General features: G+C 36.3%; 2 protein-coding genes across 2 annotated transcripts in view; one reads left to right on the top strand and one right to left on the bottom strand.

Annotated features, from left to right (window-relative positions):
• Positions 1–18,646: 18,646 nt before the first annotated feature.
• Positions 18,647–25,618, top strand: LOC145090081 (uncharacterized). The gene is made up of 7 exons (XM_079028428.1): positions 18,647–19,177; positions 19,235–19,754; positions 19,916–20,089; positions 20,892–22,166; positions 22,290–22,622; positions 22,800–23,023; positions 25,532–25,618. The coding sequence occupies exons 1-7, from the start codon at positions 18,647–18,649 to the stop codon at positions 25,616–25,618; spliced, it is 3,144 nt and encodes a 1,047-aa protein (XP_078884554.1).
• Positions 25,619–71,384: 45,766 nt separating this feature from the next.
• LOC145088566 (large ribosomal subunit protein uL10z-like) overlaps positions 71,385–72,089 on the bottom strand; it is a 1,792-nt gene continuing 1,087 nt past the window's right edge. Inside the window, exons 4-5 of the mRNA XM_079026937.1 lie at positions 71,786–72,089; positions 71,385–71,702 (exon numbers count right to left, since the gene is read on the bottom strand). The exon at positions 71,786–72,089 is cut by the window's right edge and continues 89 nt beyond it. Coding sequence (XP_078883063.1) covers positions 71,556–71,702; positions 71,786–72,089 — 451 coding nt within the window. The 3' untranslated portion in view covers positions 71,385–71,555. The remainder of the gene's footprint in view (positions 71,703–71,785) is intronic.

The following is a 72,089-nucleotide window of genomic DNA, read 5'->3' as shown; positions in this document are numbered from 1 at the left end:
ATGTGTATATTTAATGCACTAGTTTTTTATTTATAATTCCTAGTTTATCGCATCTAAAAAACACCTTACAGGTTGTGAACTCGATCGAGTATAGTATAGTTTTGATAAGCAAGTGTGTCGAACACAAGGGGAACGGTGGTGAATTTATTTAGAATGTTTGATTATAGGTTACACAAAACACATAAGAAATAAGAAGAATTTTATTAAATACTTTAAATACCACTTAACATCAAGCATCGATAAACTGACTGGAAGACAAATCTCTTTGGGTACTTTAGTTTAGAAAAATTACATCTAAAAATCATAGATAATTGTGCACACATACTTATTTATTCATGTTCACTGATTTCTAATATGATTAGGTTCATGTTCACTAATACTAATCCTTTGATTTCAGCACAACTATTAATTCATTGATGAGGTGAACAAAGAATCATGCAAATCAGTATTTAGTTCGTATTAAGCAAGATTTGATTTTATTTAACCCTAATGGTCGTAGGAATTAAATCATGTAAAGAATGGCCATTCTACTCATGCACACACATTAAAGTTCATTACTTAATTCCGAACCCTAGGTTTTGGTCAAAACTCTAATGGACAACTTTAATTCAAATCAACACAGTCAGATGGTCATCTAAACTCTATCAATTCAACAATAAGGAATAAGTATCAATCTCAAACATGTATGGATATTACAATCAAACTTGAAAAAATAAATTAAACATGAATAAACAATCCAAATAGAAATTATTCCACGAAATCAAGGTTTCATTCAATCGTAAACACAAAGCAAAGGGTTTTAACACCCAAATCAGAAAGTAAATGCATATAGAATCACATTTAAACGCTAACCTTGGTCGGAACAATGAATCACATATTACCGACATGAATCTGTTCTCCAATCCTTTAGATATTCGCTCCTGTCAGCTTAACGGCCTTCCGACCGCCTTCTAGACCCTCAAAATGGCTTCTTGGGGGTTTATAATCGCAAATATCGATCTAGGGTTTAAGATATATATATATATATATATATATATATATATATATATATATATATATATGGCAAATTTTGGGCTCTATTTATAGGTTTCAGCGTCAACACGACGTGTTTGATAGCCAACACGACGTTTTCTTCACTAAAATCCCATATTCCCCAAGTCAGCGTGAATAATCACGAAGCTTCTATTCACCACGGCGTGTTTGTGATAAACACGGCATGTTCATTGGAATTAACATTTTCTCAAAACACAAAAGTCGTCCGAAATTGTGTCTAGTTTTCAGAACATTTTGAATCTCTTCAATCGGAGTTACGAGTCATGAGATATGGCCAAAACACTAACGAGGGGTCAAGCTGTCCAACAACATTCTTCTTTGTTTTCTTTTTGCTTTATCTCCCGTTTTCCTGCTTCCAGCTTCTCGTATGCTTCCTTTTTGTCCCGAGCATGTCTTCGCTACTACAAAACATATCTTAAACATATTAACTACCTTTCATTCTAGAATTAACAAAAAATGTAGCTTAAAATATCAAGATAATGTATGAAAGATATAACTAAATAAGCACACATCAAAATGCCCCATACTTGATTTTTGCTTGCCCCCAAGCAAAACTGAATTTTAGCATACCAATACCGCACAATACAATCCAAACTGAACCCATCCATTATGCCAAGACCGCAACACATGTATTTGTGTCTAAATTTTCCTAAGAACCTCCCTAATCCTAAATACTCATAATCTTCATAAATACTTACCCATTTCTTTCGAACAACGCTCATTTTATGCATCCCTCTGAATCCATCACCATAAAACTTTCTTAACCTTAATGTATTTTTGGTTAAACCCCCAAGCATACTATACTGTTACATGATTAGGTTAACTGCCTAGTGTGTGTGTTAGCCCGATTGCGACAAATTCAGTTTTATAAATTTAAAACTTGAGTATTTAATATATATATATATATATATATATATATATATATATATATATATATATCTCACACATCAAAAACTTGATATGTGTGGAATGTACTAGTTTTAATCCTAATTAACTTAAACAAAAACAAACACACGATAGTCAGTGTACCTATCGATTAGTAGTTTAGTGAAGGTAAGTAAGGTATCAAACACATGGAACAGTAAACAATTAAAATTACTACTAATATTATTTATTTTAAAGAATGAATTAAAGAGGGGTTTTTTCTCTAGTTTTACAAGACTAGAAACTTAAGCAATTACTTAAACACTTAGCAAGCACAATTAACGACTAAAAATATGAACAAATGACAACTAGACTCAACAATATTAAATAGACTTCCATTTAGATTCGATTCACTTATTCCTATGGTTGATTTCGTGGCAAATGCAAGGGATTAATATATCATCAATTATCGATTGCTAAGGTGATTAGGTTCATGCTCACTCTTACTAATTCTTTAGCAAACAAATCAATTCAAGCAGTGATCAAATAATTAAACTAAAAAGTTTACTAGTGTTTAATTCGAATCAAGAAATACTTATAATAGTATTTAATTAAATTGGTTGATTCAATTAACTTATACATGGTTGGTCATCATATATAACTTATACATTAATTTACTTATTCTCTAGTTAACCCTAGGTTATGTTCACAATACTAGGCATATAATCTTGTTTTCACAAAATCATAAGAGGTTAGGAATCAAGAAAGATGTTCATGCAATCTTAATAACTTATTAATCAACAGAAAATAATTGACATTAACACATAAGGTTCTCTTAACAAGCTTAACATGATAAATAATCAAATCAATATCAGCCAAAGCCACTAAATCAAACCATAATCATAGGATCCTCTACTCTAAATGAAAGTAAGGTGTTTAGCCTATGACTTTAGCATAAACAATCATAAAAACGTAATTCATCAATGCAAAAATGACGTAAACAAAGGAATTAAGCAAGTTACTAATGATTTTTGCCTTAGATCTCTTCAATTCAAAGCATCTAGTCAAATTATGAAATCTATGGCTCCTAGGGATGTCTTTGGCCTCCAAAAGTCGCTAAAAACTCCAGGCATTCCTTTTCCTTCCGAGCATGTCTTTGTTGCTGAAAATGAAATTTTAAACTAATTAAGTACCTTTTGTTCAATATTTGAGACAAAAACAACATAAAGTATTAAGATAATGCATGAATTATATAATTAAGTATGCCCATATCATTTTACATCAACACATCTGTAACTGGATGTTATAAAATGTACTTTCATGTATGGCATGGTGATTAAACGGTATGATTATATAGTCAAACTTTATTCATTCATTTGGCCTTAACAAGAAAACTGATATCTTTGGGCCCCTCGATGATTTGATGTTGACATTCATGTATTAGGCCTAGCTCGAACTAAATGATGTGTTCAATTAATAATGTGAATCTAGTTATCATAAATCAAAAATCGGGAAATAGAATCTTGGACAATGAGATCGATTTATATCCATGTTTCATGTCCATGCGATATCTTGTAGAACGAATGGATACCTAATCACTTAACTAAGGTCTAACATTTGAATTTATCAGAGTTCGACATTAGCTATGGAAAGCACACTTTGCTAGTTATTCAAAATCTATATTTGCAATTATAGTTAATGACTTGTCCAAGTGGGAAAATGTTGGAAAATTTTTCCAAATTCGTAACTAAATTGGTCAAGGTCATAACTAAATTGATCTAAACCTGTGGAATAAAATTAAAGTCCTTTGGGTTGCCCTCAAAAGCTAGAAATAGCTAGAAATGACTTTGAGAGAGATAAAATGATTTGTTAATTTATTATATGATTAATATGTTAATTAGAAATAGTTAATAATTAATTATGAATTAATTAGAAATAGTCAGAATTAATTGTTGATTAATCTAAATTAGTCTGAAATTAAATCGAGATTAAGTGGAATTAATTAAAGGTACAAAAGTTGAATTGTAATTTTTTCAATAGTTTAACAAAAGACGCAGTTCTAGAACATCTTATAACATGGACATGTTTTAAGGAGCCTTCTGGGATTCTGGAATCCTCCTAATAGCTGATATGAAAACTAATTTGAATCAGTTTAAGATATAATTATTTTATTATTCAAATTATTGTGTCTACCAACTGTAAATGGGGCCTATTGACTTGTAAATTTCGTCCATAACCTTTACAGAATGATGAAATATGAATTTCATCATTTTCTCCTCTCTCCTTGTCGATTTCAAGTGTTCTAGGGTTTTGGGTGTGAGAAATTAGAGGCGTTCACATTATTGGCACTTGCTTTCCATAGACTTTGAAGACCAAAGGAGTTTGAAATATTTATTTATGTTAAAGGTATGCATTCTAATCTAATATTTTCAATTTCATTAGGTTAGAAGTTTGTTTCAAAAGTATGTTGCTATAACTTGAGAAAATACCATAGCGTTCTAGGTTGCATGAGCCCTTAAGTTTGTTTTGTTTATATTTAATTTCCGTTGTGCAAAACCTCATGTTGTATGTCACCCGAAAATCGAAGCAAAATTTTTATTTTCAAAACCATTGCAAAGCCATAAGTTTTACTAAAACAAAGTTTCTAAGAGTTACAATCATATATCAAAGTATCCCAAAATCATAAATCATCTAAAGGTCTAGGATGATGTGCATGATCAAGCCTTCGCCTTGCCCCTGTCATCTAAAGTACCTGAAACCATAAAATCAACTGTAAGCCTAAGCTTAGTGAGTTCCCGCAAGGTACCACCATACAAACGCATAACAACATCCATATTGGGTCCACAACCATTAGATTGGACTACCCCTGAGCCTACAACATGAGTCTGGATTGCCCTCCTGACCCCCAACTCATGTCTGGATCGTTCCCGAGCCCACAACATAAGTCAGAATTGCCCTCCCGACCCACAACTTATGTTTGGATTGCTCTCGAGCCCACATCATAAGTCTAGATTGCCCTCCCAGCCCACAACTTATGTCTAGATTGCTCCTAAGCCCATAAAATAAGTATGGATTACCCTCCCGGCCCACAACTTATGTTTGGATTGCTCCCGAGCCCACATCATAAGTTTGGATTGCTCTCCCGACCCACAACTTATGTATGGTTTGCTCCCAAGTTTGATGGCCTCCACACAGAGCAGTATTGCCTCAACCCAACCACATTATGTCGACATATGCAACAGATAAAACATACAACAACAACATATAATCATGAAAATCTAACTGATCACTAAAAAATAGCAATATCCTATATACCAAGATACATAACTTAGTGGGCCGCCATTGGTGCCTTTGACCCAAAAGTACAGTGAGGAAAACTCACCTCACAATCTGAAAAATAGTTGAACAGATCACTGCTCCAAATATTGACACTACAGATCACCTATACAAATAACAGGGACCCAATCTCAAAAAACTATTGAAATTTCATAAAATACCCTCAAGTCAAACTTGGTCAAAGTCAAAGGTCAAGAGTCAAAGTTAAAATCTCAAACTAGGCCGAGTACGCCTTGCTTACTTCATCTCTACGCATGGTGTAGAGAGTGCCTTCCCAGATTATGTGATTCCTAATCAGTACGCACTGTGTATTTCTAAGTTACGCCTTGCATACTTACGTCCATATTACACTCTTCATTAAGCAATTATTCCTTTAAGTCCTTACATCTAAATCTCAGATATAACCCCAAATAACCTCCTTAATCATAAAGTTTCCAATTTTATGACTTTGCATGACTATAAAGTCTCCAAATCTAAAAACCCTAACATATCAGCAGATTCTAAGCCCCAATACTCACACATGGATGAAAGGAAATGATCAAGATCACATCTTTATGACTCCATGCACTTCAAAACATCATAAAAGGCTACTCATAAGGTCTGGAGTATCTCATAATTAACTAGACTAAGATTATGGGCCCAAAATGCATATAAACTTTAGAACTAACAAGATCTAGTGAAGCATTCATCAAGTGCAGAACTTTATACATTCTGGAGGTTACTTGAGAGGTTCAAATCCTAGATCCATAACGCTTGAAGCTTTCCAAGTGCACTCTAATGATCTTCTTCCTTCAAGGATGAACACAAAACACTCAAATAGCTCAAAAAATCACAAATGAATACTAGGGTTTCCAAGGGGTCATTTGGGAGGATGGAGGATGAAGGTGGAAGGGTTAATGGGATTTAAGGTTGTTTAAATAGGGAACAACCCCTCAATATTAGGGTTTTCTCATTAGCTGAGTATGCCCTGCATACTCAATGGCACCCACATCACCATTTAATGACATACGCCCAACGTACACCCCAAGTATGTCCGTCGAAGGGACCATTTATGCAATAATTTTAATTTTGAGTTGAGAAAGGAATTTACTTGATTTGGTTGGGTGTTACATTGTAACCTAGAAAACCCATCACAAATTAGGTGAGTGTAGCCTTTCCTAATGAGTTTGCATCGAGAGCCAAGGGGATGCACCAAACAAAACGGAATCATAGGTATATTTGAGCCTTTGGATAAGTTTAATTATTATATTGGGAATGACAAATGGTATAGCAAGCTTCATGAATCAAATCAATTTTTAGTGTCTTCAACTAAGTATTTTTTTACTTGGCTTCGTTAGATTATGGTGATACTCCTACTTTAAAGAAAAACTGGATTCATAACAAAGTCAATATTCTGGGGTGGAGGATTATTCTTAATCAATTATCAACTAACAAAAATTTGGATATGATAGGTGTCGACGCATTGTGTTATTTTCCCTATTTGTATTCAAGATATTGAAACTATAAATCATTTATTCATAGTGGTACGATCCCAAGTTTTATTTGGTGTTTGATTCACTAGATGTGGAAAATTCACATGTCATGTTTTGCTTAGGCCAAATATTAGATTTTTTTGGGTGAATCAATTATATTTTTGATGGCTCAAAAGAAAGTAATCAATGTGGTTGTACTTTCAACAACTTGGTCTATTTGGAAGTTCGTAATCCCTATGTTTCTAAAGACCCTAAGACGAGAAATAAGCATTTATTGGATTGTTTCCAAAAAAATGGGTTTTAAGTACTTACCAAAAAGAATTAGGATTGAATTGGGTGGCTTAAAGACCATATAATCATTTGTATTTTCTATCTCATTACCAGTGTTTTTAGTATAATATTGTCGTTTAAAAAAATATGAAACATGTGTAAAATATGAAGAGTATTAGTCCTATCATCTTAAGACCATTCATTGTTAAAAACAACATTGTCAAAATAAATAAATGAGAGATCATTTTTAAATACTTGGTTATGTTCATACTTTTTAATCATATTTTGTACAATATAGGGCCTATTACAAATTATACATCAATATATTGATATCAATACATACAACTCTAATTAAGGGTTTCCTGACAATCGATCAATGACTACCTCATAATCAGTCACCCACACTCATTGTACAAAGCCAAGGTTGTCTTCCTTTTACAATCCTTAAGTGTGAAAAGCAAAATACGATCAACTTCTATAAAACCTCTTTTAATTGGAAGGTCATGAGTATACGACCCATTTTGTTGGTGATTTTAGTGTAGTTATTATTATTATAACTATAGGATGAACTCCATTTACTCATCGAGACAGGATGTGTATGGTGCACACTCGGAATGATAAATATGATCACAGGAAGATGGGGGTTTAGGGGCAATGCCCCTGTGTATGAGGTTCCAAGGGGTAGTGCCGCTAGCAGGGTCTGGGGACAGTGCCCCTTGCAGGGTCCAAGGGGCAAACCCTAATCTATATTAGGAAATAGTATGGACATGCATTTTCCCGCCAAAACTAGTGGTGACATCAATATGATGTAAAAATCGGTTATGTCTTATAACCACTCTTCTAACCACCATATTTGGCGCCAAAATGAAGATAACTACCATTAACCAATTTTCTCTCTTGTATAAGAACTTAGAAATGTTTTAGAAAAGGGTTGGATTCCATACACTCGAAAATCAATCATTTGGTTCTCTCTATCTCATCAAGAACAAAAAAAACAACACAGTATTTCTATGTTTCGAATTTGGAAGTAGCCTGAATTCTAAATTGTCTCTCTTGGATTATCCCAAATCAGATTTCGTGATACCCCAGCCATAACGGTCGAAGTCACAGATTTTAGAAATGATTGCAATTACGATCCTAAAATTTATCCAAATAAATATTGATATTCTAAGACTAAACATCTAACACCATTAACCGAAACAGAAGCCATAATTTTTTTTAATAGAATTCCAAATCCAACTTCAATTCACTCCGAAGCTCATGTCTTCCAACATATATCCTCCAAAAATTCTCAACAAGAGAACCATACGCCATTTCTATGTTCTCAAATGTTTTCAATTTTGGTAGACAAAGCAAATAAAGAAATACAATAACAACAGTCTCATGAAGTGCTCTTGCATAGTTGCGCTTTAGAAAGACAAGGCTAAGCGATCACACAAAAGTATGGGATGTAAAAATGCGTTGGAATGTGTTATACTTCATCTATAGTTGTGATGTTGTAAATACTAATTCAAGCTCAGAATACACATTCAATGGTCAATACTCGGTAGTTAAAGAATTACAAACATTCGGAGGTTCATAAGAATCAAATAGTTGCTTTGGTGAGAAACCATTTTAAGCAAGATCTATTCGAATTGAATTGTTAATAAAATTCGATCTCTTTGGCGAATGATTTGTGTCTTGTGAGAAGCTACTCCAGACATTAAAAATCATTAAATAATTCTTGGACTTTTACAAGTTTCTACTAAAAATATTGAACACATGAGTTTGATGGTTTCCATGAATTAATTCACATGCAAGGTGCGTTTTGTTGATGCAACTTTGTTTTTCTTGTGCTTTTGAGTTTTAACGAGAATGCTGATGTTTAGTGGGTGTCAATGTCCAACCACATGAAATAAGTGGTGTCAGCTATAAATTTATAGGGTTAAATGTAAACACATATTTTTATTAATTAATTTATTATATTTTATTATATTCATATTTCACTTTATGGTAGTAATATTATTCGTATGCCGTTTCAAAAAACAAAAAAGAAATACAATATATTAGAAAACCAAAGGTAAATTAATATTCATCCTTATGATTTGGTACTTTATGTTTTGCTGCTTTGTTGTGTTGTTGGACGCTTTTGCATGTTGAGTGCCTCTCTTTTGTGACAATTTTTAGTCTATATATTATTAGCCTGCTTGTTTACGAGCCTTTTTGTCTTTAGCCCATTAGGGTTTCTGTCTAGCTAGTATTTATATCTGCTTTATTCTTTGTAGTCTTTATGCTTTTCTTTGAGAACCCTTGTAATTTCTCTTTATCATAATCATATGACAATGTTATCATGGTATCAAAGCAGAGGTTCGATACATTGTTAGATGTCTTTGTAGCAGTCATCGAAATTTTATAGGGTTACTGTTGCATGCCGTACTCATTTGTTTTTGCTGGTATTCGTTGTTGATGTTTTGATTCGTTGTCACTATTGATTCGTTGTTGCTGCTGTTGGTTCGTTGCCGTTGTTGATTCGTAATTGCTGTTGTTGGTTCGTTATTCAATTGATTGCTTCAGTTGGTTTGTTACTCCTGTCATTCTCAGATTGTTATACTGTCATTGTGGTTATTTATTCACTATCAAAATAACTGGCAAAGATGATTCCCTTCAGTAAATCAGTACTCGTTTGGATGGAAAGAGTTATACGTATTGGAGTTACATTATGAAGAACTTCCTTCATGAGAAGAACATGTGGGGCTATGTCACGACTAAGGCCAAACCCTCAGTGCCTCAAACTGAGAATTTTGATCTGTTGCTTGATGCTTGGGAGACTGATAATTCCAAGGTCATTACTTGGATTAATAACTCTTTTACTTAGTCTATTGGTATTAAGTTGGCTAAATATGACACAACAAAAGAAGTTTGGAATCACTTGGAGAGACTGTATACCTAGTCCAATTTTGCTAAACAATATCAGTTAGAATATGATATTCGTGCTCTTCAACAAAATGACTCGAGTATTCAAGATTTCTATGTCGCTATGTCTGATCTGTGGGACCAATTGACTCTTACTGAATCTAAAGAGTTAAAAGATTTTGATCCTTACATTGCTAGGAGGGAAGAACAATGCTTGGTCCAGTTCTTGATCGCATTGTATTCTAATTTTGAAGGCCTTCGTGAACCATTCTTCATTGCTCTCCTCTTCCCTTAGTGGATTCTGTTGTCCATGAGTTAATTGCAGAAGAGACTCGTATCAAGTCTCATGCGGATAAAGGGTTTAAAGCAACCTCTATTCCTACTCCCTCTCCTGCTGTGCTTGTTGTTTCCTCCAACCAATCTCGACAAACGTCAAGGGTTGCTTATGATGAGTGTGCATTCTGCAAACAGAAAAATCATTAGAAAGCTCAGTGTCCATTGTTAGTCAACAAGGGTAAATTTGGTCAACTTCAATTAGGGCAACAAAATAGGTCGGGTCAACAGAAGTTTCAGCCGCGTTCCTCTAGTACTCCTCCATGGACCCCTCGTCCTCCATAGTTTGTTGTTGTTGTTGTACCGCCAGTTGACCCAGAATCTGTTGGACACATGTCACCATCTGCATTGGATCCCAAGGTGTCTAAGAGCTTCAGACAGTATTTTACTTCTAATCCCACTGCCATGTCTGCATCTATGTCTCATTCTGGTCCTTCTTCATTTGGTACATCAGGTATTCCCTCATCTTTGTGGATTTTAGATTATGGTGCAACCCATTATATGACCCCTCATTTGTCATCATTTACTTCTTTTTCGCAAGTGTCATCTATTTCTGTTAAGTCTGCTAGTGACACATCTATGCTAGTTGAGGGTGTTAGGTTTGTCTCTGTTTCTCATATCACTCTTCCTGATGTTTATTACATTCCCAAACTTACTTTGAATCTTGCCTCAGTCAGTCAGTTATGTAAGTCTGGTAACTGGGTGTTCTTTTCTGATTATGTATGTGTTATACAGGATCAACACACCTAGAAGGAGATTGGGATCGACCGTAGGGTGGGGTACTATATGTCTTGGTGGTCCTCAAAGTATCTGTTGTTGTTGCTTCCAGCATTGATTTATCTTCTTTTTGTTTGAGTCCTTTGTCGTCTGAGTTTTATCTTTGGCATTCTCATTTGGGACATGTGTTTGTATCACGTTTGAATTTTTTAGCATCTAGTGGTGTTTTGGGTCATTTAAACGCTGGTGATATTTTTGATTGTAGTGGTTGCAAACTGGAAAAATTCTCTGTTTTACCATTCAATAAAAGTATGTCTTGTTCTACAGCTCCTTTTGACACTATTCATTCTTATGTATGGGGTCCTGCACCAGTATCCACAAAGGGTGGGTCAACCTATTATGTATCTTTTATAGACAATGGTAGAGCCAAGGACAAAGTAAAGGGGTAGCCTAATTTTTTTTAGTGTAGCCCACATTTTTTTTTCCAGTGTATCATTGCAACAGAAAACGAAAATTTTTGAATAGGCATTGGGATTAATTAGTAATGTTGATTATGTTATGCATATCAACACGTAATTAGCATATGAACCGATATAAGATCATCAACACCATCATTTTTATGAAGTTTTAGATTAGAATCATTAATCGTCTTCTAATTAATTCTACTTTCAATCATGACTCGTGATGGATTGATACTAATTTAAGTGAGTACTCTAAGGGTAGGATTGAACCCTAATTTATAAGAGGTTAAGCTTGGGATCAACTCGTAGTTTGGGTAAGGTGAAGAAACCTTATCATTATTCATTTAGAAATTAGCGTCAACTGCAAACACTTTGATTTCTAAAAGTGTTTCATTGCCCTTTCCCATTAAAGTCAACAATTCATAGTGTAACTTAATAATGCACTAAATAGGTTAGGCCCTTTTAATCTTTTATGTATAAACTCTAACATTCAATTCTACATGTAATCCTCTACACCATCAGTTTGATTCAGTCAATGAATTATTTGAAGCAATTGTTCTACGAATTGTAATGCATTTAAATTTCACTATGAAGTTTAGATTTAGTTAATTAGTTCACATCAAAATTCAAATTGTAGCACTTTATCTTTGACAGAATGATTATTGTGTGTAAATAAATCAATATTTCTATACCTACACTTGAAGTATATGTAACTCTAAGCAAAATCCTATTTTGCTCGAACATGCTTGACCTAGCCATAAAGAAAAATTATGTCAATGGCATATATTTAAGTCATTTGCAAATCAAATGAGTTCACAACATTGCATACAATATTTTTATGAAACAAAATATGGAGAACTTTTAGAATTGAATGCAATATGGTCAATAAGTTTGCAGACGATTAAGCATATTTGGTTATTTTTCACACGACATACAATTGATAATTGAAACAACTCACTTTATCTAAAATCAACTTTGCCCCTAAATAATCACTAATCAGTCCAGATTGCTTCATATAGTTGTGGTCAATTTTTAGATGTGTTCAAAAAAATGTGATTCTGATCAATTTTTAGATACAAAAAACATCGTGTCTGTGAATATCTATAATCGATAGTAGGAAGAGGGAGTACAAAGATCAAGCATCGAAACAGCCTTAACGTCAAAAAAATACTAAAATAATCTATCATAAATCAAATGAAGACATGGCATCATCAAACACCTAACCTTTGAACCCTAATGGAGCGCAAGACTCTGACAAGGGCCACAAGGCACGACGGCGTCTCTTCCGTATCTTATACCAAACAACGAAAATGCCAACGGACACAAGCATAAGCACAAGCACACCGAAAATGCCTATTCTAATTCCAAGCACATCCATTGTATTGTTGCTACTAGATCAATTTTGAGGGGTATCCCGGGCTACCCCGGGCTCCAATGTAGATCCGCCCCTATTTATAGATGATTATACTCGATATACATGGGTTTATCTTATGAAACGCAGATCTGATTTCTTTGATATTTACAACAATTTTAGAGCTCTTGTTAAAACTCAACATTCGGTTGTGATTAAGTGCTTTAGGTGTGACTTAGGGGGTGAATATACCTTTAATGATTTCACTTAGTTACTTGCTTCTAATGGTACCATACACCAGTCTTCTTCTGCAGACACACCTCAGCAAAATGGTGTGGCAGAACGAAAACATCGTCATATTGTTGAGACTGCCCATTCTTTGCTCCTGTCTGCGCAGGTCCTTAGTGCCTTTTGGGGAGAAGCAGTCCTAACTGTTGTGTATGTGATTAATTGTATCCATACTTCATTGAATTCAGGAATATCTCCTTTTGAGAAGTTATATGGTCATCTACTAGACTACTCTTCCTTACGAGTTTTTGGATGTACTTGTTTTTTTCTTCGTCCTCATGTTGAAAGGAACATGTTGGGGCCGAAATCTGCTATTTATGTATTTTTGGGGTATGGTATTGGTTAGAAAGGATACCATTGCTATGATCCAGTTAGTCAGAAGTTATATGTTTCCCGACACGTTACCTTTTTGGAACATATTCCTTTCTACTTAATTCCTGCTACATCCCACAATATAACGAAGTCCGATCTTCTGCGTATTGATCCTTTTAATGAAGATATAGAGGCTCGAGATTCATCTATGCCACATGATCCCTCATCTCATGACACACCCACTTCTTCAGAGGGTGCCTCGACTCCACTTGTTCCTGAGCCTGATCCTCCGATTATTGAAGTTGAGGATCCACCTCCACCACCACCCCTTAGGAGATCTTCTCGTCCTATCAAGTCCACCAAGCTACTAGATTTTTCTTAAGCTACATATTCAGGACCGTTTGCTTCATTTGCAGCAAGTATCCATCATCTGTCTAAACCTGAATCATATAGAGAAGTTGTTACAGATCCTCTTTGGCGGAATGCTATGGCTGAAGAACTCACTGCTCTCTATCAGAATCATACATGGGATTCGGTTTCTCTTCCTCCTGGGAAACATATGATAGGTTGTCATTGGGTGTACAAGATAAAAACAAAAATTGATGGTTCTGTTGAATGATACAAGGCTAGACTTGTAGCAAAAGGGTATTCCCAACAGTATGGATTTGACTACGAGGAGACATTTGCCCCTCTTAAAAAGATGATGACAGTCCGTACTATGATTGCAGTTACATCCATCCAACAATGGAAGATCTTTCAAATGGATGTCAAGAATGCCTTTTTAAATGGTGACCTTCATGAAGAGGTTTATATGACCCCTTCTCCAGGGATTTAGCACCGACCGGGTGAGGTTTATTGGCTTCACAAAGCTTTGTATGGGCTCAAGAAAGCCCCTCATGCTTGGTTTGAGAACTTCTCCATAATGATTACCTCTCTTTGATTTATCCAGAGTAATCACGATTCTGCTCTGTTTGTTAGATGCTCGAGTGCAGGACGGATTCTTCTGTCCTTATATGTGGATGACATGATTATTACAGTTGATGACCATGGTGGTATTGACTCTTTGAAGCATGATCTAGCTCGTCGATTTACTATGAAGGATTTGGGCTTGCTGCGTTATTTCTTGGGTATTGAGGATGCTCAATCTAAGAAAGGGTACCTTCTTTCCCAGACTAATATATATATGACTTGTTTACACGGGCGGGCCTCTCTAACAATCGGACTGTTGATACTCCTCTTGAAACCAATGCTCGATATTCTCCTACTGATGGTGTTCCTTTGTCCGATCCGAATCTTTATCGCACTGTGGTGGGAAGTTTGGTTTATCTCACAGTTACTCGTCCATATATTACTCATGTTGTTCATGTTGTCAGTCAGTTTGTTACTACTCCTATCTCTGTTTATTAGGGAGTTGTTCTTCGCATTCTGAGATATGTTCGTGGCACTCAGTTTTAGACTCTATTATTTCCCTCGACGTCTTCTCTTGACTTACGTGCCTAGAGTGATGCTGATTGGGATGGTGATCATCATGATCGTAAGTCCACTACTAGATTTTGTGTGTTTCTTGGAGAGTCTCTCATTTCATGGAAGAGCAAGAAAGAGGATGTTGTCTCTAGATATTCCACAGAGGCTGAATATCGTGCTATGGCTGTAACTACATGTGAGATTATCTGGTTACGGTTGCTGCTTGCGGATATGGGAGTTTATGTTTCTTCATCTACTCCCTTGCATTGTGATAATAAAAGTGCGATACAAATTGCAAAGAATTTTGTTTTTCATGAGCGGACGAAGCACATTGAGATTCATTGTCATTTTACCCGTCATCACCTGCAGCTTGGGACCATTTCGCTTCCATTTGTTTCATTAACCTTGCAGCTTGCGGATATTTTTACGAAGTCTTTATCGGCTTCTCGGTTTCGGTTCTTATGTGACAAACTCTCAATTTGCTCCATTTTTTTATTTGTAACGTTCATCTTTCGTGCAAAGTCTTTTTTTGTTACACTTTTCATTCCCGAAGTGGACAACTTTTAAAAATGACTGTTTTTTTTTGGAAAGGGAACTGCCCTAACAAGGGTTTCCAGGCCAGCTTTCACGCACCGACTAATCCCCACTGCAAACATGAGGTTTTGCCGCATGGCCTCAAGTCACTACAAACAAACCTTCATGGTCACAAGGGCTGAGTGATGTCAAGATTTGAACATCGGTCAATATGTTATCTAATGACTATTTTGAGATGCTTTAAAATTGAAATTCATCAAACCTTGTGCGTTGTACAAAAACAATGTTCAAGTATGTGAGTTTTATACTTGAACTCTCAAAATGATGATAAAAGAGTAGAAATTTTGGATTTTTGTATATTTTGTGGGGTTGCTGTTAAATTCATTGCTTTTACTTAGCAATTTGGTGTTGTGTATTATTGTGGTGTAGTTTATTGTTTCAAATATTATTGTACTGCTGTTACATTTTCCAGCTTCTTATTGTTAATTGTTTTAATGATATTTTGTGCTTTGTTGTTCAAAAAAAAATTTGTGGGTTGTGTACAAACTGCAATGACTTGTAAGTGTGCATTCAGATATTGCACAACAAAAGGCAACCATGTTGTTGGGAAAGCACACAAGGTGGAACTATTTTCTTGTGGAACTATTTTATAACAAGAGCGTTAATATAATGTTATAAACTTGTACAAATCTCATATTAAACACCAAGAAAATGTGTATGTTGACGAATGAAAGTTTAGGATCTAATATTGTATTATGAAATATAAATCTTTGACAAACGTGTCAAAATTTTAAGAGAATTGTGCTTGCTCCTCTTCAATCCATATTTCTTTTTCTTGAATGCTCTTTAAATGTCGCGGATCATTAAGGTTTAAAGTTTAGTTAGTCATGTTGAGTTGGCTAACCAGTTTTCAGTCACTTATTATTATTATTAATATCTTTTTTTAATGACTCATGTACTTTTCTCTTTAATTTGTTTAAGAATATCATTTCTTTCTATTATTGTGTTGCATGCCTCTTCACACTTTTCGACGTCTTTTTCTCGAGCATACACAGTTTAAGTTTATGTTTCAGGTACTTCCGGTTCGAAAGGAAGGGGTCTGGCTTATCGCAGCGCATCCACTTGTGTTTAACTTTTTATGATTTTAGGATTTGTACTCTGATAACTATTTTCACCTTGATATACTTGATGGTTTGACATGAATAATTGATGGTTTTTGTTGAATTAAAATGAAATGTTTTTTACTTATGATTTTTGGGATGTTACAATATATTTTAAAATGTAAGGACTCTTAGTGTAATATGTACAAACTTAGTCTTATATATATATATATATATATATATATATATATATATATATATATATATATATATATATATATATATATATATATATAGTCTGAAATGTGGTATTCCGGACAAAATGGTCATTTTTCAAATGTGAGAACATTTAAGTCATTCTTGTTAAATATCTTATTCATAATGATTAGTTTTGTTAATATCTTTAAAAAACCAATTACAAAAAATAAATTGTAATTTGTTAAGATACAGTTAAAAGATATCTAAAATACAATGTCTTAAAAACAAAATAAAAATACTATAATAAAACAAAAGTAGTATTATATGTTGGGGGTCGGAATGAGAAAAAGGTTTCTGAAATCGATAAACAACTTGAATCTTTTTCAAGGATCATATGATTATTTGGCGAATCTATATATCGGTTTTATGTCTTGGTTACATGAAATTCATATTATATAGATCATTTTTCAAGGAACAATCTCAAACTAAAACACCGATAAGAGACCACGAACTAGAGTTTTGCAGAATTCAGATTTTTCTTATTAGCAAAGATAAGCATCAATCATCATTAAATGAAAATTTTATCTTTAAACAAAGGATAACGGTTTCAAAAATAATTATGGAAAAATATTCCAAAAATAATATTTTCTATAATGTTTCCCTAACAAAATAAATTTTTGGCCGGGGCACAGCCCTTAGGATCCCGAGAGGTGAATTCCGCACCACCTAACTTGTAATAAAATCAAGTGTGGAACTTCATTAATAACACGTAGATTTTATTATATTAAAATGACTTGATAACACTCAAATCATCATAACTAAAGTCTAAAAACATACGTGTGTGCTTGCATTTAGCCTTAATTTTATATTTGTTGTGCCTAATTAATTTTTATTATTTATTTGGGTGGATTAATTGAATATTGATGATCAAATTTGTTGAAATATTAATATGCATTACAATCAAATATTGATATGAAAAGGATTATTTTGGTATAAGGAAACAGGTACACATTCGGGTCTTAACAGGTATACACGCGGATCCTCACTCGGATCTTATTGGTGGATCTTTATTATATACAAGTAAAACCGAAGTATAAAAGAGAGGAGATATTTTCTAGAGGAGAAAGAGAGTTATTGTTCATCCGTTTTCAGATCTGAGCATCAGGGTTTCTTGGAGCGATTGTCTATCTTTCTTGTTTCATATCGAGTTCTCGTTTTGTTTGTTCTAATTTGTTTGTAATAAACAGATTGTATGAAGAAGATGAGTAGATTAGGATGAGTGTTTCGTAGTTGAGAGTAGATTAGGTTATTTGTAGTGAGTTTTCAGTTGTAAGTATATGAAAACCTTCTGTTTCTTTGTCATAAAGTGATATAAGAAATGAAGATGTTGGGAATGATCTGAGTGTCGTTTTTTAACATGGTATCAGAGCGTAAGGTTGAAGGTTTTTTATCTTGTCACTCCGATCGTCTTTTTGAAGTTGGTTAGGGTTTCTTTGTAATACCCGATTGATTGTTGAAACTGGTCATCAAGATCCTGGTATTGCTAGCTGTTGTTTGGATTGTGCAGGCTCGTAAGGATCGATCTGGATTGGAAGCTCTTTGACGATCTGTATTAAAACGTTGAAGCTAGATCGATAAATCCCTTATCTAAAATAACTCTCTTGGGGTCAGATTTCATCACTGATAAACCCTCGAAGAGAACGGATTTAGGGAGTCGATCTTATAAACAATCCAGATTAGTGCACTGTGAGGTTTCTTGTTCCTTCTTTTATCTTTTTCTTGACTGTGATTGTGATATATTCTGGTGTCTTGTGTACATCTGTTGGTTGGTTTGTTTTTTGTGTTCTTTTTATCCCTGATCTTTGTTGAACTTGGTGATTGACTGTCTTGGGCCCCGACATACTGTGGTGACCATCTGGACATTAAGTCAACATTCTTGTTCTTTGTGTTTTTCTTGTTATTTCTTTTGTGTGTTCTTGTTTTTCTTTTCGTTGATCTATAATGGCCGATATACCAGAGGATAGTGGGTCTACCAAAGAAAAAGACTCTACTACCCCAGGTACCCCAATTGATTTTGATGATCCATTGTATATTCATCCTTCTGATAATGCTGTAACCTCTATCATTACTATTAAACTCACTGGTAATGAGAACTATCGTCTATGGCGTAGTGCTATGATAAGAGGGCTTAAGGCTCGAAATAAGCTAGGGTTTGTAGATGGTACACTTACTCTTAATAACACTGAGTCATCTAAGTCCTCTAAATGGGAACGTGTCAATGCTGTTGTTTGCAATTGGATTTTAGGATCAATATCTGAATCAATTTATGCTAGTCATGTGTATTCTAATAAAGCTGAGGATATTTGGAATGAATTGTTTGAAACCTATAACAAAGTTGATGGATCCATAATATTTAATATTCATCAACAGATTAACAACTTAAAACAAAATGGCTCTTCTCTTTCAGATTACTATAATAAACTTGATTCGTTATGGAAAGAATTTGATGGTTTAACTAGCTTAACAGAGTGTGTATGTGAGGCTGCTACCAAACTTAGTGATCATTCTAAACTAATGAAATGAATGCAGTTTCTTAGTGGTCTTGATGATACTTATAACCAAGTTAAAAGTCATATTCTGTTAATGGAACCACTACCAAATGTTAAATCTGCCTTTTCTATCTTGTCAAGAGAAGAGTCTCTTCAAAAACATGGTTCTTTAGGGGTGTCCAGTTCTTCTAAAACTCAAGTGTCAGCTTTCAATAGTAAAACAAGTGAATTTAAGAAGTCACAGGATCAGAATAGGTCGAGAAATCAGTTGCAATGTAAAAATTGTGGTGTTAAAGGTCATTCTATTGATAGATGTTATAAATTGATTGGTTATCCAAAAGATTTTAAATTCAGAAATGGAAATAATAATCAGAAAACTGGAACTCTTTCTGTGAATTCTTTTACTATTGAGCCTAATAATGTTAATTCTAATGTTCACTCTGAGTCTGTTCATAATAGTGATGTTCACTATCTCACTAGTGAACAATATAATAAATTTCTTCGGTTGATAAATGAGAAGTCTTCCAGCGAGGATGTTACTGCACCTGGTAATATGGCAGGTACATCCTTATTTCACTGTTGTAACTCCTTTTCTAATACTGATAGTTCTCAAAGTTGGATTATTGACTCAGGGGCAAATCAACATATGATTTCCTCTGAGTCCCAACTTAGAGATGCAGTCAATGTGTCTGGTCTTAATCTGCACCTGTGAATACAATAGGAAATCTTCAGTTGTCTTCATGTCTCACATTGTTTGATGTCTTTGTTGTACCTGATTTTAATGTTAATCTTGTGTCTGTACATAAGTTGTGCAAAGATAGTAGGTGTGAGGTTGTATTTTCTGAGAATAATTGCAAAATCCAGGATTCACTATCAAAGGAGATGGTGGAGAGTGGTAGGGAATCTGGGGGGGTTGTACTATCTTGATTGTATCCCCTCAGGTAACTCTTCTGATTTTTCTAATACTAGATGTTATGTATCTAAATTTACTTGGCACAGTAGACTAGGTAATCCAGCTGATCAAGTTCTAGGACATTTGAAAGAAAAATTAAAACTTGGTAATGAATCACTTCCACCCTGTGATGTTTGTCATAAGGCTAAACAAACCAGGGAATCATTTCCTCATAGTCAACATGCTTCTACTATGATTGGTGAATTAGTTCATTTGGATGTTTGGGGACCATATAGACTTGCTTCAATTGAAGGTTTTAAATACTTTCTGACTATTGTGGATGATTTTACTAGGGCAACTTGGGTTTTTCTTTTAAAATCAAAAAGTGAAGTTTTTTGTTGTTTTAAATCTTTTGTGAATATTCTTCAAACTCAGTTTGATGTAAAAGTTAAAGTGATTCGATCTGATAATGGGACTGAGTTTGTAAACAATCAGATGAATTATTTTTGTATTGAAAATGGGATTTTACATCAAACTTCTTGTGCTTACACTCCACAACAAAATGGAGTTGTGGAGAGAAAGCATAGACATATTCTCAATGTGGCACGATCACTTCTTTTTCAATCAGGGCTTCCTGTTAAATATTGGAGTGATGCTATTTTAACTTCAGTTTTTTTAATAAATAGGATGCCTTCTTCTGTGTTAAATGGGTTTTCACCCTATGAGTTGGTTTTTAAAAGGGCACCTATTTTTTATCATCTTAGAGTTTTTGGTTGTTTATGTTTTGCTGTTAAACTTAATATAGGTGATAAATTTTCTGAACGTGCTGAGAAATGTGTTTTGTTAGGATATTCTGTTGATAAAAAGGCTTATAAGCTTCTTAGTCTTGATTCTAACTCATCTTTTGTATCCAGGGATGTAAAATTTTATGAATCTGTCTTTCCATTTAAACTAAAATCAACTTCTGTTGATAAAGTGACAAGTGTTTCGGGCTCTAGTGATCCTTTTTCCTATGATGACTTTGACACTAATGATTATCAAAATGATTCTATTAATCCTGATGAGTTGAGAATTGAATCCCAGTTGGATGGTGCTGATGCAGCCATTGACTTGGATGATGTCAGTAATGAGACTATTAACCGAAGTGGCGAGGTAGTTGTGCCTCCTACTGGGTTCTCAGTTCCTTCTTCTTCTAGTGTGTCTGAGGAAGATAGTCAGTCTCATTTTTTACCTTCAATTGAGCAATCTTTGGGTCCCTCCAGGTCTAGACGTGAGTCAAGAATGCCTGTTAAATTTGCTGATTATGTGGTAGAAGGTAAATATAAGTATGGTATTGAAAGAACTGTGAATTATTCTTGTCTTAATTCTGAAACTAAATGTTTTGTTTCAAATTTGAATAAAACAATTGAACCTAAAAGTTTTAGTGAAGCTGTTACTGATCCAAATTGGGTCAAGGCTATGAATGAGGAAATGGAAGCTTTACATAGAAATAATACTTGGGAAATAACTAGTCTACCTAAAAACAGGAAAGCAATTGGATGTAAGTGGGTGTATAAAATTAAATATAAATCTAATGGTGAGGTTGAGAGATATAAATCTAGGTTAGTTGCAAAAGGTTATAATCAAAGAGAGGGAATTGACTTTGAGGAGACTTTTTCTCCTGTTGCAAAAATAGTAACTGTTCGTATTGTTATTTCTTTGTTTGTTCATTACTCTTGGACATTATATCAGTTGGACATAAATAATGCTTTTCTTTATGGGGATCTTTCAGAAGATGTATATATGTGTCTTCCACCTGGTTATTATTCTGAAAATGATCTTAGAGTCTGTAAATTGACTAAGTCTTTATATGGTCTTAAACAGGCACCTAGAAAATGGAATGAAAAACTCTGTGCTGCATTGTTTATGTTTGGTTTTCAACAAAGTGTTAATGATTATTCTTTGTTTATTAGAAAATGTGATAGTTCTATTACTGTTCTTTTGGTGTATGTAGATGATATTATTTTGACTGGTAGTGATGAATTTGAACTTAAGAAAGTAAAAGAATTTATGAAAAGTCAATTCTTGATTAAAGATTTAGGTACACTCAAATATTTTTTAGGAATAGAAGTAGTAAATATTGAGTGTGGGTTGTGTTTGAATTAAAGAAAATATTGTCTTAAGCTTTTACATGAATATGGTATGCTTGGGTGTAAACCTGTAGCTACACCACTAGAAACTAATTTTGTGATAAGTTCAGGAGACTTTGATAAAAAGGATGAGTTGTTGAGTAATAAAACTGAGTTTCAAAGACTTATAGGAAAGCTGATTTATCTTACTATTACAAGGCCTGATATTTCTTATGCAGTTCAAGTTCTTAGTCAGTACATGCATAAGCCTAGAAAATCTCATTTAAAAATTGCTTTCAGAATTTTGAGATATTTAAAAAATAGTCCTGGGAAAGGTATTGCTTTGACAAAACATGATGTTTTTGAATTAAAAGGATTTGTAGATGCAGATTGGGCTAAATGTCTTACCACCAGAAAATCTGTAACAGGTTATTTGATTTATTTCAATAATTCTTTGATTTCTTGGAAAAGTAAAAAACAATCTACAGTATCAAGATCATCAACTGAATCAGAATATAGAGCCTTAGGTTCTATTACATGTGAAATATTGTGGGTTTTGAAAGTTTTATTTGAATTAAATATTAAAGATATTATTCCTGTTTCAGTATACTGTGATAATGATTCAACTATTAAGCTAGCTCTTAATCCAGTATTTCATGAAAGAACCAAGCATTTTGAAGTTGATCTTCATTTTATTAGGGAAAAAATTTCAAGTGGTGTGTTGAAATTAGTAAAAATAAGTTCGTGTAATCAAAATGCTGATTGTCTTACAAAATCATTAAGTGTTAAACAGCATGAGTTTTTTCTAAAAAGGTTGGGTCTTATTGATGTTTTTTGTAAAAAATAATAAATATTTGATTGAGGGGGGATGTTGAAATATTAATATGCATTACAATCAAATATTTATATGAAAAGGATTATTTTGGTATAAGGAAACAGGTACACATTTGGGTCTTAACAGGTATACACGCGGATCCTCACTCGGATCTTATTGGTGGATCTTTATTATATACGGGTAAAACCGAAGTATAAAAGAGAGGAGATATTTTCTAGAGGAGAAAGAGAGTTATTGTTCATCCGTTTTCAGATCTGAGCATCAGGGTTTCTTGGAGCGATTGTCTATCTTTCTTGTTTCATATCGAGTTCTCGTTTTGTTTGTTCTAATTTGTTTGTAATAAACAGATTGTATGAAGAAGATGAGTAGATTAGGATGAGTGTTTCGTAGTTGAGAGTAGATTAGGTTATTTGTAGTGAGTTTTCAGTTGTAAGTATATGAAAACCTTCTGTTTCTTTGTTATAAAGTGATATAAGAAATGAAGATGTTGGGAATGACCTGAGTGTCGTTTTTTAACAAAATTGTTTATGAACGAAGGAGACAATCCAGATACTAATAAAGGTGGCGTGGGTAGACCAAAAGTCCACAATTTTCCCCCCGTTGTTTGAACAGATATGGTGTAGAATTTATATTTTTATAAATGGGCCCTTAAATTCTTTAAATCACGATACTGCCTTTGACGGCTCATTAGTGGACTACAAATTTAAATTGACGTGCCTATGTCGTGTTCGCCGAAAAAGACCGTGCCCCAACGTTCCATTTGACGTCCGTTTATGTGTTTCTTCTACTTTTCTTCCTCCCATGTTCTTATGTTGAACTGCGTACCATGTGAGCCACATGGTGGTTTTTACATGCCTTAAACAACCATCATACTTATTGTATGTTTTAAAATTAAATTAACCATATTTTTATAATTTCCTCGCCGTAACAAATACAAATGCTTATTATTTTAATAGGTTATAACCCGTGGACCAGTGACGTAACCAGAAATTTTTATAAGGGGTATCACAAAAAAATTTCTGATAAAAATAATAAGAACTCTTTTTTAATTACAATCTCACAACACTCATCTACTAATATAGCAAAAACATTCTTACCAACTTGATTATCTCTTTTAACAAGCATTGAACAATTTCTTTAAAAATCTTCGAATACATCAATTTTTTATTTATCAGAGCATTTTCTAAAATAACGTTATAAATGCTTTCATTATGTTTCAGAATGAAAGATAATTCTTCAATGAAAAAGCCTCTACAAACACAATTGAACATTTTTTTAATTTTCTTAGGTTAATGATGTGTTTAAGTTTCACAAGTTATGTAATTTTATGAATCTCTTTCTAAGTTTCTTGTATTAATGAGATATGTTTATATATTACAAGTTATATATAATGTTAAAGTATAAAAGTTTTCGGACAATTGTTACAATAAAAAAAATTATGAATATAAACAAAAAAACAATGATAAAGATAACAAAATTTGTTTTTTTTGCCATATCTATACATCCTTTATTTTTAGATGTCGTTTTATTTTTTTAGCATACTCATGATCAAAATCTTGTTGCATTAAAATATTACTTTCAGGCAACCATCTTTTAAAGCGCTACTGCAGAATGCAACTTCAACGTGCCAATAACATTTACAGTAATGCACCTGAGTCAATATCACAAAACCCAAAACTATCCTACAAGATTTAAGTCGTAAAAAAAGGTGTATATATATCTAAATATTCAAATTTCCATCACAATGTGGGTAAAAATAAGGGGTAGCACGTGCTACCCCTACCACCTAGTTGGTTCTGCCTCCGTCGCGGACACCATGGATGAAAAACGTAAAAATAATTTTTATTAAAATTTTAAGGCAATTATTGACCAATGATAATAAAAAATTAAATAATTTATAAATATAGTTCTTTTGTCAATAAGGTCATAATGATATAATGATATGTTAAAATTAGAAAGCATAGTGATTTGAATAACTGATCAAGAATTTGTATTTTTAGATATGTTAGGAAATTACGATTTTATACAATGCAATATAATTTTGAACATAATTTAAAATAGAAATGGAAATATTAATAGAAATGGTATTATGTGAAATTTAAACTCTATTGTAATATAATAAAAACAAGCAGAGACAAGAAAAATATATGTAATAAAATGCTGAAGTAATGTTCATTTACTAATAATAAATAAAATTTGATATAAATAATAAAATTGTACAAAGTATTTATAAATTTTTGAAAATTTCTTTATACACAATATTACATGGTTTGTTTGTTAGTCTACTACTTTTATATAAAATCAACAATTTTAATCATTCTTTACTTTGAATTATGGATAAAACAACATACAATTGGAGAAATGTAAAAGCAGGGTCCTTGAGAAACAAACTAACATTCGACAATGAGTGCCCTTGACTCTTATTAATTGTAATTGCAATTTTATTTTTATTTTTATTTTATTTTTATTATTATTATTATTATTTTGCATTTGCTTGATCAGCTTTTATCATTTGAAGTTATTGAAGTAGATGATGTTGATAAAGACTTGGACATTATCAATGTGGTGCAAGTTGTTTTAAGAAAATAGTCATACTTTCAAAATTAAGTACAATAGTATGCTTAAAAATGAATAATTTTGGCCCAAAATTCCAAAGTTTCCCATTTGTCTTAGATCACAAAGATAGTATACTTAATGTCAAGAGTTTTTGTGTAACATCCCAAGTTCGGAAGCATGAGTTCAGGGGTGTAATGTGTAAATGGAAAAATAGACTCGGCGAGTTGGAGCTTTAACTCGTCGAGTCGGAACGTGTGTTGGGCACGTGATACGTGAACTGACTCGCCGAGTCGGCGGCTTGACTCGACGAGTCAATGTTGGGAAGAGAAAACCTTAAATCTTAGGGTTTGCACCCTATTTGAAGGACCTTATGTCCTCCCCTCAGCCTCCTTGATACCCTTGAGAGTCAGTAAACCCTAAAATCAAGTGTGAGCCATTGGTGAGTGTTTTTGAGCTTTGGAAGGTGATTCTAGTGATGGAAACTTGTAGATCAAGAGGCTAGCATCAAGGAACTCGTGTAGATCCAGAATCTACTTCATCTTGGGCACATTTCTAAGGTAACAAGTCGTTCCTTTGAGCTTTACCCTTCTAGATCTTTTCATGGATGATGATTTGGGGCTTTTTAGCATGATTGGAATCCATTTCGGGTTTTGGGACTAGATCTGGGGTTGCAACTTCAGATCTAGGCTTATCTTGGTGCATGGAGGCATAAAGTATCAGCCTTTTTGCTCATTTTAGAGCATTCTTGTCTTGAACCTTCTTTCTAGCTTGTGTTGAACCTATATTGCCTTGCATGCACGTAAAGTTGGAAACTTTACGTGTGAAACTAGCCCTAGGAGTCCAGATCTACGATTTGGAAGCAGTGAGATGGTCTGAAATCGTCTGAATATGGATGACTTAAGTAGACTCGGCGAGTCTGTTATTGGACTCGACGAGTTGGGTCGCAAACCCTAACCCATCTGGTTATAATGTGGATCAGAGAGTTGAGTGGACTCAGTGAGTTGGACAGGCTAGGACTCGGATTGAAGGGCTCGACGAGTCATAAGGTGACTCGATGAGTCGAGTCGCAAATTGTGGGGTTTCTGAGTTCATGAACTCGGCGAGTAGGGTCAACCAAGAAGGTTGAATTTAACCAGGACTGTGAATTTGACCGAGAGTTGACTAGTTTGACTTCAAAGGGTATTTTGGTAACTTGGGCTCGGATGGTTATGGTTTCAATGAAGTTTTAGGCGGTGGTGTTCGTGGTGGTGGTCGGGAGTTTTGATCTCATCTCTTCAGATCGGCATTTCGAGGTGAGTTATCCTCACTATATCGACAGGGTCTAAGGAACCAAGGCCAACCCTTTCTCGGATTGTGTAGTAGTATTTTCTTGCTATGTTTATTGATCTTTTAGATCTGCGTCCTGGTAGTTAGAGCGGTATTGTGTTGAGTGACCTGGTTTAGGTCGGTATCCTGGTTAGGATGTTGTTATGCTATATGGTCTGTTAGATCGGTTTGTTTATATATGGACTGTTATATGATTATCTGTTATGTGCACATGATTGATTGGTATAGGGGTTGGGTTGAGGCGGGTCCTGTTTCATGCTGTAGGCCAAAATACCCAGGGCAGATTGGGTAGAATGTAGATCCAGAAGGGTACATAGTCAGGCCAAAGGCCCGGCGAGTGGTCCGGATAGGCTGAAGGCCCCGCAAGGGCGGTCTAGACGTGCCGAGGCTTGGAGAGTGGGCCAGATAGACTGAAGGCCTGGTGTGGGCGGTCCAGTCATACTGAAGACTCAGAGAGTGGACCAGGTGGACTGTAGGCCCGGTGCGGGCGGACGAGTCACTCTATAGACTCTAGATGCATGGTTGTTCTATGTTTGTTGTATGATATGTTATGGTTATATGAGTTTGGTATTTTGGGGGTAGCTCACTAAGCTTTCGAGCTTACATTTATCGATTATTGTTTCAGGTTCGGCGGATGACCGCAGGAAGGCGAAGGCGTGATCGTACACTTCCCTCAATTTATGATTATGATTTCTGGGAACTCTGATATGAAACTATTTTGGAAACCTTTTGTAATAACTATTGGTATTTTACATAATTTTGAAAGTTTAAATTTGGTATGAATTTTATGGGTGTTACATTTTGTAAAGACATGCCTTTCTTAGATCACAAAGACGTAGCTTTCCTCACACGTCACAAGTAGAATCAAAAGAAAATGTTAAGTGATTTGAGATCCGGTCTTGATTTAAATTGGAAATTATGAGAATTAACAAATTATTAGTCAACAAAGTAACATAACCATTGATATTATGTATACCAGATTCCTCAAGTTACTTGTTGTCAAGCAGCAATGCAAAACACCACCAACAATTGAATCTCTAACAAATTAAGAGAAAACACACAACAAAGAGTATAAGTAGATGAAAAAAAGAAGAAAAAGAGAGATAAGACTAAATTGTGATTAGGAAAACTGCTTACATTTAAGCAGATAGAACCCTAATTGGCGTAAGTTAAACCGATTCAACAAATAACAAACATAGAAAACCAAATTTTGATCAAAATAGATACAAAATAACCCTTGAATTATGTACACCAGATTCATCGAGTTACTTGCTGTCAAGCAGCAATGCCAAATACCACCAACAATTGAATCTCTAACAGATTGAGAGAAAACACATGACAAAGAGTATATGTAGATGAAAAAAAGAGATGCGATTACAGTTAAGCAGATAGAACCTTAATTGGCATAATTTATATTGATTCAACAAATAACAAACATAGAAAACCAAATTTGATCAAAACAGATCCACCATGTCAATGAAAGCAGCATAGCAAGAAACATAAAATGTAAAAAAGAAAACACATAAAATAGAGATCTAATCTAGATGTATAATATAATGCTTATATGGGGTTCTATAAAGTACCGACTTTGAATGGGATTGTTAGATGTCAGTATTGGTTTCATAGGTTAAGGTTTTAGTCGTTCATAGCTCAAAGATCTCGATTATTTACAGTCTACATAGCAAAATCAACACAAGAAACATAAGCACCATGAGTAATACATGATAGGGAAAACTACGTTGATCATCATACTTGTATTGACAATAAAATAGCTCTAGCTCTGAATATGGTGGTTCTATCTACAACAAAAACCTTCATCTACCCAAAATTCTCGATTAATAAAATTTAAATAAAGCAATTAAATCAATGAAAGAGCTTGAAGCATCATGAGAAATAAGGGAAGGAGTCATGGGAGCGGCCGAGATATAGATGAAGGTGAAATCATAACAAATAAAACCCTAGAATCTAAGGATACTTGACAAAAATTTAGGCTAACATTTTGGGTTTCTTTAGATTTGAAATATGAATTAGACTAACAAATAATTACTTAAATTAATTTTTTATAATTATATAGGAATGGGCGGGAAATTATTTGGCGAGGCTTTAGAAATGTGCCATATGGCAAAATATGAATGTAGAAAATTGACATGTGGCATCTTAAGGATTCTTTTATTAGAAGAGAAGATTATCTTTTAGATGGGTGTGTACACAACCTATCATATTTTTGGGCCAATAGCACCACATCACTTTCCTAGAGGTGAACATATATTGTTACCCCCATAAATTTAACGGAATTGGAACCGGTGGTTCCTAAGATATTGGAATTGGAAAACGAACTGGTGGTATCGTTTCTTAATATTTTGGAACTGAAACCTCTGGAACCGATTGCGGTTCCAATGGCATAAATTATATATATATATATATATATATATATATATATATATATATATATATATATATATATGTAGGCTTAGTTTATTCTATTTAAACTAATTATTGTGTTATTGTATGCATAGATGTGGGCCAATCGTTTTACTTAATTTAAGAAATTGATTAATATATATTATTAAATTAAAGATAATTGAAAAATACCATATAATTTCATTCTACGGGTATTTTAGACAATTGAGATAAATTTAAAAAAGGAAAATTCCATATTTTTTGGGATAATTAACTCTCTTGATTTTAAAATTCTAATTTTCTGAATTACTTTAATTTTAATTATAACGTAATTTTTTTAATTAAACCCGATTTTATTCTGTTAGAATCATATTTTCTACGAATTTCAGGATAAATATTTCTATTAGAATGATATTCTATGAGAATGCCAACACCGACTAATAACACATTTTTGGATACAACTTCAAATTTTTCATTACATTCTTAAAAAAGTAAAAACTTTATATAATAGTCTATAACAATGAAATATTCACTAATAACAAATAAAAAATATGTATATTACTCGACCTGAATATTCTAGCAGAATATATTATTACATATACTCATATCATTCTATTGTAGATTATTCTATCAAAAGAATAACTCTATCCTTGACCATCCATGAAATTAGACATTTAACGACAATAACTGCCATGAATAAAATCATGTAAGAATAATATTCTCTGAGAATGCTTAGAATCACTTTCAAATTTGCGGTCCGTTCTTCAAGCATCAACTTCTGTCAAAACAAAACCAGATTGTAGTTTAGATTCCAACAGAATTGGAATTCATGACTCCATTCCAACAGAATCGGAATTATGTGCATCAACAGAATATGGCAATTTGTGAATAGGTTCACCATCTCCAATATCCACATCAAACACGTATTCACAAGTTTTTGTGGTATCAGTACAAAAGAATACAAAAAAAAAGTCAAAAGTCAAAAGGCTGACCATAATCATATTGTACTCCATCAAGAACTGGGCGCTTCATGCCATTGCCATCATCAGGCCCATCAATTACTTCCCTATCTGAAATAGGAAAAAGAAAATTCTAATTAATGAGAACTCACACCTGATTGATGATTAGAATCCAAATCATTTAGTGCATTAAACATCATTCAGAATAACACCTTATCCCATGTTTGATTCTGCCTATTCCATGCATATGCAACACCATTGTCATCCTCACGGACAACAATTGTATGTCCATCTTTGGTACCTGATCATCACATTTGAATTACAAAACTTTTTTCCCAAATCTTTTAAAGAATAGTTGTTCCAAGATTATTGCATTTGTAAACAAATCTCAAAGATGTTGTTAAAAGAATGATATATATATATATATATATATATATATATATATATATATATATATATATCTCAAAGATGAATCCAAAGAGTATTATTGCAGTTAATGAGACGAAGAAAATGGTAAGCTACTCGAACAGACAAAGACAAATTTGAATCCCCCAATAATTAATAACCCTAATTACCCAATTGAATATCATAGAATGCTCAACTAACAATAAAAAAATATTTTCATGCGGTGTGGCCCTCATATTGATGGTACCTGGAACTTGCAAAGCTTCTAGACCAGGTAATCCTCCAATTTCAACCCTCCAACTCGCTTCCTAACAAAAACAAAATCAATATATGATTTATTAGAAAAAATTTAATGATACTATCTTTTAAATCTTATATTTTTTATACAAAGGGCAAAAATGGAAAGATACCTGCTGCCCTTGTAATGCGAAAGTAGAGAAGCATATCCCTCAAGTTCTTGGGTCTCAGCTATCAAATTTTTATGTGTAGTCCAAACACGTGCAACCCCATCCGATCTGCCTTCGATCCATTCTTCTTCCCCTTGATTGGACCGTCGATGACGAACAATGTAGTTAGGAGGGGCTCGCCAAAGATCGATTCTTACCCTCGTTCATAATCTCCAGCCACCGCCGGAACTTCCATCGACCGCAACTACTTCACCTTCCTTTATCTGTGGTTGCTAGAGATGAGATCAAGAAGGCTTAGGGCAGATCATCGAAGATTGATGCCACCTTACCTCGCGAGCTTCTTCTTCTTATTTGTAGACGAAGATCCTGTCGATTGTCCCCATGCATCGATGGACAAATCCCTTAGCTCGATCTAATGAGCGGTTGAAGAGGGATGGGTACATTCAGATTCAGAAACCGATTTCAGTTATTGATGGTGATCTATGGAAGTGTGAGGCGTTGTTGTAAATCGAGGTGGTGTACATCGATGGAAGTCTTTTTACGGTGGAATAGGGTTTTTGATAGTGAACGACCGTGTATATAAGAATGAGAAGAAATTAGGTCAAAGTCAAAATAACTAGCATAATTATAGGAAGTATTGGTGGAAGTTATTTATAAAATTACTTTATTACTCTTATTTATTTATTTAATTATTTAATTTTTTATTTAATTTTGATTGACTCATATTCATGCATACAATAACACAATAATTAGTTTAAACATCTGAACCTAGCTCTCTCTCTCTCTCTCTCTCTCTCTCTCTATATATATATATATATATATATATATATATATATATATATATATATATATATATATATATATAAACTGGTTCTAGTGGGTACCCATCGGATAGCGGTTCTGAAAAAATAAAAACCAGAACCTCTTAAGGCGGTTCCAAAAATTTAGGAACAGGAACCGAGACCGACAGTTCAAAGGCGGTTCCGATTCCGAAAACATGTACTTTGTTCGGTTGCTCACCCTAATTTCCCCTATCTTCCCTTCACCCCACCAAACTAATACGAAATGGTACCACACCCACCATATTTTTCTTTTTTTTCTTTTTCTTTTTGTTAATTTAATAAAACGTAATTATATATAAATAATAAAAGAAAACTACTTCATAAACACACACACACACACACACACACACACATATATATATATATATATATATATATATATACACACACACACTAAATTAAAGACTTAAATAAAAAAACATAATTGAAACATAGTAGAATAATAGATGACACCTTATCATCATCGCTTGTAACATCATCATAATCCTCACACAAATCATCTACAAACATGTCTGATTCGGTATCTATATTAAGTTCACTTTATGCCTTAAGTTGATACTAAGGACCTAGGTTTAGAGATCTTGGCTTATTATCATGTATTAATGAATAAAGTTGGAAACTTTATCCACTAAGACCTTGGGAAGAATCAAATTTGAGCTTTGGAGCTCATGAAATTGATGGAAGAGAACTTATCCATTAAGATGTTGAGACTCAGTTGCCACGACGTGACATCTGGCCGGCACAACGTAACATCTGGCCGTCACGACTGGAAGGCAAGTCGACTATTTTGTCTTATCTACCAAGATGTGGCCAGTTAGGGTTGTCCATTATTTTGTTAAAACCGAATTGTCCAATCGGATAATTTGCATTGGACTATTTGGTTTGATTATTCTGATTTTGGATTGATTTTAGGCTGCACCGAATAATTATTTTGGATTTAGGATTGGTTTTGGTTTATCGAATATGAACCGAATAATCCAAAAAACGAATAACAATGTATTATTTATTTTTAATATATGTCATTAATCATTTATAAATTTACTAAATTATTTTTTTAATTATTAGAAACTTTCATCCAATCTAATACATTAATATGTACTTATTTTCAAAAGTTTTTGTCAATGAAATATTAAACTCCAATCGAATTTTCTTAATAGTTGTTTTATAATTCATAACTAAAATGTTTTTAGCTACTTTTATAGAGTTGGTTAATATTTAAGTTATATCTTTTTAAAAATGTTTTGCCTCTTAAAAAACTAATTATAAAACCAATCCAACCAATTTGTAATTTGGTTGGATCGGATCGGATTTGAATTTAGTTTGGACTATTCAGATCCATGTTTTGAAAACCGAAATTTATTTGGATTTACTTGATCAAATCAGATCAAAACGATCCATCCAACCGAATACCCCTATGACCAGTAGAAGGTTACGATGTGGCGATCCTCTGAGGTTGACTTGGACAGTTGAACTTGACCATTCACCTAAGTTGATTGTTTGCCAACTTGCTAGTTCTAAAGTATAGACTAAGGTTGACTTTATTTGATTTGATAGGTGTGTTGTAACACCGTCTGCATGACATTGAGCGGTGTTTTAGCAAATTTCGTGAGACAAGTGAGTCTTCTCACTATACTATGTAGACTGCTAGATAATCTATGTGATTCTTGTATGAAAGACTGTGGTTGGATAACAACATATGTATTAAAGACTGTGATTTGATCAAAACACTTGTATGAAAGACTGTGGTTGGATCACAACTCTTGTTTGTGTTTGTGACTTTCATAGAAGACCATGGTTGGATCATGGCAAAAAGGTCACGACAAAAAGGTCATGGTTGGGCTGAAATCTGGGAGTGATTGTAAGACTATAGTTGGATCATAGCATTCATGTAGGCTGGGGCCTACTGATATGTATGGTATGTGGTATTTTGGGGAACACACTAATCTTTGTACTTTCGGTTTTATGGTTTAAACATTTTCAAGTACTTCCAGTTCCAAAAGAAAGGGTTCGGCTTGACTGCACCGCATCCCCCAAAAGAAACTAGCTCTTTCTGACGCTCGAACTCGCCGAGTACCACAATGGACTCGCCGAGTTGAGCCTACTCGCCGAGTCCACTATGGAACTAGCCGAGTTCATTAGGCAGAAGACAAAAATCAAATTTTGCAATCAACAATCAAGCAACCAATGCATCAATTCAATAGAAACCAATCAAGGCTCTGATACCACTGATGGGTTTGAGCCATAAGAACATTCCTATGTGCACATACAAACCCTAATGCTTGGATCTAGGTTTCTCTAATTGAACATGCATTGTATCCAAGACTTTTTAAACAGTAGATCTAGGTAATAACATAAGAAAAACAGATCTTGAAGATTACCTTAAGTTGCTTGCTTGAATCTTCTTTTCCTTGGAGCTTAGAGTCACAATTGTCACTCCTATAATGGCTTACAAACACCAACTTAGCAAGAGGATGATTAGAGAGAGAGGAGAGAGGAGGAAGTCGGCCAGGGTTCTTCCAAAGGCAAGAGTGCCGATTTCCTTGACCTCAAGGGTCTATTTATACTAGTGAGGCTCCTAGGGTTTCACCCTTAAACCCTAAATGGATAACTTATGCCCTAAGCAATCCAATCTCCCTAGTGATAAGCCTTGGACGATTTCTAGGTCTATCCAAAGCCCTTAAAATTGTCCACCCCTTATCCTTAAGGGATTACAGCCCAAAGTACAACTATCATACAATTGACAGTTTATACCCTTTTATTTAATTAATCTCTTTAAGTCACCAAATTAATTCCTAATTAATTTATGACTTATATTAATTAAATAACAATATTATTCCTTATATTATACTCATAATATATTAATAATATTTCTTCTCTCATTATAAATCATCCTGTCAAGTTGCTATGGTGAAGGTAACCCAAAAGGACCATGCACAATCGGGTCAAATACTTGCCTAATATAGTTGCCGCCTTAGATACTATTCCAACAGTCTCACACTTGGATAAGTCTAGTAACTATATACACAAGTATAATCCGTCTCAAATACGTTGTCAAACTCTGATCTTATTAGTCCTGTCCTTTAGATAAAGGATCGTACAGTCCTCTGTTTAAATATCATGCGGACAATTCTATGGAATCTATTGTCCAACCGTTGGTTTCTCGATCTCAGATTTATTCGACATAGAACTTAATCGAACACATCAATTCAGTTCTGACCGTGCCCGGTACATAAGTCAAATCAAATCATCGAGCGGCCGAGATATCGCTTTTACCCTCTTAGGATAAAAGTAACAGATAAACTTCGACTTATATGCATTTACTTATTCATTAATCAACTATACACAACAATGCGTTTTATAACATCAAGTTACTGATGCGGTTTCGCATTATCAATGTACAACCAATTAACAAATAACAAACCATATATCTAGGTTTTAAGACCATATGATATTATCGTCTTGCGATCACTTTTTTTTATCACATTCCATAAGGTGATTCCAGCAATCGTGGGTTTGTTCCAATGCTCAAAACTAGTTCATAAGCACTCATGAACGTTGCAGCAAACTTTTGCTATGTCTAATACCATTTAGACAATCTACACACCAATTCATGACAATCTTCATTCATACCTACTTCCAACATATGAACGATTGTGGACAATTTGAATAATTCGATTATTCTTAATAAACTCAATTATTCTGGAAGTCAAAACATGCAAAGTGAAACAATAGCTAAACAATTAACATAAGACAGTAACATTACTCATAAATAATACTCCTTTATTTAATCATCAAATGTTAATTACATTTATCTATTACACGTTTCTAATAATATTTAATCTAAACTAATATCATCCTTCAGCCCAATACTCCTAGCATGCTGCAAGTGCTTAACCCTGCTCAGTCCCTTCGTAAGTGGATCTGCTGGGTTATCTTCTGATGATATCCTCTTAACCACGAGTTGTCCTTCTTCTACTCGATGTCTAATAAAGTGATATTTTCTGTCGATGTCGAGATCTACCATGATCCCTTGGTTCCTTGGTTAAGGCAACCGTTCCTTCATTGTCACAGAAAATTTCCATAGGCTCCTTTATGGCAGGTACAACTCCAAGATCACCGATGAAGTTCTTCAACCATATTGCCTCCTTCGACGCTTCGCTCGCTGCAATGTACTCTGATTTGCACGTTGAATCAACTACGGTTTCCTGCTTGGAACTTTTCCAAGTTACTGCTCCTCTATTCAGGGTAAAGACCCAGCCAGACTACGAACGGTAGTTGTCCCTGTCGGTCTGAAAACTGGCGTCACTATATCCTCGCACCTTCAAGTCATCACTCCCTTCGAGGACTAAAAACCATTCCTTGGTCCTCCGAAGGTACTTAAGGATATTCTTGACCGCAATCCAATGGGCTCTGCCAGGGTTCCCTTGTTATTTACTAACCATGCTCAAAGCAAAGGCTACATCAGGGGGAGTACAAGTCATAGCATACATGATTGATCCAACTGCGGAAGCGTATGGGACTCGGCTCATTTCTGCTATTTCAGCTTCGGTACTCGGACTTTGAGTCTTACTCAACTTGGCATTACTTTATATCGGTAATTCTCCTTTCTTCGAGTTTTCCATACTAAAACGTTTCAGTACTTTATCTAAGTAAGTGTTCTGACTAAGTCCTATTAGTCTCTTACTTCGTTCTCTCACTATCCTTATTCCCAGAATATAGGAAGCCTCTCCGAGATCCTTCATAGCGAAGCACTTCCCGAGCCAGGACTTAACCTCCTGCAGTGTCGGGACATCGTTTCCTATGAGTAGTATGTCGTCGACATACAGAACGAGGAAGCTTACTATACTCCCACTGGCTTTGACATATACACATGATTCATCTTCGCTTCGTACAAATCCAAACTCTTTGACTTTCTCATCGAAGCAAAGATTCCATATGCGAGACGCTTGCTTAAGTCCATAAATGGACTTCTCAAGCTTACATACTCTATTTGGATGCTTCGGATCAACAAAACCCTCTGGCTGAGCCATGTAAACATCCTCACCCAACTTCCCATTAAGGAAAGCAGTCTTGACATCCATTAGCCAAATCTCATAATCATGAAATGCGGCAATTGCTAGCATCACTCTAATAGACTTTATTTTCGCAACTGGTGAGAAGGTTTCATCATAGTCAACTCCGGGAGTTTGAGTAAAGCCCTTCGCAACCAATCGCGCCTTATATGTGTGTACGTTTCCATCCACGTCGATCTTCTTCTTGAAGATCCATTTGCACCCAACGGTCTTACGTCCGGGCACGTTATCAACCAAATTCCAAACTTGGTTGTCATACATGGATTGGATCTCGCTGTCCATTTCCTCCTTCCATTTTGTAGACTCCGGGCCTGCCATGGCTTCCTTATAGCTATTAGGTTCATCTAAATTTATTAGTGTACCATCACTAATATACGTGTCCCCTTAGGTAGTAATATGAAAACCATAAAACTGGGGTTGAACTCTAACTCTTTCGGGACGTCTAAGAGGTAAAGACTCGTCAATCGGTTCAACCGGAGTTTCCTCCTCGGGTTGAGTGCTAGCGGTAGAGGTTCCTTCATCATTCGATTTTTGAATCTCTTCAAGTTCGATTTGCCTCCCACTGACTCCTTGGCTTATGAGTTCTCGCTCTCGGAAAACTCCTCTCCTCGCAACGAAGACAACATTGTCCTTCGGTCTATAGAAGAGATATCCAAAGGATTTCTGCGGGTAGCCGATGAAAATACATCGCTCACTACGAGGTTCGAGCTTGTCGTGAGTATCTCGTCTTACGAAAGCCTCACAACCCCAAACCTTGATATGTGCTAACGAGGGAGCTTTCCCTATCCACATCTCGTGAGGTGTTTTGGCAACCTTCTTAGTAGGGACTCGGTTAAGGATATGGACGGCAGTCTCTAAGGCATATCCCCAGAACGAGATAGGTAGTGAAGCACGACTCATCATAGAGCGGACCATGTCTAACAAGGTTCGATTACGCCTTTCTTCCGCACCATTCAACTGTGGTGGCCTAGGCGGCGTCAATTGTGAAACTATTCCACACTCTTTGAGATAGTCGTGGAATTCAAGACTTAGGTACTCTCCTCCTCGATCTGATCGAAGCATCTTGATTTTCCTGCCCAATTGATTCTCCACTTCATTCTTGAACTCTTTGAACTTTTCAAACGTTTCTGACTTCTGCTTGATTAAGTAGATATACCCATATCTACTATAGTCATCGGTAAAAGTCACATAGAAGCGGTTCCCATCCTTCGTGGTTGATCTAAAGGGTCCACATACATCGGTATGTATGAGTTCCAATAAACCCTCACCCCTTTCACATGTGCTAGTGAAGGGTGACTTGGTCATCTTTCCAAGTAAACAAGACTCGCATGTGTCATCTTCCCTAAGGTCGAATGACTCCAACACTCCATCCTTTTGGAGTTGGGCTATGCGCTTCTTGTTGACATGTCCAAGACGACAATGCCACAAGGATGATCTATCCATACTATTGGAAGAATCCATGCACAAAACATCATTTCCTAGGTTATCTACAATCATAACAGTTTCATAAATTCGATTACATGGCATTGCTTCAAAATATAAGACACCATTTAGATAAGCATAAATTGAACCATTCTCATTATTAAAAGAAAATCTAAATCCTTGTCTAAACAAACCATGAAATGAAATGATGTTTCTTGCCATTTCTGGTGAGTAGCAACAATTATTCAAGTCTAAACATAAACCATTACTAAGCACTAAAGAATACACTCCAATCTTGGTCACAGGCAACGATCTTCTGTTCCCCATGATTAGATTTATTCTTCCATGCTCCACATCCCTATTTCTTCTTAGTCCCTGCAATTCAGAACAAATGTGGTAACCACACCCGGTATCTAGGACCCAAGAAATAGCATGAGATGAATCATTAGATTTAATTGTGTATATACCTGCGAAAGACGACTTGATCTTTCCTTCCCTAATGGCTTGTAGGTATTCTGGGCAGCTTCTCTTCCAATGCCCTATTTTGTGACAATGGTGGCACTCTGCCTCCTTTGGGTTAGGGTTGGGATTAGCAGGATCAACTTTGGTCCCACTAGAAGAGGAACCATCTCGGGACTTTCCCTTGCGGTAGCTCTTAGACGGAGCTTTCCTCTTCTTACCCCTACCTTGCCCAATTTCCAGAAAAGGAGCAGCTGGTGGATTGGGAGTTGGTGCAACAGACTTGTCCTTGAGATTGCTCTCATCAACCCTTAGGATACCTTGGAGCTTACTTAGGGTGACCTCCTCCTTGTTCATGTGGTAGGTCATCCTAAATTGATTGTAACACGGAGGAAAGGAGTGAAGCACCATGTCGATAGCCAAATCTTCCCCAAAGTCGACATTCAACTTGCGAAGGCGATGAACATACCTTTGCATCTTTTGCAGGTGCACGGTTAGAGATTCTCCATGACCCATTTTAGCGGAGATCATGTTAGTGAAGATCTTGTAACGTTCCTGTCTCGCGTTTTGATGGTATCTCTCCAATAAGTCTTGGTGCATTTCATACGGATACATGTCCTCGTAGGAATTTTGGAATTCGGCGTTCATTGTGGCTATCATGATGCAATGAACCTTCGTCGCATCACGTTCATGAGTCTCAAAAGCAGTCATTTCAGCCGGAGTAGCGATTTCTGGATGGATCTTCTCGAGCTTTTCGTCAAGGACATACTCCTTGTCCTCGTAGCGAGTAATCGTGTGAATGTATCTTATCCACTCGCTAAAGTTCGTTCCATAGAAATTCACCTTTTGGCAAAGGCTCATCAATGTGAATGAACTAGCAGCAGTGTTGTTCGCGTTCGACATCTACAAATAGAAAGGACAAAGATAGATTAGAATTTGAATCCCTAATTATCACCCAATAAGAAAAATTAGGGCTAGGATCCAACAACAATATTTACATATTAGAAAAGGGATACCGTAGTCCAACATGCAAATAATTTGAAGGTAAGTGAATGACGATTCACTAATTCTCCACCATGAAAACATAACTTTAAGTTCTAAATGTATTGAGAATTCCTAGGTTTGGATGAGATTCATTGAACTTTTCAATGGCATGTTTAAATCTCGATATGCCCCTCTCGTTTGTGACTGGGATACCGAGGATCACAAAGTGGGTGTGAATAACCATGCAAATCTACATGGTTCCTTCATTGTAACAATCACCTATTCGATGTGCCGGTAAACCATACATGCTCTATCGAACTATGATAAACAATGAATCACCCTTTGCCACCTTTGCTTAGAACCAATTAGTGTGCCGGTAAACCACACACGCTCCACTAACTTCTTAGCAAGGGTGCAAAGTGTAATTTCATGGGATTGCATCAATTCACTTTTCCTAAAGTAACTAGGATTGGGAATTTTGAAAAACATGTAGTTACTTTGTATTTCATATTATACTTTTAATGAGGAGATGAGGTTGCCCTATCCTACCCGTTCGGCTAACGACCCTCCACCAATCAAGCAAGCGGTAGGTGTGAGTGTACACCCATTAAGCGCCATTTTATAGGCCGCAACCTTATACCCACCTTATAGACGGGCTTCGTGAATGAGGCCACTAACGGTAAGACTAGCATTTTAATTATATATATATATATATATATATATATATATATATATATATATATATACTAATCTTGTAATATTATATTAGTATAGGGTTGAATTTTAAACTTGTAAAATTCTAGGGTTTGAAATTTAAATTGTCTAAATTAAACTTTTAATCACAAAACATAAATTTAAAAACTTGAGGGCAAGTTTTAAACTTTTCAAAACATAAGGGATCAAATAAAAAATAATTCAAATTAACCATTTAATCTCATAATTATCTTTATTTGATTTATTTAAATGTTTCTTGCAAAACAATTTACCAATTTAATTAAAATAATCAATCAATTAACACATAAGGAAATTATTATTTAATTAATTGATAAATATCTTTAATTAGGTCAAGAATATACTCAAATATATATATATATATATATATATATATATATATATATATATATATATATATTAAAATCGGATTTATATTGACCCATTAAGATAAAGACAAGTTTCCATAAGATAAACAGCAAGAAATCCCGAAACTAGCTCTTTCTGACGCTCGAACTCGCTGAGTACCACAATGGACTCGCCGAGTTGAGCCTACTCGCCGAGTCCACTATGGAACCCGCCGAGTTCATCAGGCAGAAGAAAAAAATCAAATTTTGCAATCAACGATCAAGCAACCAATGCATCAACTCAATAGAAACCAATCGAGGCTCTGATACCACTGATGGGTTTGAGCCATAAGAACATTCCTATGTGCACATACAAACCCTAATTCTTGGATCTAGGTTTCTCTAATTGAAAATGCATTGTATCCAAGACTTTTTAAACAATAGATCTAGGTAATAACATAAGAAAAACAGATCTAGAAGATTACCTTAAGTTGCTTGCTTGAATCTTCTTTTCCTTGGAGCTTAGAGTCATAATTGTCACTCCTCTAATGGCTTATAAACACCAACTTAGCAAGAGGATGATTAGAGAGAGAGAGGAGAGAGGAGGAAGTCGGCTAGGGTTCTTCCAAAGGCAAGAGTGTCGATTTCCTTGACCTTAAGGGTCTATTTATACTAGTGAGGCTCCTAGGGTTTCACCCGTAAACCCTAATTGGATAACTTAGGCCCTAAGCAATCCAATCCCCCTAGTGATAAGCCTTGGACGATTTCTAGGTCTATCCAAAGCCCCTAAAACCGTCCACCCCTTATCCTTAAGGGATTACAGCCCAAAGTACAACTATCATACAATTGACAGTTTATGCCCTTTTATTTAATTAATCTCTTTAAGTCACCAAATTAATTCCTAATTAATTTATGACTTATATTAATCAAATAACAATATTATTATTCCTTATATTATACTCATAATATATTAATAATATTTCTTCTCTCATTATAAATCATCCTGTCAAGTTGCTATGGTGAAGGCAACCCAAAAGGACCATGCACAATTGGGTCAAATACTTGCCTAATATAGTTGCAGCCTTAGACACTATTCCAACAATTACTTGGGATCTATATTGGCGAATTTAATTGCTAAGTGTATGTTTAAAATTTGTATAGGATTAGGATCATATTTTCCTAGAATGACTGATTTAGCCTTATTTCTTGTTCCTTATCTGGGTGTGGGCTTAGGATAGATTCATTTATTCAACAATCTATTTGATATTGTATTGTGTATAATTTCCATGCATAAGGCAACCAATGGTGTTTGTACAAGTTCCTTGTAGTGCAGAAGCAAGTGAAATGAGGATTCGTTAGAGAGCCTAGGAAGTGTTGTAGCGAGTCATGTATGTTGTTTAGCATAGGGTTTATGAGAGTTTCCATGGTTAAGTGACTTAGAGGATTTGGGATGAATCTTGAGGAAAGTACGGATAAGTGTGGAAGGTAGTATTGGTCCTTTACTAATAAAAGCACAATATCCATACTCGAATCCAGGATGCTCACAGAGATCCTAAGGAGATTGTAGTGTGAGCGATCCCTCGTGTATATTCCGATAATTTATATGTTTGTATTTTAGTATGGTGGTGATCACCCGGGGAGGAGGTTGTGGATTAGGTTCTGGTTCTGGCTCTGGTAACGAATCGATTGATGAGAGGATACGCGAGATCATCACATTGGAGATCACTCGCGGTATTATGGATGTTACTCATGTGATGCGGTACTATTAATGAGGGGATTATGGAGCTTTTAGATGATCTCTTAGGTTCCTTCCATGTTGAGATTGCGGTGGGTCAGTTGGGGGCACAAACTCTTTCTTTTTAGGAGTTCAAGGCTTATGGAGCCCCATAGTTCTTTGGGAAGAAGGACCCCGTTGTTAGCCGATGATGGATGTTGACTTGGAGAACGCTCAACGAACGATTTTTTTCCCCAACGGGTCGAAAGTGGGATTCACATCCTGCCTTCTGATGGATGGAGCCTGCAGTTGGTGTTAGGAGGTTTGACACTCTTTGGGAGTTGAGGTTGTGGTGTCCATGTCTTGAGATAAGTTTGTGACGTGATTCAGAGTTGAGTTTGCACCATCTATTAAGGTACAATAGTTGCAGGGGGAGTTTTAGGACCTTTGCCAAACTATGGAGACTGTGGCGAAGATCACCGCCAAATTATGGGAGAGAGATTTTTTGGTTCTGCAGTATGCTATAGACGAGGAGATAAAGAAGACGAGATAACACAACATGCTTAATGATGACATATGGGAGTTTTTGTGCATGTCGAGCTACAGGACCATGGAGGACATGATAGATAGAGCCCATGAACGCGAGATAGAGTTGGAGCTTCGGATGAAGTGCAAGCCGAAGCAGGTACAGACATCGGTGGGCCAAGAGAAACGACACAAGACTTTTGATTCTCATTCTCGGGGCCAGCAGGGTTGGGGCCGATGCAGAAAGTGTGGAAAACCGCATGATGGGGCTTGTCGAGCAACAGGTTCGGGATGTTTTAGGTGTGGTAACACTGGACATTTTGGTAGGGATTGCCCTCATGGAGCATTGATGTGTTTCCACTAGAATCATACAAGCTACAAGATGGCCGATTTCCCTAGATTGACAGGATGAGTAGTGGGGGCTCCCACGCCAGCCACCTTGAGGATTACCGGTGGCCGCCAGGGTAAGGCGGAGTCCCGTGGTGAAGAGCATGGCATTCTAGTTGACAACCAGGGAAGCGTGATTAACTCCAGATTTGGTTACCGATATGCATCTTTACCATATCTTTTACTATTTTCCTTATTTATGCTTATGTTTTATGTTATCATGTATAGAGACATTTTTAGTCAATGGTATGTCTGCTCAACTTATGTTTGATGCGGGTGCTACCCGATCCTTTGTTTCTCTTGCACTTAGCAAGAAGTTTAGCGATGCTCCAAGGACTTTGGGTTATCTGTTGGAGGTAGAGATTGTCAATGATCATTCAGTGAGTGTTTCAAGAGTTCATCGGAGATGTGTCTTGAATATGTTTAGCGAGAGATATTTGATTGATTTAGTTTTGATACCTCTGTGAGGGTCGAAGGTCATTGTGGGTATGGATTGGTTGGGCCCCAATGTGGAAATGATTGACTGTGAGCGCCAGTTGGTGAGAGTTCAAACCCCAAGCAAGGGAGAACTGGTTCTTTTTTCCTCATCCAGAACTAGCGTCTAAATTTCTCAGCATAGATTGCATCATCATCAAAGTAGTCATGCTCATTGTGGCTGTGCCAGACCTCCCGATTTCTCCGTAAATGACGCTTTCTAATTTTTGAACCCTAACTTTCAACTTCATTTTCTTGTAGATAAACGAGTGTTATTTGCATAACGTTCCCGACAAATGGTGATTCCTACAATGCCAATGTATCCGACAAAGTGATTGATGATGAAAACATTTTCGAATTATGAACATAAAGAATATAAGTGTTTAACATTTGTTTTGAGGTATAAAATTTGAAGTATGAATATGTATTTATATTATAGAAAAAAATTAAAAAGAAAAAAGCTGAATTTTTTTTTTTTTTGAATAACGGTCACAAGAAGCAACAACCAACACAAGTGTGCGGTGAAAAATTCTAGCATGGTATACCCACCGCACCAATATTATGTCAAATTTGTAAAAGATAAAATTATAATTATTTTATTGGTTTGAAAATTTGATCTAAATGTTTTTAGGAGTTACAAAACTTGCCATCAAGCTTTGAAACTCAAAAGTTTTTTATGGAGTTACAAATCTTGTCATCAAACTAGGAACTCAAAGGTTTTTCAAGAGTTACAAAACTTGCTCTCAAGTTTTGAAAGTTGAAAAGTCACATTTATGGAATATTGAAAAGTTTTCGAAAGGTACAACTCTTGGGTTCATAACTTAAAAGAAATTAATTAAATAGTTTTAATTTTGAATTTTTTATATTTTGAACCTTAATGATTTTCTTTTGAATAGTTCAAGTTAACTCTTATGGATTGTATTAAATTAATTAAATTGTTTTATTAAAAGAGAAGATTAATAAATCCATAATAATAACATGGTTTAAGATTAATTAAATTAAGATTATAATTTATTAATAGATTAAACCACCTACTATTTTAAAAGTGTAAAATACACCCTTATACTATATAAAATTATAAGTTTAATAATTTTATATATATATATATATATATATATATATATATATATATATATATATATATAAAAGACAAGTCAATCTTACCGTTAGTAGGCCTCATTCACGAAGCCGGTCTATAAGGGGGTATAAGGATACTGCTTATAAAATTGTGGTTTAATGGGTGTCCACTCTCATCCACCACTTCCTTGACGTGGAGGGTCGTTAGCCGAATGGGTAGTATAGGACATTAATTCTCATTAAAAGTATAATGATAATTATAAAGTAACTAAATGTTTTATAAAATTCTCAATCTTAGTTACTTTAGGAAAAATGTGAAAATGATGCTAATCCATGAAATTGCACTTTGCACCTTGTCAAGTCGTTAGTGGAGCGTGTGTGGTTAACCGACACACTAACTTGGACTAGTAAGGGTGGCAAAGGGTAGCTTGATGTTTTTCATAGATCAATTGAGCATGTGTGGTTAATCGACACATTGATTAGGTGATAAATGACTTCGAGAGCACCAAGCTAATTTGCATGGTTATTCACACCTTGTTTGTGATCATTGGTATCCCAGTCACAAACTTGAAGGGCATAATCGAGATTAAAAATGCCATTGAAAAGTCCAATGAGTCTCAAAAGATCTAGGAATTTCAATTCATTTAAAACCTAATGTTCAATTTCATTTTTCATGGTGGAAATTGGTATATCGTCATTTACCTACCTTGATCTTTCTCTAAGCTAGATCTCTTAATGCTAGGTTTAGGGATATTTCTAGGTTGTTCTGGAGTTATTTCGGGTATTGGCCATGATCTGAAGTTGTAACTTCAGATCTGGACTCCTCTAGGTCCCAAATTCATAAAGTTATCAACTTTACCTTGTATTGACCTCTCACCATGCCGTAAACCTCATTCTAGACTTGGTTTTGGTGTTCTAAGCCTTTAAGACCTTGCATGCACGTAAAGTTTGCAACTTTACGTGGAATCTATTCCTTAGGAATCTAGATCTACAAATTGGAGATTTGGGGTTGCTTAAAAGCGTCTGAATGAGAAATTGACTGAAGGAACTCGACGAGTTGCGTGGTCAACTTGACGATTCCGATGAAGATTGGTCGTTGTTGGTTTCTTCATGAAATCGGCAAGTCAGTGAGACAAATCGACGAGTCAGTTAGGGTTTTACCGACATTTGGACATGCATGGACTCGACGAGTTGTCTGGAAACTCGACGAGTAAACTAGGGTTTTCACGGTTTCTCGAGTTCTGGAAGGACTCGACGAGTCAGTGAACTGCACTCGATGAGTTGGGTCAACATGGACTGTTAACCTTCATTGTTGACTTTGACTTTGACCAAGGGTTGACCCGTTTGACTGTTGGGGGTATTTTAGTAAATTGGGAATTTATGGAAGTGGTCCTATGATGAATATAGGTGGTGGAGTTTGTGGCTGTTATTCGAGAGTTTGATCTTAGCACTACATTTCGACATTTGTGAGGTAAATTCTTCTCACTATATTAACAAAGTCTAAGGCACCAATGTCGGCCTTTTTCGGATTTGTATCCGGGTTTATTGCATGATATGCTTATTGATTTGCATCCTGGTAGTTAGGATGGTGATATGCTTAGTGACCTGGTTAGGTCGGTATCCTGGTATATAGGATAATGCTATGTTAGTGATCAGTTAGGTCGGTATCCTGGTTATAGGATGTTGTTATGCTTAGTAATCTGATAGATCGGTTTGACTGTTATATACATGCTAGCGTATGATATTTGTGTGTACATGATTGTTTGATTGGGGTTGGGTTGAGGTGGTCCTACTTTGTGCTGAAGGCCAACATGCCCAAGGCGGACCGGATAGACTATAGGCTTGGGAGGGCGTACTAGTCAGGCCGAAGGCCCGACGAGCGGTCCGGATAGGCTGAAGGCCCTGCAAGGCGGTCTAGACATGCCAAAGGCTCGGAGAGTGGTCCAGATAGGCTGAAGGCCCTATGAGGCGGTCTAGTAAAGCTGAAGGCTCATTATGCATGTTGTTTGTTTATATGATATGATTATGATTGTATGGCATTGGTATTTTGGGGAAACTCACTATGCTTCGGGCTTACAGTTGTTGATTTTATTTCAGGTACTTCTGATGATCGCGGGAAGGCGAAGGCGTGATCGTACACCTCCTTATGTTTTATGATTTGATTTTGGAATACTCTGACACTATACTATTTTGAAAACAAGTTTTGTAATAACTATTGGTTTTGAAATGTTTTAAAAAGTCTAAATTTGGCATGATTTTTATGGATGTTACACTTGAGGCCTTGCATGCACGTAAAGTTAGCAACTTTACGTGGTAACTACACCTTAGGATTCTAGATCTACAGTTTGGATCCTTGGTTTTGCTTAAAAGAGTCTGAATGGAAAAAGGGTTGAAGGAACTCGACGAGTTGCATAGCCAACTCGATGAGTTGGAAAGGGTTTACCCGCCTTCTGGATTTTAAGTGAACTCAACGAGTGGGTGAGATGACTCGGCAAGTTGGTTAGGGTTTTCCCGATCATCTGGACACTGCATGGACTCGACGAGTTGTTTGGGAAACTCGGCGAGTTGACTCGAGTTTTCAAGGTTTCTGAGTTCTGAAGGAACTCGACGACTCAGTAAGCTATACTCGATGAGTTTGGTCAACATGGACTGTTGACCTTGACTGTTGACTGTTGACTTTGACTTTGACCAAGGGTTGACCAAGTTTGACTTCTGAGGGCATTTTGGTAATTTGGGAATTTATGGAATTGGATCAATGGTGGTTGTAGGTGTTTGAGTTTGGAGTCGTGTTTCGGGAGTTTGATCTTTTTCAGTTCAGTTCTATTCGATATTGTGAGGTGAGTTCTTCTTACTATATCAACGGGGTCGAAGGCACCAATGCCGACCCTTCTTTTGGAATATTATCCTGGTTATCGCATGATGATATGCTTAGTGACCTGATAGGTCGGTATCCTGGTATATAGGATGATGTTATGTTTAGTGACATGTTAGGCCGGTATCCTGGTATATAGGATGATGCTATGATTAGTGATATGTTAGATCGGTTTGATTGTTTATACATGCTAGCCATTGTTATCTATGTGTTGATTGTATGCTTGGGGGTGGGTTGAGGCGGACCTGCTTTGTGTTGTAGACCAACATACTGCAAGCCTAATGGGGCATACCAGTCAGGCCGAAGGCCCGGAGAACGGTCCAGACATGATGAAGGCCCGTTAGGGCGGACCAAACATGTTGAAGGTTCTGAAAGTAGGCCAAACTAACTGAAGGCCCAGTGAGGGCAGTCTAGTCATACTGTAGACTCTATATGCATGATGTTTGTTATGATATGGTTATGGTTTGTATGGCGTTGGAATTTTGGGGGAACTTACTAAGCTTCGGGCTTACAATTTTAGATTTTATTTTAGGTACTTCGGATGATCAGGGAAGGCGAAGGCTTGATCGTGCACCTCCTCGCATTTTATGATTTTGATTTCTGGGATACTCTGATATGAAACTATTTTGAAACAATTTGTAATAAATAATGGTTTTTGAATGCTTGAAAAAGTTTTAAATTTTCATGAATTTTATGGGTGTTACAAGTCATCAGAGCGGGGTGACTTCCCTAATTGTTTTTGGGATTCACGGAATCCAGTCATGATCGTTTAGTTCGGTAAAGGAGATAGTAAGGAATGATTTCGAGGATGAAATCTAATTTAAGTGGGGCAGAGTTGTAACACCCGAAGATTTGAGGAGCACCTTTAGGTATAAGTCACATTTTGAGGATTCAACAAGGCGTGTTGGAGGCACCAACACGGCGTGTCCAGATAAAAAGAGGAGCGGGTTTCATTTTGGACAACACGGTGTGTTACCTCTTGGAACATAACGTGTTGATGGCTGGATTGAAACCCTAATCTTCCAGGTTGGAGAACTAAAATTCGAATTCGGGTCTCATCACTTCTGCTCAGTTTGCGAGGTGAGTTTTCCTCACTATACTTACGGATCGAAGGCACCAAGGTCGACCCTTTGGGTTGTTATCCTGGTTTGTCGTATGATTATGTGATGTTGTGATCTATTATATCTGAAACCTGGTAGATAGGACGATGATATGCTTAGTGATCTGTAAGATCTATCTGTTTACTCTCCGGTTATTTGTATGCTTATCTATTATATGTGCACATGTTTGGTCAACAACTGAGGCTTCACTACTTTGTGCGTAAGCCAACAGGTCGGGGCATTCCAACCTGATGGTTGAAGGCCTAGGGTATTCCAACCCAATGGTTGATTGAACCCATAGTATGTTGTCATTCCATCTTGATGGTTGAGGGCTTAGGGTATTCCAACCTGATGGTTGATTGGATCATAATATGTTGGCATTCTAACCCGATGGTTGAGGGCCTAGGGTATTCCAGCCCGATGGTTGATTGGAGCCATAGTATGTTGGCATTCCAACCCGATGGTTGGGGGCCTAGGGTATTCCAACTTGATGGTTGATTGGACCCATACTATGTTGGCATTCCAACCCGATGGTGGAGGGCCTAGGGTATTCCAACCCAATGGTTGATTACACCCATAGTATGTTGGCATTCCAACCCTATGCTTGAGGGCCTGGGGTATTCCTTCCAGAGGATGATTAGACCCATAGTTTATTAGCGTTCAAACCCGGTGGTTGAGGGCCTAGGGTTCTAACCCGATGGTTGATTGGATCCATAGTATATTGGCATTCCTACCCGATGGTTGAGGGCATGGGGTGTTCCAACCCGATGGTTGATTGGACCCATATTATGTTGTTATTGTATATGTGTTATTTGTTGTGTGTTGGTATTTTGGGGGAAACTCACAAAGCTTTGTGCTTACAGTTTTGGTTTATGGTTTCAGGTACTTCAATGGACCGTGGCAAGGCGAAGGCGTGACCGTACACATCCCTGGTTTTACATCTAATTGGATCTTGGGAGACTCTGATATCAAATAATGTTTTGAAACAATGGTTTTGTAACACTTCTATTAGACAAAAGGGTTGTTTTGTGTAGCATCCTGTTTCGGATCGTTCTGTGATTCAAGGCTCGTGGGCTGTAATCCGGGTATGAGAAGATTTTAAGGCTTTAAAGGAGAAAGGTGTGGGTCCTTTTTGGATATAGATAATGTAGGTTGTGTGATTAAAGAGTTTGGTTTGTGCTTTAGAGCCCAAGAGTATCGGTAAAGGCACTGGCTCGATCTTTTAAAGATTTTGGGTTTTTTCGGGAAGTTTTAAGGCTAAAGGTGTGTCGTTAGAAGTGTAGGGCTTCTCGCCACTTTTTCATGGATATAAGGTTCGTCGAAAATGGACCTAAAATGAGGAAGTTATGGCAAATTGAAAGATTTGGCAGTTTAGGCCCTTAATGTAATAAAGTTTGCAATTGGAGTCCCATGTGTGCATTGAGAAGGGCAAGTACCTGGGGTGACTACGCCCAGCGTAATGAGTAGAATACCAAACCCTAAGTTTTAGCGTTTGGGCACTATTTAAACAACCTTATGAGCTCTAGGCTCTTTCATTATCATCCTCAAAACTTCCCCAAACCCTAATCTCGTTTCTCTAGCTTGTGTGAGTGTTTGTGGCTCATTTTAATGTTCTTAAGAAGCTTTTGGTGAAGAATGAGCCTTAAAGGAAGGATAGATTGAGCTTCTATCGTTTGGATCTGAGTTCTACTCTAGTTGATGCATCTTCCAGAGGTATCAAGTTTGAAACTTGCTCTTTGTTGTGATAGTTCTTGTTTTGGGTCCATTTTTAGGGTTTTATGTCCCAAGATTAGAACTTTGTGATTTTGGTGAACTCCAAAGCAAATATTGTGTCCATTTAAGTGTATTGGGTTGTCTTGATTCATAAAAATGAGGACTTGGTCGTCTAGACCTCTCTATGGATGTGTTAAGGTGATTAAGGAGAGTCTTAATGGTCATTTTTGGAAGTTGGGTCCCATTAAGACATGAAAACTGATAAATTCGCCAACTTTATCAGTTAGGGGCTTGTAATGAAGCTTCCCTTAGGTTTGGATGCTTTGGGCTGAAGTGGTTAAGTCGAAAATGGAGTTTTTGTGCCAGAGCAGTACGCCCCATGTAAATATCAGTACGCCCTGCGTATTGGTCTAGTTCCCTGATCAGAAGTGCGTGTACGCTGAGCGTACCAGGGAGGTACGCCCCGCGGAATCTCGTTGTGGGCTTTTGGGCTAGATCTCGTCTTGGGCCTTAAATGTTGGAGTCTTGGTTTTGGGCTTTCTGTATTGGGATTTCTGTGTTGGGCCTTGGTAAACCATTTGGTATTGGGCCTTGGTGGACCCAATGTGCTTGGGCTATTCATGGGCCGGAATTGTAGGCCTTCTTTAGACTTAATGTGTGGGGGTTGGTCTTAGATCCTAATTTAGTTTAGTTGTGCATTTGGCTCAGTGTTAGGGGCCGGTGTGCAGCAGCAATAGTTGTAGCTTCTGTTCATCATCCGAGGTGAGTCTTCTCACTATACTTACCTGTATGGTAATGCATGCGTGACCGGAGGGTCTTATTTGTATTATTGACCGGAGGGTCTTATTTATGTTATTGATCGGAGGGTCTTATCTGCTTTATGTGTTATTATACATTCTGTCTTTATGACTTATGTTGTTATATTATTTTGTACATATGTTGAGCTATGACCGGAGGGTCCATACCGAGACGTGGGACCGGAGGGTCTTCACTAAGACACATGACCGGAGGGTCCTTATTGAGATTTAGCCACGAAAGGCTTATTATTTGTGTATGTGGTATTTTGGGGAACTAACTAAGCTTCGTGCTTACAGTGTTGATTTATATGTGTTTTAGGTACTTATGTAGATACCGGGAAGGCGGAGGCAGGATTGTACACATTCACCAACATATGAGATCTTGTGGATTTTGGGATGCTCTGATATTGTTCTAATAATAACTTATAATTTATGTGATGACTTGAATTTATGAGTAATATTTGGTAAATTAAAAATGAAAATTTTGTCTTGAAATTTGAGGTGTTACAATTTGAAAAGTTCTAAAATAGTTGAATTTTTGGGATGTTACATTTCCAGTACCTAATTGTTCATCAAGATCCTCATCAGCAAATAACACTTTACCATATCACCCTGTAATCTTTTTATATACATTGATAGACCAAGCATAAAGTGGTAATCCCTAGATCTCCAACCAAACCGCCCTTTCTTTGGCTACAAAAGACTTATTCACCAGGGCCAACTCAAGAAAATAGGTTTTGATCCCTTCATGTTGTTGAAATTTCACAAAGTATGTAGAGGACAAGAACTAAAACCAAACCCATTTACCCAGTACAACTTTTTAATGATCCTCAATTGCTAAAAAAAAATCACATGTTGTCAAGTTGATCAATTTTGTCTCCTTACCTGGTTCTTTTTTCTTCTCACTATAGTTTCCCTTATGGATATTCACATATGACTTGTTATGTCTGTGTTGTGCCCCATTCAGGTAAGTTGACTATGATTGTTATTGTTTCTTTGCGTGATTGTTGCCCACATATTTTAAATTATCATGATGATCCCTCTTGAATCTGGCCAGAGATACAAACAAGTGAAAATTCTCAACCCAAATACCTCCAAGCCTCAATTCCAACCTTTTTCATCCTTGATATTCAAAACCCAAACAAAAGCGAACTTCCTTCCTACCTTGGATAATTTCCTTGCTATGTAGATGTCAAAAACCTGTGCATACTCCTTGAATTGTCTCCACAGGTCTTTTTGGGTCATGTCATTTGGGAAATTTGTTATGTAAAATGTAAAAGACAACTTATCTACATCCCTCTGATTTGTGGTGGAAGGGATCCCATTTTTCTTTTTGTTACCGGTATTCCACTCGTAATGATTATGGGACGTCCTTCTCGTACGTAATCACTGTGCTAGCAGAGTAGAGAGGAATACGAAATGGAAACCGGAAAAAAAAGCCTCTATCGATCCTGCGTTTGATCCCGCCAGAGATTGTCGTCATGAAGCGTCACGAAAAAAACCGAAGAGTTATCACATGTCTTCGTAAATTTGAATTAGTTTTCTCAGATAACTAAAGTGCAAGTGATATACCATGCCATGTCATCAATGTTTTAAAAACTAGTTTTTTAGTTGAACCGGTATGGTGACCGGTTCCCGGTTTAACCAGTTCGACCGCTAGGTCAACCGGTTTCTATAGTTTTCATGTTTTTTCCTGTTTTCCTACACATACATACATATATACAAACTATGAATTTGATGTTTACAAATTCAAACATTAAAAATAGTAAAATACACATAAAATTAAGTTGTAGATGAATCCAAAATACATTAAAATTGTAACATCCCAAAAACATAGTTTGAAATTTTCGTTTAATTTAATAATAAAAACCATAGTCAATAAACCTCATATAAAAATCATAAGCAATGTATCTCAAAATACTATAACAACTGTCAAGTATATCAGAGTATAAACACCCAGGCTGAACAAATGGTGTGTGCACTGCAATCTTCCTGAGCTCCTATTTTGAAAACTGAGTACCTGAAACCAAAACTGAAACTGTAAGCACGAAGCTTAATCAGCTCCCCCAAGCTACCACATACCATACAATAACATATAAAGCAAATAATGGGCCTTGCCCACTGCATCGGACCAAAGTCCGGACTAACTGGGGCCTTGCCCCCTACATCAGACCGAAATCGGACTAACTTGGGCCTTGCTCACTCATCGAACTGAGGTCCGGACTAACTGGGGCCTTGCCCCTGCATCGGACCGAAGTCCAGACTAACTGGGGCCTTGCCCCCTACATCAGACCGAAGTCCGCACTAACTGGGGCCTTGCCCCCTGCATCGGACCAAAGTCCGCACTAACTGAACATAGCATAACATGATCATAGAATATAACATAAGCACATATACTGCATACTGCATCAGACCGAGATCCAAACTAACTAACACATAAACATGCCTGAATCACAAAGACATCAAGCATACTGAAGTACTGCATTGGACCAAAGTCTGGAACTACTGCTATCTAAACGGGTCGGCATTGTCGCCGTAGACCCGTTCCTACTGGAAGGAAAACTCACATATACTGTTGAACTTTGCTGATAATCCTCTGGTTGCTGATCAACTATTCTCTGAAGCACTGCTCTCCTAGATCTACGAGTTATCACCACCAAATAATAGAACTTAGCCTAAATTGTCCTCTAGAGGTCAACTAAGTCAACTCTAGTCAAGGTTCTGGTCAAAGTCAACTTTCTAGTTGACCTGAGTCGCCGAGTTATTCTACCAACTCGCCGAGTCCATGCCCCTCTATCTCCAAACAACCCCGATTCCACTCGTCGAGTCTGGCAATAACTCGACGGGTTCTCCCTCAACTAACACTTTGGGACCATCTTCAACCGACTCGCCGAGTTCATCTTCGAACTCGTCGACTTCATCATCATCGCATGAAAGTCTAGGCTTTGACTTGCCGATTTGTATGAACAACTCGTCGAGTCCATCTTTAAAACTAATAAGATTGCCTTGGACTCGCCGAGTTCCTCATTGAACTCGTCGAGTGCTATGATCTTCATCACCGTTATGGGTCCTGACTGACTGAATCCTCCTTAACCCCACTCACTGATCCTACTTATAAACATAAGGATTTGGGTTTGCAACCCAACTCGCCGAGTCCATGAACTGACTCGTCGAGTCCACCTTGTGACATCTCTACTCTGTCGATTTCAGTCCATCCCAACACCTCCGACTCATAGATCAGGACTCCTTATGCTAGCATTGCACGTAAAGTTGCTAACTTTACATGCATGCAAGGTGTTATGAAGCCAAAACACTTAATCCAAGCTAGAAAGAAGGTATAGGTCATGAAATGGGATCTTAGCTGGATAAAGCCAGCAACTTTGAGCTTCTAAACTCAAGAGTGTCCAGATGTGTGTCCAATCCATCCTCAAAGGCTTAATACTCGGATTGACCTTGGAAATGGTCCAAATGTGACCAAATCTATGCTAGAAAGGGGATCTAGATGATTAACAGTCAAGGTATAAGCTTTTTACCTCTAAATGGTCTGAAATGCTACCCCAACTCTGGATCTATAGCTTCTTCTTGCACCACCAAGGTCCTTCTTCCTTCTCCAAGCTTCAATTCACTCTCAAGGCAAGAACTAGCTCAACAATGGAGTTGGGTGGCTAGGGTTTCGGGTTCTGGACGAGAGAGGCTGTAAATGAACCCTAAGGAAGAGAATAATACGCTTAAATAGGGTACCACGTCTCGAAATTAGGGTTTCCCAACCCAAACCAGACTCGCCGAGTCCACTCGCCGACTCGTCGAGTCTGTCACTTACTTTTCCACACGGAGCCCGCTCCGACTCGTCGAGTTCTTCCTTGAACTCGACGAGTTGACTGCTTTGACTCAGGGCTTGTCTTTCATTTCTTGGTCTTTCGGATTCTGGGTGTTACAACTCTCCCCCAGTTAAACTAGACTTCGTCCTCGAAGTACGCTATGTCCAACTGTTCTGCAATCTGCTTTCAACACTCCAACCGGAAAAATCTAACTCTCGCTGGCCACTTCCATTGACCTTTCCTCCGGTCATTCAGACTAAAACTATTCCTCGCAAATAACAATCCTCAAGTGCACTCTAATTCCCCCAACGGTCCTTAGAAATCAATTTACTCAATTGGACATCCTTCGCAAGGCCCAAAATTCTGCAGATGAACGAATTCCTTGCAACAAGATCACATCTACTATGTCTGAAATCTGTTGTCTCAAGATGGTCTGAATCCCTGATAGACCACTCATAATAAATCATTATAGATGAACCCCGCGGGGGTGACGTAGCATTACTTAGCAATCTATTACGCTTACCATACATGAGATCCTCAAATACCATTAATGCCGGAGACCCAAAACTGTCTGAAACACTGACCTGCCTGAAAACATTGAACTGCCTGGAACACTGACTACCAGAAACACCGAATTGCTTGAACACTGAACTGCCTGAAGACTGGACTGCCTGAAACACTTAACTGCCTAAACCACCATGTTGCTACATAGATGCTTTCCAACATCTATCGAGACCTTCCTTGTCTCAATTCATTCGTCAGTCATCTAAAATATCGAGTTCCAGCCCAGCTGCGGAGCCAAAGGACTCCCTATTTAGTCGCCTCACACGACTTCTGAACAAAATCCTTCTCTGGAACTAGTTGATACTAGTTATCATGTCACTGAGGCTCTAACAACCTCCTGATCTAACCGATTGGGTCTGTGCGTCGAATCCTGATGTTACCAAACCACGGCTAAACGTGACTGCTACAAGACCAATTGTAGCCTTATATAACAAGTAACCTGAAGCTATCCATTGCTTCGTTGATCTCAAAACTGCAATGGCATTCCTACAGTCTTATCACTGGCTCAACTAGGTCTAATCAATCCAGATAATTCCGAAATCCAATATGAGGATTTCCATATCCTTACTGCTACGCCCGAACTGGTGGGTACTATTGTTCCTTCCGCGTCGTAACAACACGCTCATACTGTCTACCAGCCAAGTGTATTCTACGGCTATGCCTGCAGTCTCACAACACTCTTGCACTACCTAACTGCTAGTGAATGCTATGGCTACACCCGCAGACTTACAACACTCTAACACTATCTGGATGCTATTAAACGCTACGGTTACACCCGCAGACTTACAACACTCTAACATTATCTGGCTGCTAGTGAATGCTACAGCTACACCCACAGACTTACAAAACTCTAACACTATCTGGCTGCTAGCGAATGCTACAGCTACACCCGCAGACTTACAATACTCTAACACTATCTGGCTGCTAGTGAATGTTACGGCTACACCTGCAGACTTACAACACTCTAACACTATCTGGCTGCTAGTGAATGCTACGGCTACACTCGCAGACTTACAACACTCTAACACTATCTGGCTGCTAGTGAATGCTACGTCTACACCCGCAGACTTACAACACTCTAACACTATCTGGCTGCTAGTGAATGCTACGACTACACCCGCAGACTTACAACACTTTAACACTATCTGGCTGCTAGTGAATGCTACGGCTATACCCGCAGACTTACAGCACTCTAACACTATCTGGCTGCTAGAGAATGCTACGACTACACCCGCGGACTTACAACACTCTAACACTATCTCATTCGTTGGTTACTGATCCGAACACATCCGACGATGAGTATACACACGACCTATCATTCAAGACTAAACCCATGTCCTGACTGGAATTCCCAACCAGATTCCCTAAGGCTTGCTAGCAAACATTATGGGAACGCGATCTCCTTACTGGCAAGTTTTTCCAAACTTCCATCTCACACTATCCTCAAACCATATGGCTGCCTGGGCTGTCTTCCTTTCTGACAAGGATGGGAAACTTATCCCAGTTTCAAAACTACTCCTACTTCTAAATCCTTGGATGATTCTCCCCCACTTTGATTCAACTAACATCTTACAACACACAATACTGGAAGGATTGTCAATCCTTCTTATCATTCTATGCGCAATTTGCTGAAAACCACGCTTACCATTGCTAGTGTGCCAATACTAACCAGTCCAAAAGATCACACCACTTCCAACGACCCGAATACATCTCCGGTAATAACCTGCTAGACCCAGGAAGCTCCGAATCCCAATTGGAGACCTCGGAAACTCCCACTGTATCACGGCTTCTATCTTATCCGGAATGACTAGAATACCCTTCTGATTGACAAGGTACCCAAGCAATTGCACCTCGCACAACCAGAACTTACATTTGGAGTACTTTTCAAAAAAGTCTCTCCCTCCTCAAAGTTTCTAGCACCTCCCTCAGGTGCTCCTCGTGATGGAATATAACCAATCTATACCCGAACAACACCTTCCCGAAGGTAGTGAGATGCTACCGAGTCTTACACATACTTGCTACCGCTACTGCATCCGAAGTAACCTGGTCTACACGGTACGTCCTCCAACTATCATTCTAAAATCCAAGATATGTAGATGGCATATCACTCAATCACAAGCAGCCACAAAATTCCAAAGTATCATTATCATTACCGATGTAGAACCTTCACAATAGAATTATTACAAAAGGGAGAATTCAAACGACATACCTGCGATCTAGTGCGGCTCGATCTTGACTTCCTGCAGGACAATGGGCGCCTGAACCTGGACTCTCTCCACCACCAAAACAGGACAACAAGACTTGAAATGACCAGTCTGGTGGCAATGAAAACATATATGATCCTTCTTACAATCCCGATACACATACCCCCCTTTCCCCGCACTTGAAACACCTAAACTTGTGACAAGCAAACCCATGAGTTCCTCCACACTTACCACAAACCTCAAGGTCCTCCCGACTTCCAACACCCAAGTTAGTTGAGTATGACTCCTCACTTTTTCCCAATTGTCCAGAAATAAGTGCTTGCTTCCTTTTACCGCGCTGCCCATCCAAACCAATCTCCTTCTCCCGAGCTACCCCGACTACCTCATTAATCGATTGAGTAGTCGCTAACTGACCTGAAACTTAGCTGCTAGCCCAATATTGTCGGGTAGTTCTTCGCGTACTGCTCTCGACTCCACTACAGACAACTGAAAAGCCCTGCTTCCCACCGCAGGCGCCTCTACCCTGCCCTGAAGGTCATCGATGATCCTCAAAGTGGCAGGGACATGTGATATCATCTGTACTGTCGGAAGCAAACTCGGACACTGGTCCTTCCTGTGGCCCCACTAACTGCAAAGGAAACATATCAGATCTGACCCCTGAGTGGTGGTAACATTACAATCTCTGCTAAAATGACCAGTCCGACCGCACTGGAAGCAGCTAGAATCACCACCACTACCACTCCTACACGCACCCTCGTGCGTCCTGCCACACTTTTTGCATCGGCTGCGGCTCTGATAATCCCTCGATCTTGAATCTGACCCCTTGGGCCTTTTGCCCGAACCCGTGTTTACCTGAACCTCATCTGGCTTCCTCTTCCTAATCTGCTCCAGATCAATCTCCCTCTCTCTGGCCTGAGCAATCATAACCTCCAGCGTTTTGCAGCTGGACCTGCTCACAAATTGTCTGATGTCATATCTCAGGATTTCATGATATCGAGCTTTCTTCATCTCCTCGTCCGCCACATACTGCGGAACCACGAGAGTCCTCTCCTGAACTTGGCGGTGATCTCTGCCACCATCTCAGTAATTTGTTGAAGATCCTGGAACTCTCTTGCCAACTACTGCACCTCAATAACTGGTGCAAACTCATCCCTGAACCTTGCCGAGAAATCACTCCATGACATCGCGTCCAATGTGACATCATCCCCTAAGGCATGAACAACCTACTCCCACCAATCCCGCGCTCTGCCCTTCAGAAGACAGGAGGCGAGTCTGACCTTGTCCCCCTCGGGACACTGGCTCGTGCGGAAAGCGTTGGCAACATATGCCAATCACCTGCAGCTAGCAATGGGGTCCCTACCCCCATGATAACCTGGAGCTCCACAAGCTCTAAACTCTTGAAATGTCAACGTACTCACTCCTATCAAAGTCATCATCTCTGCGCGAAAGGCTTCAAGCCTCTCATCCAAAATCTATAGTATACCCTCCTTGACCGTGCCAAAGATCACATGAGTCTGGTCTAAGATACCGTGTGTGATCTCAGCTGATACAAACTCTCTCATACACTCCTCGAGCTGATCGGTCCCTGAACCCGAGCCTGATCCCTCTCTGGCGCTTAATCCACTTACTGGCCTTTCACGCAACGTCACCATGCTGAAAGCATATCACAATAACTATCAAAATACACTTCACTGCTGAGGGATTACACATACACACTACAAGTTCCCTAGCTTTGTCTTGGCCCCTCTTGAATCGAGTACGGATCCTCTGCTTTCAGTAGTACGTGCCCATACTACCTTCCACATCTATCCATACTTTCCTCAAGAACTGCCTTGACTCTACCAAGTCCCTTCTACTGCTACTGATCTCTGCTACTCTCATCCTAGGCTTGCCCTAGGGAAAATCTCTGACTCCACCCAAACCAGTCCTCAGCTGCTAAAGGCCTCCTTGTAATGCCAATTAGCCATCACCTGAATACCATCACATGTGACGAGGCTCAGATAATCCTTCGAGTAAAAGACTCGTCCCTACAACGGTTAGACTCAGATGAGAGCCGCGCAATAGTACCAAATCCAACACTCTGAGATTATTCAAACCTAATCACATGTGACATGACGTATTCACCTAATGGCTAAATCCCATCACTCAGAGTCCCACCAAGCACAAAGCAAGCAGCATTCAGACACAGGAAACTACTAAGGCAAATCTATCCTCATAACAAGAAACTGTACTAGCATACAATGTTAAGCTCATACTATCAGGCATAACCTAAACATGCTATCCTACTACTGTCTACTCAATACTAACATATAATTCTCATAAACCCGGAACACATATAACATGCACATAAGGCATCCTCCTAGATCCTTAGTCCTATTCTAGCATGTTGTCCTACTGAAACTGAAACTGATAATCATAACATAAACTGGTATGGGTAATTTGGGAGTACTTACTTGAGCTCGGTTGATTGCATGCACCACACCCTTTTCTATTTTCAAAGTTCTTTTCTTTTAAAATTTCTTTTCACTTTTTCTAAAACACTTTTCTTTCCTTAAAATCATTCTTACAAAAATTGGTTTTCTTTTTGAAAACTTCTATACCAATCCTTAGTTTGAGTTCAGACATACCCGAAAGCGTGCATGAATCCCTCAAACCAAGGCTCTGATATCAACTTGTAACATCCCAAAAACACAGTCTGAAAATTTTGTTTAATTTAATAATAAAAACCATAGTCAATAAACCTCATATAAAAATCATAAGCAATGTATCTCAAAATATTATAACAACTATCAAGTATATCAGAGTATACACAGCCCAGGCTGAACAAATGGTGTGTGCACTGCAATCTTCCCGAGCTCCTCTTTTGAAAACTGAGTACCTGAAACCAACACTGAAACTGTAAGCACGAAGCTTAGTGAACTCCCCCAAGCTACCACATACCATACAATAACATATAAAGCACATATTGGGCCTTGCCCACTGCATCAGACCGAAGTCCGGACTAACTGGAGCCTTGCCCCCTGCATCGGACCGAAATCCGGACTAACTTGGGCCTTGCCCACTCATCGGACCGAGGTCCAGACTAACTGGGGCCTTGCCCCCTGCATCGGACCGAAGTCCAGACTAACTGGGGCCTTTCCCCATGCATCGGATTGAAGTCCGGACTAACTGAACATAACATAACATGATCATAGCATATAACATAAGCATATATCCTGCATACAACATCAGACCGATATTCGAACTAACTAACACATAAACATGCCAGAATCACAAAGACATCAAGCATACTGAACTACTGCATCGGACCAAAGTCTGGAACTACTGGTATCTAAACGGGCCGGCATTGTGGTCGTAGACCCGTTCCTACTAGAAGGAAAATTCACCTGTACTGCTGAACTCTGCTGATAATCTTCTGGTTGCTGATCGACTATTCTCTGAAGTGCTGCTCTCCTAGCTCTACGAGCTATCAATACCAAATAATAGAAGTTAGCCTAAACTGTCCTCCAGAGGTCAACTAAGTCAACTCTGGTCAAGGTTCTGGTCAAAGTCAACTTTCCAGTTGACCTGACTCGTCGAGTTGTTCTACCAACTCGCCGAGTCCATGCCCCTCTATCTCCAAACAACCCCGATTCCACTCGTCGACTCTGGCAATAACTCGACGGGTTCTCCCTCAACTAACACTTTGGGACCATCTTCAACCGACTCGCCGAGTTCATCTTCGAACTCGTCGACTTCATCATCATCGCATGAAAGTCTAGGCTTTGACTCGCCGAGTTGTATGAACAACTTGTCGAGTCCATCTTTAAAACTAAGAAGATTGTCTTGGACTCGCCGAGTTCCTCATTGAACTTGTCGAGTGTTATGATCTTCATCACCATTATGGGTCCTGACTGACTGAATCCTCCTTAATCCCACTCACTGATCCGACTTATAAACATAAGGATTTGGGTTTGCAACCCGACTCGCCGAGTCCATGAACCGACTCGCCGAGTCCTCCTTGTGACATCTCTACTCTGTCGATTTCAGTCCATCCCAACACCTCCAAATCATAGATCTGGACTCCTTATGCTAGCATTGCATGTAAAGTTGCTAACTTTACGTGCATGCAAGGTGTTATGAAGCCAAAACACTTAATCCAAGCTAGAAAGAAGGTATGGGTCATGAAATGGGATCTTAGTTGGATAAAGCCGGCAACTTTGAGCTTCTAAAGCTCAAGAGTGTCCAGATCTGTGTCCAATCCATCCTCAAAGGCTTAATACTCGGATTGACCTTGGAAATGGTCCAAATGTGACCAAATCTATGCTAGAAAGGGGATCTAGATGATTAACAGTCAAGGTATAAGCTTTTTACCTCTAAATGGTCTGAAATGCTACCCCAACTCTAGATCTATAACTTCTTCTTGCACCACCAAGGTCCTTCTTCCTTCTCCAACTCTCAAGGAAAGAACTAGCTCAACAATGGAGTTGGGTGGCTAGGGTTTTGGGTTCTGGACGAGAGAGGTTGTAAATGAACCCTAGGGAAGAGAATAAGACGCTTAAATAGGGTACCATGTCCCGGAATTAGGGTTTCCCAACCCAGACCAGACTCGCCGAGTCCACTCGCCGACTCGTCGAGTTGGTCACTTACTTTTCCACACGGAGCCCGTTCCGACTCGTCGAGTTCTTCCTTGAACTCGACGAGTTGACTGCTTTGACTAAGGGCTTTTCTTTCCTTTCTTGGTCTTTCGGATTCTGGGTGTTACAAAAATAACACATAACCATAAGTTTTAGTGTTTTAGTGTTTTACCATGTGCTTTTATTTAAAGAAAACAAATAGATATGAAAAAAATAATTACCAAAGTTTATTACGTAAATTGTTCTTTTTCATATGTTTTTATTCGGTTTAACATGTTCAATCGTTTTTTTTTAAACCGACCGGTTCAATTCGGTTCAAAAATCAATGTAAAACCGGTGATAGTTGAACTGCTCCCTCCTCCGGTTCCTGGTTCGACCGGCCGGTTCAAATATATTTTTAAAACATTGCATGTCATACCTTACGCTAAAAAACACATTCCATACCGCCTAGCCTTATATCATTTATTTTGTGCTATTGTAAACTAACTTTTGTGATAAACATTCTAGGTGTTAGCGAAGGCCGAAGGTCCAGACTCCACAGTGACATATGCAAGAGCAAGGTCTAGCCGTCTAGGTGTCTTGATTTGGACGCATAGAGACTTCTCCATGTATTATTTTTGCCTTTTCGGTATACCTTTTGTACACAGCTTTGAGGATAAGGACTTTGTATATAAAAATGTGGTCAATTCTATAGATGTTTTGCATAATTAGTATACACATAAGATAAACTATATTTTTGTTTGTTATAGATAGTTTGGTTAATTTTTTTTATTTAATTTACTATATTTTTTTACAACCTTTGAATCTTGTTGTAATATGTGACTCGCTTATGTCGATTATATATTATTTTGATGGTAATATTTGTTATTACGTCGAAATTTTAGTTGTTATTTATGTGAATTCTTATAATCAAAGGGAAATGACCCGCACATCGTTGTGGTCATATCATGACTTTAAACTCTCACTTACATATTTGAGAAACTAATTAATTCATGGGTGTGTATGTTAACTTCTGAATCTTTGTAACAAAAATATGCTCCGTATTAAGCAACGTTGTTCTTTGGGTTGACTAAGTCGTTAAGTTTGAGCAAGTCAAGTCTTTTAGTATAGATTTTTCATTTTCTTTTGAAGTGCTTCTATTCAAACTTCAACCATATTTGTCAAAAATTCCATCCTTGTTGATTTTTCTTGTTTCAAAATGTGTTTAATTTAATATATGTTTATATTGTAAGTTAAAAAAAATTCTTTTCGTACACAATATAATATCTGATTGATTTTTAGAGTAAGAAACAATTTGAATATTTGGAAATCAAACAGTATTACTGTAGTCACACTTTAGTTTACTCGTAATATCCTAATTTCATTTGAAAAATGTAACTAATTTTTTTATTACTCATAATCATTATTATTTCATTGTAATCATCATGTTACAGAATATTCGGTACACCCTGAATATTTTCCTCGACCCTACATGTCTCACTTCAAATCACACAATGTCCTTAAAATAAAAAACCAATCTTAGTTACTTTTTAAACACGATTGATATTATTAAGAGCTATAAATTAACATAACTTTATAAGTCTAATATATTCATCTATTCATCTATAAAATATAATATTTTCCTGTTAGAATTTCTAAATAATTAGTAGCCGTTGAGATATTTATAACTTTAGTTTTTTTATATATACCTTCAATATTAAAATGGACATCTTAAATGTCCTATATTATGATTTAGATCATATACCTTCAATGTTAAATGTTCTATGTTAAATGTGATATTAAAATATACCTTCAATATTAAAATGAACATCTTAAACCGGAGTGCGATTCAATCCCACGCATTCTTCACTGCTACCCTTTATTTACCGCCATCGATTCTCATTGGACAACGTGTCACTAGGTGGTTGGATAAATCCACTACGCTTGTCCAGTTAGGCATACACTTTACCACAGCTAATCACGCGGCCCCCTCACGTGACTTGTTTCAAAAACCAAGCCTATATATCTGTCTTTCGACACGTCTCATGGTGGTCACGTGACCTCCACGCGCTCTGAGCACTTGTACGAACCTGATTGGCTGGGCGGTGCCAGGTCAGCAAGATGGCACGTTGCCACGTAGTGGTTGAACAGTTGAACGTCCCAACGGTAATTTGGCTTGTACGTTCAGCTCAAATTGTTGAAGATTATGTTATGTTATCCACTTATCTTTCCAACCAAAAACCAAACCCATGTATTTTTTAATTAATTTAATTATTCAATATAAGAGACTACGACAAAAGCTTACCATTAAGACCCATACAATTTATAACAAGAATATCTTTTTCAGTTTAACAGGTAAAGTTATAAATATATTATCCAAATATAAATATAAGATAACATAATAACCTTTGAAATGTTTTTAAAGTATGAAGAAAATTTATTTATTGTTTATAACTTAATAACACGTTCAACATAATTTTTTTCTTTTTAACTAAAATAAGTTGAATAATAAGATTAAAAAAATTTAGAAATGATAAAAATGTAATTTTAAAGGGACTGGAGACCAAAACCAGAACGAGTATCATTTTCAAAGACGAAATTGTTGGAAAATGAAATTATGAACTAAAATTAAAGACGAAATAGTTGTCTATCTGATATGATAGTTGTTGGATAAGGGGGAGGTTTTTGGAATAGGAGGAAGCATGTTTGTGGATGGCATGTTGCGTCTTTATTATATCTCATTTTATAAGTTTGACTTTTCTATTCATGCTAAGGTTATCCGCATGTCAAATCATCCAAATTCTCAAACTTTATATCGATTTTTCCTTTTCTACAAAAATTAACATGTAATTTAATAGAAAGGTAAAGCGTTTGATTTAAATATGAAAAACTTTTATTCATTAGATAATACACTTCAAGTTTTTTAAATTATTAAAATTATAAAATATTTAAATTTGGAATTAAACTTTAATCAAGGGAGTGAGATGGGTATCATGGTCGATAGGATGACTGGATGAGGACAAGGTTATAGCCTTGTAGGAAGGAAGAATTGATCGAATTTAACCTTATGTTTAATAGATTAGTTGAAAAGATAACTAATGTTTAAAATGATAACAGTCAGCAATGGATACAAAATGATCTTTGATGAAAAATAACTAATTAAGCTTTACAAAAAAATACTAAAACTAAAACTTATAAGCTAAATGGGACATGTAAAATGTAACAAAATGACACGTAGAAGAATAATCCAGTTGTATAAAGAATTCAAATTTTATTATTGTTATTGAAAACCTTTTTTGATTTTTTATTTTTTTACATTAAATATTGAATTGAATATATATTTTTTTAAATGTTATTTTTTGGGTGATACTACATGTCAAAATTTTGTATTATGCCTGTTGAGTTTGTATAATACTACCGATCAAACATATTGGCTATCAGATATATTTGTTATAAACCTTTTGTTTTAGAACGATATAATTATACATGCATGAAATCCTTGAAAAATTTTGTAGTTAATTGTTAGGTTATTTTGTTTTCACTATCTATTGTGTGCATGTATGATTGATTATGGACCAATCATTTTAGTTATTTTAAGAAAGTAATTAATGCATATTACATGTTGAAGATATAATAGGTATTAATTAGATCTTCAGCATTTAATATGCATTAATTACTTTTTTAAAATAACTAAAATGATTGGTCTATAATTAATCATACGGGCACACAATAGATAGTGAAAACATTTGAACCTAACTATATATATATATATTTCCTAGAGTCCCAAATTAGCCCAACCTCTAATCGATCTAAAAATTAGAAACTAATTGGATTCATGTGTATGGGAAGTGAAAACGGAAATGGATGTTACTGGGAATTAGCGCCTCTTTCAAGCTTTCACCAATCGACAATAAAATTGATCTTGATAGCATTATAAAATTGATCTTGATGGTATGGTGAATAATATATATTTAGACCGGCTCTAAATCTACTGTTTAAACTCCTCATGATAAAGGCTTAAAACCATACATTCAAATAAAAAGAATCATAATGTTTTCTTTTAAGATAGATCACTCTTCATGATAAAAGTTTAAAACTATACACATTGTCCATGTTAAATTCGGTACCATAGTGGGGACTTGGGGAGTGCCTCATGCCATCATGGCATCAAGGCATGGAAGTCCATTGCATGAACCGTTCACAAATCACAAACAACAAAAGGGCCCACCATCAACTTTCAAGTTTCATTTGACTCCCCTCTTCTTATATTATATTTACACTTATTACCATCTCCACTTTTTATTTCTTTAAAATACATAAAAACAATTGAAAAATAATTTTAAAAAATTAAATCACTAAAACAAGACAATCAATACATTTAAAATGAGATCAATATTAGATATGCTTTGACAAAAGAATATTAAAATATCAATTTGTTGTCTATTAAAAAATCAATATTGACATTGTTTTGTCAAAGTCCAAAACAAAATGATCATAACATTTAGTTTGTTTATTAAATATTTATTTGATAATTGTATATTGATATAAAAAAAATAAGCATGTGGCCATGTGGGACACATCTTTAAACCTTTAGAGGTTTATATTTATTAGGAATATGTTTTAAAATATAAAGGTTTATAAGTTGTTAATATAACATGATTTGACTTTAGATTGATATGTAAATAAGCAAACTAATAGATATGGTTATCAATGAAACATAAATCTACAATAACTAAATTCCAATTTGGGTTTGGTTAAGTTGAAAGGTACCAAATGCAATAAGATTGATGAGCATGAACGATGAGGAGCTTCAATCCATCACTTTATAATTAGGCATAGCAACACCTCGTGCGTAAAATAATTGGCCATACGATTAATAATCCCAACCACCTATCATCTAGGTTCATTCAATCATGTATTTATTACTCACAAGTCACAAACAATGAAATACAATAAATAATTGATAGCCATACCACAATTTTCAAACACAATTAAATTCTAAACTAAATTTTTGGATTTCTATTAGTCCACAGGGTATAAGATTGTTAAAATGTCGTATTCTTTTATATTGATGTCAAGTCAAGGAGTGAGGACGGTTTGTTTCGGTGGAGCTTTTCTAACACCGACAAAATCAACTTCTAGCACAAAAAACATTGTTGTTTATTTATTTTATTCTATTTTTTATTGCAAGAAACGATAAAAATATAGATCGATACATGCATATTAAAATAAAAATCCCAATTAAAACATGAAGATGATAGTTTTGAATCTTGCAATATACGATAACAAAAAAAAAATTTCAAATGACGTGTTTAACAAAATTAGTTGGAAACTTATAGTTGGTGTTATGGAGATTTTATTTGTATATGAGTGTTTGACAAAAATAACTGAAATTTTTTAAAGCATGTAAAATTACATAAAAAGACTTATTTAAAAACACACGATTGATTTTTTTTTTAAAAGGTAATTAAGTCAGTTTTGAAAAATTATAAAATAACGTTAAGTTGAACGCTACTTGAAATAGCTTTTAAATTTGGAGCTTTTGTTTAACTGAACGTTAGAAAATCAACCGTTTTTATGGGTTGCGAATAGAACAGGGAGGAAGGAAATTAGTTATGTAGGTTGGCTCTCCAATACTATGCTAGTTCTTTGATGTGTTTTTTGAACTCATGATGTTTGGTTTGTTTTCGTTAACTCTTTCTAAAGTTTTATAATAAAATTTGTAGTTCGAAAATAAAAGTTACAAGGCTCTAAAAACCTTGTGTCGAACGTGTCCTAAAAGTTATAACAGTTGATCGGGTTGTAATAGAACAACACTTTAAAGAATTCATCAAATAAGGTCTTAATTATATATGCTACAAAAATGGTGGTGCTAAAATATATATATGTTAGATTTCTATTTTTCTTTTTGAAAATCAATCCCAGCCTCAAATTTTGGTTTTCTTTAACAAAAGAAAAAGAAAAGAAAAGGCAAATCGCCGGTTTTTACAACGACCAAAATTTTATGTTCTAATTTTTTGAATTATTTTATTTATTGACTTTTTGGTTTTATATACACGCCTACTACGATTGTAATACACTATTATTAAGGCGAGAAACCTAAGGTCTAAAAGCCACCAATCAAGCCCCAATTATTTGGTCATGTAAATGATATAAGTCTAATTGTTGAAGGATAAGAGCTCTTTAAATTTAGTATTCTCCTTAAGGATGCACCTTTGACCAATGCAAAAGATAAAGTCGAATTATTTTGATGGTATTTCATACAAACATGAACATGAACTTCATCAACATCATCATCATCTTTTACAAGTCCAAAAAAATAAAACACCCCTCTCCACAAGATAACTAGAAGTGGAACAACAAAGAAAACCAGATAATTTACGTACACAAAACTTGTTATGTGGGTCCCTTTTTTTATTCGGTTGCTGCTTGATTGCATATGTCGCATGAAGTGAAGGAGACTTGACCTTATATCATCTATTTATGTAAAGTCACTAATGAATTTGTGTATTTAGATTCCAAAGAAGTGTGTGGATTTATGATTATGGTGAATAACTTGCAAGAAATAACGACTGGTTCAGTGTTCTCAATCTCAAATTAAATATTCTATTACCAATTGATATGAATATGATCCTTTGAAAGTGCACTTTGAACGACCACATGGGCTCAAATCAGATTAGTCCAATCCAAACTGATCCATCCAATGAAGTATTGAACATCGATTGGGATTTGGGAGTATCGGACAATGTATTTTTAATTCCAATCATATTTAGATATACATCATACAAGTGGGAATTATAATTCGTTTTATAAGAAAATAAGTTAATTTATTATATCTTATTGATAAATGATCAAATAGCTTAATCTAGCAACAAATTAAGAAAACATGTTAAAAATCATTTATAATATAGGACAGACCTAGAATTCTTTTTAGGGGACAAACTTAAAATAATAAATATATTTTATATAATTAATAGTTCAATTCAGATATTAAGTACGATAGAATATAGATAGTTACATATCGTCTATCTGGAAGTTGACAACAACGAGATTCTCTCATAGTTGTTTGCTCCAAAATATGTGTGATCAATCAAGAAATTAAGTACGATAAATAGTTACCTTAAATTTATGATTTTATTATTATTATTATTATTATTATTATTATTATTATTATTATTATTATTATTTTTGCTTGTTTTCTTTAAAACCGGTTTTTTGTTAATATATGTATGAGTTATTTCATAAAAATGACCATATTAGGAAGCAGGAGCTTTCATATTAGGTCATCTCCAATCCATTAAACTCATGAAGAATTGTATGGATTGCCACATAGGAAAGAGAACATACACATTCAATTTAATTATTAAAAAATTCATTAATTTTCATTATAATTCTATTGCACCATTCAATGGCCATTAAACTCTACACTCTCTCTCCTCTATATTATATTCACATTTAATCTATTAAACCTTTATACAACTCCCATTGTGGATGGCCTTACTACACAACCATAATTTTTTATACTTTAAGAAGATAACCAACAACCTTGCAAAAATATTTTCGCAGTTATATTTTGTTTTTCGTGAGCTATATTAATAAAACGCTTTACAATCCCACCTAACAAGACTAGATATTTTTTTTGTGTGAAACTGTTTTTCCTACAATTTTTTGGAACAATCTACTAGTAAACTACTCTTAGCTTCACATATGTGATATGTCTCAAATGAGACTTGAATATTCACCTTAAAAAAATTTATTGTAGGGCTAAAAGTCTTTTGGTTTAATGTGAGTATTGATATGTTGATGGCACCTTACATAAAATTCAACCATGCAAAGTAGATTTACAATTTTTATTCTCCAAGTCTTGATGACCTCCTTTTGCATAATTTAATTTGCATATATTTAATGTGAATTTAAATCTATTTAATTTCTTTATACTTACCTTACTAATATTCAACATGATTATCATGGTTGTTGATTTGATCAAATTTGTAGCTCATTGGAGTAATTGTCCCAAAAAAAAATGATTATTTTAGCTATAATCTATGGTTATCTATGGGGTGTTTGGTGGGCCCATAATGACAAGATTTTTAATAATTCTTGTATTTCTACTTCAATTTGAAAATTGTAATTGAGTTACTTGGTGTATTTGTCGTTTCAACATTTTGTAATTTTCTCTATTTTCTTTTTCCTGCCCTACCTTCTGCCGTTTCAAAAAAGGATGTATAATATTTTATTCTAATAATAAAGTTAGTTAATGTATTTGTAAAAAATAGAATATTTTACTTGGAAATGTCGTAAAAACATGTAATAATTTCAAGATAGTATTGTAGAAATTTCAAACATAGTAAAATAAGCTACACGACCTTTTAATTTAGTATAAGAAATAATAAAATGAATTCCTCGCCGTCTCCTGCAGTAAAAGGAGCTATGCAAAACTACATTTTAACTTTATAAACTTTCATTTTAACTTTATAAACTTTCGGTTTCTGAATTTGTATTTTTTTGAATGGTTTTATACATTAATGAAGAAAGCTATGCAAAATACTATGTGCTTAGTTGTAATGTTTCCATTATCCAGGCATTATGAACATAACTAGGATCTAGACATCACAAACACATATATGAAGAAAGCTATGCCACATATTCTAAAATTGATAGCTATAAACAGATGATTGTAGAATATTCTAAAATCAGTAACGCAAAAGAACGATTAGCGCACATATAAACCAAACACAAAAATCTTAATAAACTAAAGAAACAAAATCCAAAACACTAGATAACAAAACCCGCAACTTAATCGAACAAGCCAAACCCCATATCATCATCAGATTCTTCTGCAGCCTCATCCTTCTTCTCTTCAACTGCAACATCTTCAGCAACACCCGGTCCAGATCCACCTGTAACAGCAACTGGTGCAGCAACCACAAACTTGCTTGGATCCTACAAACATCAACTTAACAAGTTAATAAAAGAAATATTTTTAAAGTCGTTAAATAGAAACATATACTTCTTCATTTACATACCTCAAGGTACTCCTTAACTTTGTCTGCCAAAGGAAAAGAGTAACTGGTCTCCACAGCAACTGCCAGAGCATTCTTGTAGCCATTGATGAGCATGTGAGGAGCAGCAGCTATGGTTGGATAATGTATAGCTAATGCTAAAGAAGTAACCATGGATACTCCCATGGCAAACTTTTCAACAAGATCATCTTCTGTCAGATCAAGAACCTCTGGGCTGAAAACTGCACCGTTTTCATAAACAGATAGAACAACGAGACCATAAGAGAATGGTCTGATGCCGAGTTTTGCTAACAGAGCTGCTTCAGAA

Source organism: Lactuca serriola, chromosome 2, assembly GCF_051521515.1.
Source record: "Lactuca serriola cultivar US96UC23 chromosome 2, Lser_US96UC23_V15, whole genome shotgun sequence".
Lineage (NCBI taxonomy): Eukaryota > Viridiplantae > Streptophyta > Magnoliopsida > Asterales > Asteraceae > Lactuca > Lactuca serriola.
This window is presented reverse-complemented; position numbering and strand designations above follow the sequence as displayed.

Excerpts from the sequence above, each read along its gene's own strand:
- LOC145090081 (XM_079028428.1), top strand. The coding sequence starts at position 18,647 with ATGGCCGATATACCAGAGGATAGTGGGTCTACCAAAGAAAAAGACTCT. Across the intron at positions 19,178-19,234 it reads TAACTAGCTTAACAGAGTGT|TTTCTTAGTGGTCTTGATGA; the intron begins GTATGTGAGGCT and ends AAATGAATGCAG. Across the intron at positions 22,167-22,289 it reads ATTCTTGATTAAAGATTTAG|CTACACCACTAGAAACTAAT; the intron begins GTACACTCAAAT and ends GTAAACCTGTAG.